General features: G+C 29.8%; 5 protein-coding genes across 6 annotated transcripts; all 5 read left to right on the top strand.

Moving 5' to 3' along the window:
- The first annotated feature begins 18,255 nt into the window (after window positions 1-18,255).
- On the top strand, window positions 18,256-25,200 carry LOC114175476 (probable polyol transporter 3). The gene is made up of 5 exons (XM_028060231.1): window positions 18,256-18,509; window positions 19,095-20,464; window positions 22,176-22,475; window positions 22,552-22,770; window positions 24,798-25,200. Exons 1-5 carry the CDS (start codon window positions 18,407-18,409, stop codon window positions 24,867-24,869), a joined length of 2,064 nt encoding a protein of 687 aa, XP_027916032.1. The 5' UTR covers window positions 18,256-18,406; the 3' UTR covers window positions 24,870-25,200.
- Window positions 25,201-38,696: 13,496 nt separating this feature from the next.
- Window positions 38,697-42,192, top strand: LOC114176210 (acidic leucine-rich nuclear phosphoprotein 32-related protein). 2 transcript variants are annotated; one of them, XM_028061167.1, is made up of 3 exons: window positions 38,697-40,155; window positions 40,662-40,724; window positions 41,459-42,192. In XM_028061167.1, the coding sequence occupies exons 1-3, from the start codon at window positions 39,046-39,048 to the stop codon at window positions 41,720-41,722; spliced, it is 1,437 nt and encodes a 478-aa protein (XP_027916968.1). In that variant the 5' UTR covers window positions 38,697-39,045; the 3' UTR covers window positions 41,723-42,192. The 2 variants fall into 2 exon arrangements, with proteins under 2 accessions (XP_027916968.1, XP_027916969.1); XM_028061168.1 differs by lacking the exon at window positions 40,662-40,724 and having other exon boundaries at window positions 38,703-40,155.
- Window positions 42,193-52,193: 10,001 nt separating this feature from the next.
- On the top strand, window positions 52,194-53,510 carry LOC114175474 (F-box/LRR-repeat protein At3g26922-like). The gene is made up of 2 exons (XM_028060227.1): window positions 52,194-53,132; window positions 53,223-53,510. Exons 1-2 carry the CDS (start codon window positions 52,194-52,196, stop codon window positions 53,436-53,438), a joined length of 1,155 nt encoding a protein of 384 aa, XP_027916028.1. The 3' UTR covers window positions 53,439-53,510.
- A 4,523-nt stretch (window positions 53,511-58,033) lies between these two features.
- LOC114177034 (proline-rich receptor-like protein kinase PERK4) lies at window positions 58,034-61,891 on the top strand. The gene is made up of 9 exons (XM_028062261.1): window positions 58,034-58,145; window positions 58,227-58,758; window positions 58,865-59,443; window positions 59,532-59,618; window positions 59,723-59,793; window positions 59,917-59,993; window positions 60,445-60,589; window positions 60,862-61,023; window positions 61,194-61,891. Exons 2-9 carry the CDS (start codon window positions 58,323-58,325, stop codon window positions 61,413-61,415), a joined length of 1,779 nt encoding a protein of 592 aa, XP_027918062.1. The 5' UTR covers window positions 58,034-58,145; window positions 58,227-58,322; the 3' UTR covers window positions 61,416-61,891.
- A 3,800-nt stretch (window positions 61,892-65,691) lies between these two features.
- LOC114177482 (sulfite exporter TauE/SafE family protein 3-like) lies at window positions 65,692-69,115 on the top strand. The gene is made up of 12 exons (XM_028062852.1): window positions 65,692-66,106; window positions 66,187-66,346; window positions 66,482-66,682; window positions 67,009-67,073; window positions 67,161-67,200; window positions 67,618-67,679; window positions 67,775-67,861; window positions 67,959-68,009; window positions 68,158-68,382; window positions 68,455-68,548; window positions 68,655-68,795; window positions 68,901-69,115. Exons 1-12 carry the CDS (start codon window positions 65,882-65,884, stop codon window positions 68,981-68,983), a joined length of 1,434 nt encoding a protein of 477 aa, XP_027918653.1. The 5' UTR covers window positions 65,692-65,881; the 3' UTR covers window positions 68,984-69,115.
- The last annotated feature ends 2,974 nt before the right edge of the window (window positions 69,116-72,089 follow it).

Genomic DNA, 72,089 nt, shown 5'->3' with positions numbered 1-72,089 from the left:
TTTAAGTTCGCACTCATTTAAGTTTTCATCTCGCATAAATTCACATTTAGAGAGGGAAAATTCTCAGATCAATAATTTTGTAACTTTATTTTTATAAAAAACCGTGTAAAGTCATTTGGCAACTACTTTCGATTCTTTTATGTGTGATTGTCGATTGACCATTTTGTAAGATACAATGAAGGGTGAAGAGCGCACATTGAGCTTGATTTAATTGATCCAATTATAAATAAGGGGAATTTTTCAACTCGCTCACATTAACATCAAGAATAATAACATTCTTTGAATGATTTGAAGATAACATCATGTTGGTCAACTTCAACTTCCTCTGGGTCAATTTCAAATTCACTATCATCGGGTTCAATAGCAGACTCCTGTAAGGCGACCTCATTCATGATTTATTCGATTTCTTCTAAGTTTATTATATGACTCATTGTTGAGAATATTCACTTAATATCTTTTTTTTATTTACATTAATTTTTAGGAAATACTTCTATTTTAAAAATATATTTCAATTTTAAAAATTAGTTATTATTTTAGAATTAAAAAAATCAAGATGAGATATTGTAAATATTTTATATGTTATATTTTGTTGCATTTAGTTACTTAGTGAGTCAATCCAACCCGATTCACTTATTAGTGAACTCAACAAATTTGAACCCGATTAGGCCCAGGTTGTTGGGTTAAACAGGTTGACTCACTTGGTTAAAAAAAATACAATTTTGTTTCTATCTTTATGACATTAACTGGTAAAGCATCTCGATAGAGCTTCAAAAGTTTAGACCATTAAACTCTCTCATACATTAACTTTGAAAAGACATGAAGTATCACCACATACCAAAAATACTTATAGATTTTAATATAGCATGTCAATACGAAAAGTTAGGCTTCTTATATTTTCAAAGAATTTAGAGGACTGCATGCACCATTTTATTCCAAAAGAAATAATGAGGTGCAAGAAGTAAAAGGTTAGGTGTTTCGGGTATAGGGACCAAGCACCTATCTCTGTAACATCCCTGAGGAATATTACTAATTTGTTTTAATAAATAAAAATTTCAATTAAAAAAATAAATACCGCATTGATTATAACTATTTCCCAAAAACGCGGGAAATTGAAAACTTTAAAATAGTTGTCATAAATCAGGAGTCCATACATATAAAACTGGAATAAAATTCAATGGCTCACGAAATGATTACATAATTATCTCAAAATCCAAAATAATAATACATGTACAAAAATCCCCAAGATAGCTCACGCTCCGAGTCTAAGCATCTCCTGGCTCACCTGTCAAATCATCTGCTCCCGGATAACAAGATATCCGATCATCGCCACACACACACAGATAGGGTGAGCTATGCACAATTATAACATAAACAGATATATATGAAATAAGTATGCTTCCCCACCCAAATCATATAAGTACAAAACCTATAATTTCCAATCACCCAACCATGACCTCATAGTCCTTCATGAGTCATATGCATGAACTAGGTCTTGGAACTTCCTTGTGCTCCCACGAAACTAACTCATTCGTGGTCCAACCCTATGAGCCTATCCCGCTCATAGTCCTGCCCTACAGACTCCTCGTCTGTAGTATAAACATCCAAGTCTCACACTTGGACCCTGGCACGCACGCAATCACCATACTATGGACTCCTCGTCCAATAGTAGCCGACGGGAACATCACAGTTCCTTGCCCATCGTGCGCCCGACACATGCAATCACCATACTAAGGACTCCTCGCCCATTAGTAGCCGACTAGAACTCAACCAGTTCCATGCCCATCATGTGTCCAACCACCGAGCACATCCCAGACTCCTATTGGACTTAGTCCTTCAAGCCCAAACACCAACCACATGCAAACATATCCTATCCTTAGCATAAAACAACCAACTCACTCTCAAAGGCATGAAAAACATAGCAATTCACTTAAACTCGCTTAAGCTAGGGACCCCTCACCCAGGCCAAGCCCTCAGCCTCGCTTAAGCTAGCTCACCTCGCCTGAGCGAGCTTTAAACAACAACAACATCAAGTTATCTCGCTTAGGCAAGATGCGCTCGCCTGGGCGAGCCATACATTCGCCCAAAACTACAACAAAACCTCGCCTAGACGAGTATTCAACAAAACACACAAGAACACACTTCGAGAACTCGCTTAGGCGAGCCACTCTCGCTTAGGCGAGAGTGTCCATCGCTCAAAGCTCAACACCTCTCGCCTGGGCGAGATATCGCGCTAAAATGGTACCAACTTTCATCGTGATCTCGCTTAGGAGAGTCACTCTCGCCTAAGCGAGACTGTGTTTCGCCCAAACCTCACCTTGGTCGTCTGAGCGAAATGCTCGACTTTGCACGTTGCGTGGACTCCTGCAACTCTCGCCTGGGCGAGAAGGGGTCGCTTGGGCGAAACTTGCAGAGTTTCGCCATTGCTCAATCACAAAAACAACCAAACCATATCCAAAATGCAATAGACACGAGATTAAGCATTCCATATCAACAATTTAACCTATCAATGTACATTTACCTCCAATGGATATACCAGAACCCGACAGTGAACCAATTATAATCATTCAAGCCCCGAAACCCTCACTTTAACCATAAAGATGCATAATATGGCTTTGCACACAATCTCAATCAACCAATTTCTGAGCCACAGTACATGCTACACGAATTTTGCACTTTCAAACAGAAACCAATTGTGGCCATAAACACAACACGCATACAATATGAATTACACGTAAATCCAGCACCCCTAACCTGGATTATTGGATGAAAGATTTAGATGAGGAATCCTTGATTCGCACTCTCCCTCTTAGTCCAGCCCTTGTACCCTCACAACTCTTCTCACACTCTCCAATTCGTGCTTCTCACAAGAGTCAATTCCCAACAATGCCAAAACCCTTCCGTTTACCTAATTTTTGGCTTTTATAGGTGCCTTTAGGATGGAAAAAAAAATAAAACGAGTTTGGGCTTAGGGTGGGTTTTAATTCCTCTTAATGTCAATTATTTGATAGTTTTTCCCACCCTCTTGGCTGCCCCCCATTCTGCTAGGTTCTCTACCCTTCCACATTCACTCCAATCCAAGTTTAATAAAAATAAAGGTTAAGTTCTGTCTACCAAGGTTTGAACCCGTAACCTTCCACCCACAAGAACAAAGCATACCCACTATGCCAAACCACATTTGGTGATATACACAATCAACATACGTTTACAATACCAATCACCTACTCATACATATTCTTAAAAAAATTAATAACAAAACAATCACACATAATTGGCATACTTAGGACTCAAACCCAAGTCCTCTCACACAAACAAATTACTCTGAACCACATGAGCTAGCACGTTTCCACGTCACATTAACAACAATTAATGCCATAAAGGCCCTCTACCCGCATTTATTATTTAATTAATTATTTAATTAATTAATTTTTCCCGGGTCTTACAATCTCCAATACTCAAATTATCCTTAAGTCCTTTTGTGCAACACTCCACCGTTCGATGTCTCATTCTTTCTCCCGTTCGATTTCTTTTCACCTCTACCCGTTCAGTTGTCTAGACTATCAAGATACCTGTTTAACAGGCTTCGATGCTTAGGTCAATTCAAGTCCATTTGGGTAAGTGCAATTAATGCTGTAATAAATGCGAAGTAAAAGTCCTCACCAACTTACCTTGGGCTCCTATTTATAGTTTTTGACATGAGCCTGCAATTAGGGTTTTCTTAATCATGGTCCAATTGCTTTTTAAACTTGATTACTAACTTTTATTACTTTAATTTACTTTTAACTTACTCATTTAGTTTTGGTGTGGTCGTCCGACCGGAGGGTCGTGCATCCTGACAGAGGTTCTCGTAATTGTGGAGACAGTTTAATTGGAATGAACTTGGAGGTCGTTCGGTCGTGAACTCCCTTAAAACAGTCCGAAGAGATTGTCACATCAATAACCCAAGGAATCGTCTGCCTATAGTGGGCGGCCTGCGACCGCTTGTCCTTGGGCCGCCTGATCGATGGTCTAGCTAGGGATGACAATAGGCCATACAGTACATTAGGGATTTTTTAAGAATGAGGTTTTTTATGAGTGACATGCCAGAAGTAAAAAGGTTAGTAGGTGTAGGAAGAAGCAACCAATTAGTGAGGTGTTTAGTTTTTTAATATTTGGATTGGTGGGCCAACTTGGTTCACCTGTGATGAGCCGGGTTTTAGTGGGTCATGTCCACTTTTGACCCATACCGAAAATTGCAAATTTTTTTAACCTAACCTGACTTAAACACATGGTGGACCAGGTTGGTTTACGAGTTTAACCCATTTTGACAACTCTAATTTTTACTATTTGTTATCATTATTTAATTTTCATCCTATTATTATATGACACTCTTATTTGATATTTATATAATTATAGTTTCTTGTTTTAATATTTGATATTTGAGGTTAAAAATGTAATTTTTTGAAATGAAATACTTAATAATATTACAATTTATTTGTTGCAAGCTTTTATTTTTTATTGAAAATTCTTTAATTAAATTTTAGAATAATAAAAAAGAGAGGATGAATATGCCATTTCTTAGTAAGATTGAGACAACAATTTTACTGATTAAAGATGAAAATTAACTTTTACTTTGAGCATGAAAGTGAAGATGAAGATGAATAATGAAACTCATATATGTTGCAATCATCACGTTGTAATCCCTAATTTTATAGATTTATTTTATTATTTTGTATAAATTTAGAATAAATCTTATTTCTTGAAATATCTTTATTTGTAAAGATTAATATATTTAATATATATATATATATATATATAGGTATTTGTCTTTATACTTAAATACTAATGATATTATGTTTATATTTATAACAAAATATTGGAAAAATAAAAGGGTTATTTAATAAATTTTCTTTTTTTCTTCATATATCTTTATTATTATTTTCAAAAATACTATTAAAGAAGTGAACTTTAAGTTTAACTCAACGACTTGTAAGATGAAGTTTGTTGTATACTGTGAATTAGCCTTATCTCTAGTCGAAGTTTGTTGTATATTGTGAATTAACCTTATCTCTAGTCGATGTGAGACTTTCAACACATGCTGAGATGAGACATATACATTTCGTGCGAGAGAGTAAATATAAATGAGTGGTTCAATAGTGACCCAATTGAAGGCAAAATAATAAACCTAACAAACAATTTTTTTTATTAAGATAGGCTAACTGTGATACCATATATTTTTATTATTATTTTCAAAAACTGTTAAAAAAATGAATTTTAAGTTTAACTCAACCTTATAAAACCAGATTGTAAGGTGATGTTTAGCATTGCACCCACCTATATATTGTGAATTGATCTTATTTCTAGTTGATACAAGACTTCTAACATATTCTATGAAGTCAGACATATACATTTCATATATGAGACTAAACATTATGGGTGATTCAATAGCGACCGGATAAAAGCAGAACAATAAATTCAACAATCATTAAATTTTGTTATGATAAATTATCATTAATAATATGTTAAGAAGTGAACTTTAACTTAATTCAACTTTATAAAATTGACTTATAAACTAAAATTTATAATCAATATATTGTGAATTTACATTATTATTAATCAATATGAGACTTCAATAAACACTATCTTTAAACAATATTACTTGCTGGTGACAAAAATATGATAGATATGTAATCCACAAATCCATGTCATTGCCACTCCAAATTCACAATGTCAAGGAACGCAATTAGGTCTGTAATCTTCATTTCTTTTCACATTTTGGTTTGCAAATTAATGCACACATGATCTATCTACAGTGCCACAAAACAAAACTCACTGTCAAATATATCTAAAACAGCCCATCATCAACTGTGCAAAAAACAGCGCCATCTACGACGAACACGACCAAATCAACACCATCGGACCTTTGATAACTACATAGTTTCAACCACTTTTACAACAACCACCACATTCCCTCATTCACACAGACTCTACCCCAAACACTTGTCAAAAGAAATACAACCCATAAAAACTAAACAATTTGGCAGATAAACGAACTAATACTCCAACTAGTGTTTGTGATATTGATAACGCTATTTTAATCAACCTTTCTTCTAAAAGAAAAAATTAGTCAAAAGAAAGGTGCCAAATTTCATCATATATAGCTTAAAGAAACAGTTGTTTATCGAGCACGAGCTCCACTAACCCTGACGAAGTTGGGTTTTGTTTCTCCGGCCAAATCGGGGATTCAGGAAGAAAGCAAAATCAAAATTGTTGTCAGACACCACCATAAAAGTCGTAAATCAAATTGAGTTGACTAAACAGATACGTCCACTTCGCCTTTTTTTTTAATTCCTATCTTTTATAAACTTGATCCACGTAATCCTATAACCGATAATACATAAATCAAAATTTAAATTATTATATTCATGAAAAAAAAAATATTAACATGAGCAAAGCAATCCTATGACAATGAAATTGCAGTAATTAACAAACTGAACATAGTACAGAAAAAAGTTTGCACTGAAAAAACGACACGACACTTGGTTGAATATCATAAATTTAAATCATGACTATGATAAATTCTGAAATCATATTAAAAAAGTGAATTTAAATATATAAAAAATATTTTTAATTTAACTTTTTATTAATTGATATAAAATCTCAATCAAAATAAGATATTAAATAAAGTAAACTTAATCTCATACCATTTTATAAAGAAAATACTTAGAAAAAAGGCAAAATTTAGATTTTTTTTTGTTGCGTTGCAATGATAAAGAAAGTTGGCCAAGGGAAATCACAAGCGTCTACTAGTTGCATATCTTTTCACTATTTTTTGAAGTTAAGTATATTAAAAATATGTTAAAAAAAATCCATTTAGTAATCTTTACGTTTACAGTTAAGGTGAAACGATACATATAATAAAAAAATTTGAAACTATATATCATTAGCAGAAGGTTAACTAAATAAATTAAATTTATTATGTAAAATAAGAGGTGAGTCTTAGTAGTGTATGGTGAGATTAGTAAGAGTGTGAAATAGTTGAGATTTGAAAGTATAATTATTGATGTAGAACAAATATGCATGGTCTCTTTCAGTGACCATTCCTAGGTGTAGTACTAACTGCGCACAAACAAAGGTGTAGCCTGATTCCGTATGGCCTTTAAAATATTGTGGTAAGCTTCATCTGAGGTAGGTCTTTACAATTCTCTCAAACACCATCATGAACTCAACCTTTCAAATAATATACAATGTTGTTCCAGAATGAGTTCATGAATCTGCGTCCATTCTTAAAAACATCATTTCTCAAAGTCAGAGGATTACTGTTTTAACGTATGCCTCCACAACATAGCAATCATATATATCTTTTCACCAAGACGTCACACAAACTCTAACCAGTATGTTTAGTTACTTGTTTAATTTATGTACTCGTTTAAAAAAAATGTTAAGTTAGTCTTTTAATTTTTTTTAGTGTCAATTTGATTTTAATTTGTAAAAATTGACATAATTTAGTTATGATTCATGGAAAATTGATGTAATTTTATTTTCATTAATTTTTTTGAATAGATAAAAGATTTTTCATGAATATTGATATTTGGATTATGTTAATTATACATATAAAATAAACCATCCTTATTTACAATTTCAATTTTTAATAAAAAATCTTTGATCTATTTCAAAAAATCTAATATAAATGATCAAATTTCATCAATTTTTCACATATCAGGATCAAATTATATAAGTTTTCACAATAAAAATTAAAATGAGACTAGAAAAAACTAAAGGACCAACTAGACAATTTTGAAAGAAAACATTAACTAAATGAGTAATTAAAACCTTTTTTTTTTTACTTATACTTATCTTTATATGTTTTATCACTAACGTTAGTTGTGTTGTATTTTTCTTTTTAATTTTTCCGTAATCTATATCAATATTTTCACGGGATTTCCAATTGCAATTTTTCTTATTTTATCTTCGAATGATATTTTAAAATTATAATACAAAATTAACGATAAAAGATGCCCATAAAGAATTAAAAAAAAACATAGTGAAAAAAATAAATCAAGAAATAATGAAAATGACTCATGTAAAAAAAAAAAATGTTAACATCAAGGCTTTAACCGGCATAAAAATTATAATTTTGTAATAAACTACAATCCAAAAGTCTGCAAATGCAATCGACAATTTTCAGCAAAAAGAATTTGAATAACAAAACACTTATAATAATTAGGTGAGTAATAAACTTCTAAAATGATTTCCAAAAATAATATCAAACAATTTATGGAAAAATTATTAAAATATTAATGCTCAACAATATAAATGCAAATTAATAAGTTACTAACACATGTATCATACAATTATGTCATGAATGATAAATGGAAGGACTATTATAACAACAAACCTACTTATTAAGTAACAATAGTAACTTAGAGATGTCAAAATAGGTTCCAACCTATGAGTTAACCTGATTACTACGGATTTAAATCAGATTGAGTGGAGAAAAATTTATTTTTTTCAAAGTGGGTTAAACTGAATTCGGCTCATTTAACCCACGGGTTCAAGCCAGGTTGAAGGTGGGTTGATCCACTTAACCTATTAACATTTTTTTTATAATTTCTTTTAAATTTTTTTCTTTTAATTATTTACTACTTCTAATTATATAGTTTCACAATTTCATATTTTTAAATGCTAGAATGTTGTTCAATAATATTTGAATAATTTGAATTTTTTATTAATTTGTTTGTTAAGTTATATACGCTAATATTTTAATCTTTAACTATTATTTTTATAATAATATTTCGATAATTAGATGAACATTTTAATTCTACTATTATACAAAATAAATTAAGTCAAGTCACTCTCATTGTAATTCAATAAATATATAAAATAAATTCGTAAGTGAACCAATCCACTAACCCACCAACCTGTGGTAGATTGGGCCGGGTTGCAAAATTTCTGATTCACCAAAACGTGAACCGAGTTGAGTTGACTTTTTTTAGCTCAACCCCGTGGTGAGTCAACTTGTGTAAGTCGGATCGACTCACTTTGACACCCCTAGAAACTATTCCTTGACAATAAATGTAAACATCTTTAGCTTTATTCTAACACTATCATTAATGTTCATTATAGGATTTGAACATAACATGAAAACAAAGAGGGGTATTAGAGGATTTTATCCTCAATCACTACCAAAATCAAGTTGTGTAGCTAATTCTTTCAATCAATTTCTTCTTTAAAAATCAAAATCTGAAAAAAAGAAAAATCTAATTCTCTTTATCCAAATGCACAATGTTACTTTCTTTTTCCTCATCACCACCTTTCATTCCAAGTTATGTTGCCAAAAACCCACTTACATTATTTGATAGGCATTCTACTTTATCCAGCCATTTATAAAACCTTTTACATAACATGCAAAATTATCTTATTCCATGTTGCAAACGTGACATTTCATGTCCATTATCTCTATCCTACATTTCTGTTACAACTATAGATGAGAATTATATTTTTGAGGTGTTTCTAGATTTCCATAGTTTCTCCAATGAAGCCTCTTTCTTTGTTTCTCTCTCTTCACCATGTAGTAGTTCATACGTTGAAGATACAATATACATTATCGGAATTGTTTCATGCCCAAGTATCTTTTCTACCTTTAATGACATTTGAAGATTTCAATTTGCTCCAAAACTTTTTTATCACCCCTCTTCCCATATACAAACCATGACCTTCTTCATTTTAGATTTTATCACTCAACATATGACTAAGTTTCTACTTTTGGTCCAAGTTGAGATAAAACCTTAATTAGGTATGCTTCAATTAAAAATTATATAAGCACGATGTGTATATATATGTTTTGTTTTCATATAATTGCCTTAATCATATAAACATATTTTTGTTTGTTAGAAATTTCATAGAAGGTGAATTTATTACTTGTTATCGGATTTTTATCAGATTATTCATTATATATATATATATATATATATATATATATATATATATATATATATATATATATATATATATATATATATATATTTAGGAAAGTGTTTAATATTTAAGTTGGACATAATGAATATATTTTGTTTAATTAAATAAGTGTAAGGTTACTTTTAATGAAATTACACGTCTATTTTGTATACAATACGCATTTCTGTTTTTAGATACCTGTACATTAGAATTTCTAATTCAACATTTAATAATAATCACAAAAGCATGCATATGAGAATTTTTATATACATATGCACACATTTTACCCCCTAAAAGTGTATGCATGAATGAACATGTTAACTCACAAACATGCATGTTGTCTCTCTTTTTTTTTTTTTTTTTCTCTCTCTCTCTCTCTCTCTATTTAGGTTGAAAATCAACTATATCTCTTTTCTTTTGGTTCCTAAAAAATAAAAACTTATACTTCTTTTATTAATTATCACTTGTCTTTGAATTATAACTATCTTTGTTGTCCTTTTTAAAAATGTATTATTATCTCTTCTTCCTCAATTATTTTTCACACTGATACCGTATATAAAAAGATAAAGGATTGGTAGGTTGATTTGTTTGGAGCCACACTTAGTGGCGATGTATATAATGTGATATTATTTGCTTTTAGGTTACATGTGTCATCGCTTTCCACCCTCCACTCATCCACTTAGTCTTCATTCACCATCAAGCATATTCTTTTCTTGTTGCATTTCAATCACTTCAAACCTATATATCTTCATCACCACTATACCCACCAAACCCAATATCCCAAAACAAGAAAAAATTTAAATTTTCAAGAAAAGGGCCAACTTGAAATTTCAGAAAAAGAGAGTTTGTTCATTTTAAGGGAAATTACTTTAGAAGAAAGAGGAATATTTTGAATAGATGTGTCTAAAAATCAGCCAACTTAACTTTTTTTTTTTGTATACGATGTTTGAAAATAATCTTTATCCGAAATAAAATGACACTACTTTTAAAATAAATTGCACACCATAATCTTTTTCTAATTTCTTCTCACGCAGCACAAAAAGACTATTTAAAAATAAATAAGTTAAAATGATTAAATAATGTATACTTTATTTTTACAACTATTATTTTAGACTTTAACTAAACAGAACAAGTTAACTAAGCATAACCTTGATTTCTTATATGTCAATTATTTAGCTCTAACATTTTTTTAGGACACATATCTCAATTTTGAATAAAAATAATCGTTAGGAAACATTCTCCTCAAACATAAAAGTAAAGTGCTGTAATATTTGACAATTTACTTTTTTTTATTATGAATATAAATTTTCACTATAAGAAAACTCACAAAAAATGAGAACATTTTTAAAATATACTTATGTTAAGTTGCATAATTTCTCATGTTTTAAATATTTAACTTTTTTTTCTACTTGTACTACTTTTATTTATTTTCAATTTTAATCTGGTTTAGTTTTTAAACATTGATTGTTGTATTAAGTTGAAAATATATTTCCTTTTATATTTTATTTTAAACAGCATATTGACTAAAACTTGATTAAAGATTTTAAAATAAAGTTTTTAAATATAAAAAATATTTTTTATACAAATATTAACCCATTTATTTTAAAAATTAAAAAAAAAATATAAGAGTATAGATGGCCTTTTATTAAAAACATAAAGTAAGTAACTATTGTATATTTAAAATATGATAATATACTAGATAGTTTAAACCATTATAAAGATTGTATATCATTTTATTAAGGGTTAAATATGTTTTTTGTCCCTTAACTTTCAGTGAATTTTGAAATTGGTCCATTTCAAAATTTTGGATCAATTTAGTCCTTCATCTTTCGAAAAACTTGGATTTAGTCTTTTTAATCAAATTTTGTTACATTTATTTGAGGTTTCGTACGTATTTCAGGATTGTATTTGAGTTGTTTATATTGTTTGACACATTTTTACTTTAATTTTAAGTCAAATACTATTATGAAAAGTGCTTGAAATGTCAAATCAACTTAACAAAATTTAATTAAAATGACTAAATCCACGTATTTCGAAAGATGAATGATTAAATTGGTTCAAAATTTTGAAATGTACTAATTCCAAAATTAACTGAAGGTTAAAGGACCAAAAACATATTTAACCCTTTTATTAAAAAATATAAGAAAAATGAGTATTTGTTTTAAATTTAAAAGAGATGTGACGTTAGTATACATGGAAGGAGTGCATTCTGTTATTGAATTTAAAAATTAAATAAGCTCTTATTTAATCTAATATAACAATATATTATTAATAATAAGATAATATTGATTATTTTTATAAATAAAATTTATGTTAAATATGTTATAACTAATCCTCTTTAAAATTTTAGATCAATTTAGTTTCTTATCTTTAGACATATCAAATATATTTATCAGATAACATTGAAATGAAAATGGATTATAAATAACTCATATACTATCATGGAGCTTTGTTACTGTTTTGTCTTTTAAAGACACCTCAGAGGGTGAAAAAGGGAAGAAGTATTTAAATTCCGCTTGACCTCGACTCCTGAGTGATGTGAGACTTGTTGGGTATACCGAACAAGCCTCCTAGTCGAGGGTAAGGAAAGTTGTCGTCCCTACAGACAACGCCAATGTTCTGATCGTAAGTCCAACAACATCGTTAGGATCAATCACCGCGTTCTCGAGATATTGTCCTCTTTAAAGTGTGCAACTTCATCACGGATCGTTAGAATCAACCACCGCATTCCCGAGGTATTGTCCGCTCTGGAGCATGGAGCTCCGTCCAAGACTCCTAAACGATGTGGGACTTATTGGGTGTACCAAAACAAGACAAGGGGAGTTGTCTTTCCCATATACATCATCAATGTTTCAACCGCAAGTTCGACAGCATCCTTAGGATCAACCACTACGTTTCCGAGGTATTGTTCGTTTTGGAATTGTTAAGAGATGTCAAATATTCTATTAGCAAATATTATGTAATCAAATATTGTGTTAACTGTAATATAAGCATTATTACCTTTGTGAGCAAATTTGTACAACTGTCATTCCTTTAATAGATGAGGGAATTATAACACCCTTGTATGTATATATGGTACCATATTCTTTGAAATAATATATCAGAATTATTCTTTAAATCCTTTTTATATGGTGTCAAACTCAAACACCGACATCTTTTACAATATAGGAACTCCTTCCGATAAAAATCAATTGGAGAAACATGATATTGGGACTTCCGATGTTACCCATATGCAAGAAGCTACTCCCAAGAGCCATAGTTCTACTATTGCCGAATTTGTCACCAAGTCAGATATATATAACTCTGCTCTTAATTTTTCTGTTATTACTAGGGGTAGTGATTGGATAATTGATTTAGGTGCTACTGATCATATGACTTGTGATCCACATAAATTTACTAATTTTCTCCTAATTGTTCCAAAACTGCTATTATTAATGCCAATGGGGTCTCATCTCTTATTGAAGGTGTAGGTACTATATCCCTCTCACCATCCTTATCAATTTCTAATGTATTATTTTTTCCTACATTGAATTGTAATCTTCTCTCTGTCAGTAAGTGAACCAAATCACATTCTTGTGTTGCCTTATTTTAACCAATCCATTGTTTTTTCCAGAACATTCATTCTGAGGAGAAGATTGGTAGTGGTAGAGAGAGTGAATGACTGTATATTATCTTGAAAATGTCTCATAACAAACCCATAAAGGAGCGTTGACTTGTCTTGTGAATGGACACATACAAGATAATAATAAAAAGGAAATTTGGTTATGGTATAGAAGATTGGAACATCTCTCTTTTGGTTATCTAGAAAAACTATTTCCATCACTATTTTATAAATACAATATTTCTGATTTTATTTGTGAAACTTGTGTAATGGCAAAAAATCATTGTGTTGTGTTTCCTTTAAGTAATAAAAAAATAGATTTTCCTTTTTCATTAATACACACAGATGTTTGGGGTCCTACCCCACAATCTACACATAATGGGAAAAAATGATTTATTAATTGTTGATGACTGTACTCGGGTAACTTGAGTGTATTTGCTTAAGCATAAAAGTGATGTGAGTAATGTGTTTCGTTCCTTCCATCATATGATAGTTACTCAATTTAACACATATATTAAACATATATTAATGTCATTCAATCAGACAATGGAGGAAAATATTTTAAGACTGAGTTAATCGAGTTCATGAACTCCAAAGACATCTTACATCAAACTACATGTCGTTATTCACCACAACAAAATGGGGTGACTGAGAGAAAAAAATAGACATATATTAGAGGTGACAAGATCACTTTTGATAGATGGTAATGTCTCATCTCATTTATGGGGTGAGCTGTCAGTTCTGCAGTTTATTTCATTAATCGAATATTTTCTAGTGTGCTTAACTTTCAAAGGCCATTAGATGTGTTGTCTGATCATTGTATCCTTCCTTCCACGATTTCTTTGTCACCTCATATTTTTGGATGTATTATATATGTTCACTTACACCCACATCAACGTACAAAGCTTGAAGAATGAGCTTTAAGGTATGTTTTTGTTGGGTATGGATCAACTTAAAAAGGTTATCGTGCTTACCATCCACCATCAAAGAAATTTTATATCTCTATGGATGTGAAATTTAATGAGCATAATCTTTTTATGTTGATTCTACACTTCAAAGTGACAATGAAAGTGAAGTGCGAAATCATGATGTTAGTATGTTTGATATCCCATAGATAAAATTATTATGTAAAGATAAATTATCGTGTAAGGATTATTCTGCAGGAAGTGAGTCAATCCTAAATATGGAAACTTCTCCTTTGGATAATATAATGTCTTCGGATCCTAACCAATTGACTCAATCTTCTCCACAAGTTCGGATTGACTCTTCAAAGGTACCTTCTGATCCTATCTCTGATAATACTAATGTAGTTGAAACTAATCATGAAATTGTTTCTCTTGATAATACTAATTTAGACAAAACCAATCATGAAATTAATCCTTGTCTACGTGAGACCACCAACACACCAAACATTGAGTCTACTATTGTCCAATATAATCTTCCACCCCATTCTAACCGTGGTCAACCTCTAGCTAAATATGAACCAAACCTTCAAGCCAAAGTTAAATGTCACATTAGTAAATATGCATCATCTGACAAGTTATCACAGTCATATGCATCATTTGTATCTCAATTATCTTCAATTTCTATTCCTAGTAATATACAAGAAGCTTTGACATATCCTAGATGGACCAAAGCAATGGTTGATGAGATGTCAGCTTTAGAACAAAACAACACTTGGGATCTTATGTCCTTACTAAGAGGGAAGAAAATTGTGGGTTGCAAATGGGTATTTACAATTAAGCATAAAGCTGATGGAACTATTGAGAGGTATAAAGCATGACTTGTGGCTAAAGGTTACACTCAGTCTTATGGTGTAGATTACCAAGAAACGTTCACATCGGTAGCCAAGCTCAATATTGTGAGAATACTTCTGTCACTAGTAGCAAACCAAGATTGGCCTCTTCTACAATTTGATGTAAAAAATGCTTTCCTACATGGAGAAATTTTAGAAGAAATTTATATAGATTCTCCACTAGGCATGACAGATTCAATTGGAATGAAGGTTTGTAAGTTAAAGAAGGCGCTATATGGATTAAAACAATCCCCAAGAGCATGGTTTGGAAGGTTTACCAAGTATATGAAGGCTTTTGGCTATAGAGTTAATAACTCTGATCACACCTTATTTTTGAAGAGAAGAAAAGGAAGAATTACAACTTTGATTATATATGTAGATGACATGATTGTTACAGGAAAAGACCAAGATGAGATCTCTAGTTTACAACAATACCTTGCATCTGAATTTGAGATGAAACAACTTGGAAATCTCAAAATATTTTTTGGGTATTGAAGTAGCTAGATCAAAACATGATATTTTTCTCTGTCAAAGAAAATATATTATTGACTTACTATTGGAAACTGGACTGTTTGGGAGTAAATTAGTTGATACACCACTTGAACAAAATCATAAATTTTTTCAATGCTCAAATTCAGTAAACATAGATAGAAGGAGATACCAAAGGCTGATAGGAAAATTAATTTATTTGTCTTATACACGTCCAGATACTATCTATGCAGTGAATGTTATTAATCAATTTATGCATGACCCACGAAAGCTTCATATGGATGTTGTTGATAGGATTTTGAGATATTTAAAGTCCACTCCTGAAAAATGAATTTTGTTCTCAAATCATGGAAACTTAAAAGTAGAATGGTACATTGATGCAGATTAGACAGGTTCAAAAGATGATACAAGATCTACCTTTGGATAATTTACTTTTGTAGGAGAGAATCTTGTAACTTGGAGGAGTAAAAAAATAGTTTGTAGTAACAAGATCTACTGCTGAAGCAGAATTCAAAGGCATGACACTAGGTGTATGTGAAGTTTTGTGGATTAAAAATGTGGTATGAGATTTGGGCTTTAAACAAAATGAAACTATGAGTTTGTATCTGTGATAATACATCGGCTAACAATTGCTCACAATTTGGTGCAACATGATAGAACAAAGCATGTGGACATTGATAGACATTTTATAAAAGAGAAACTTGAGAAGTTGAAATAATTCCTTTCCCTTTGTAAGATCATAATTGCACTTGACTAATGTTCTCACTAAAGGAGTGTCGAGCAGAGTGTTTAATGAGTCTCTATTCAAGTTGAGAATGTGTGATATCCATGCACCAAATTGAGTAGTGGTGGTGTTAAGATATGTCAAATATTTTATTAGCAAATATTATGTAATCAAATATTGTGTTAGTTGTAATTTAGACATTATTACTTCTGTGAACAAATATGTGCATATGTTATTCCTTTAATAGATGATGAATTATAACACTCTTGTATATATATATATATATATATATATATATATATATATATATATGATACTTATTCTTTGAAATAATATATCAAAATTATTTTTTAAATCCTTTTTATAAGAATGTGAAGCTCCATCACGACTTTATTTTTAAAAGACGCTTAAGAGAATAGAGAAAAAAATAAATATTTAAATTGTAATTGACTTCAACTCCTAGAAATGTAGTATAATTTATTAGATCTACTGAAACATTATTTCTAATTTAAAGCTAAGATGCAATTCCAAGAAAGTTACAAACACAGTGCAACTTCGAAGCATTCTTAAAATGAAATAAAGTACTTACTGTTCCACGTGACATTTGTTATAGGATCAATGGTGGGGGTGTGTTCCACCAGTATCTATCTCTCACGTGAATATATTTTCCTTTTTAGTATTGCAAGAGTGAAGGTACACACTTCAACGCGGTAAGATAATACTTTGAACATCACCCTTTTATCTTTCGCTTGGTGTATCCTGCTTTAAGATCATGAAAAAACAACACGTTTATTATTTTGGTCTAGAAAATGTTACACAATTTTGTCATGTAATGCACGTTTATTTTAATCTCAACCTTCGACACGGAGAAGATAAATAAAATAAATGGATGAAAACTGAACAAAGAATTAAAAAAGGAAACTGTTTATTGGAGAGAGATAAAAATTAATTAATAAATAAACAAGTATAAAGTAGGGATAGAATTAATTATTTAGTTTTCCTACCTAATATGCTAAGCTAATTCAAATTCACCTACTAATTTAAATCATTGATTTGGCTGTAGGAGAGTTGCATCCATTTGAAGTCAACTTTACGATTTACTTCACTGTCAGATTTAGTTAATGCTAGATACAGATTTTACTTCATAATATAGTTGAATAAATATTCAGGAACCACAGAATTTATTGCAATGCAATGGTTGTCATCCAAATATTTCCCTAGTCTACTCAGCACATATCCACCAGATTGTATCAATAATCAGGTTTTCATTGTAATTTGTGTCAATCCTTATCCATTTTAATCATGATTAGTCTTCAATTTGAGGGAAAAAAAATTAATTAACTTTTTTGGTTTATACTCTTACCTTTTAATCTAATATTTACATTCACTAAAATTAGAAAAATATTTATTACATCTTAAAAAATCATAAATAACACTTAAAAAATGAAGAGACATTTGCAAAAAGATGGAGAACATGGAGGAGTTATAACCCAAACAATCTCATTGGTTTTGGTTATTAGCCAACCGTGTGCCACACACATGGCTTAACTAATTCAAACACAACTTTTTCTCTTGTTTATGTTTCCAATGTCTTTCTTCGTTTTCCCTACTTTTATTGGACTTTTAGGTCATGATTTTCTATATATTATATTTATCATAACAGCAACCACCAAGTATTTCTGACGAGTCCACAGTTAGTGAGAACATATCAGATCAACGATCTCCTATATAAACAAGTTTAGACTCAACTCAAATCACTTCACTAGCCTTTTCCTCTTCAAAAAATTTGTCACTGCCGAAGAAGCCAAAGTCACCTTAAATTCAAAATTATTATAATTAAATTACCATTATTGTTATCATCATAATGGAGCAGGGTGGCAGAGAAGACCAGACCACGATGACGTTCAACAAATATGCCTTTGCTTGTGCTATAGTTGCTTCAATGGTTTCCATCATCTCTGGTTATGGTAATTTTGCATTCTCTCTCAATTTCTATATCTTTTTTCTCTGCAGTACTTTCTCCCATGTTTTATTATTCTCCAACATTTGTAATCTCTACATTATGTTATAGACAGAGTAATGATTTTCGGACGTAAAAAACTTTTCTTGTTGTAATATTCACCATTTTTCTTTTCTTGTTGATAATATCATATAATCTATAATATTTTCCCCTTTTTTATTTTCCTTACTGCAGGCGAAAATACATTCCTTGGATTTGAGGAACAGTATTAAACGTCGGCATATATAAATTAACAATATGAAATGAAATTTCAATTTCTTGTGTGACAATATATTAAAGTTTCTCATTCTTCTACAAGATTTGTGTTAAATATTTTTTTGTTTTATCGTGTCCTTTCAAATAATTATATTTTGTTATATAATGAAGCTAACACAAATGCTTAAATATTTATAGGAAAAAGTTAAAGACGTTCCAAATTTAAGATGCATAGATGAAAGCAAAAAAGAGGAATAAAAAGATGAAAATGATTCCTACAAAAGAGAAGTTAGGTGTGTAATATATGTATAATTTAAGCTCTGTTTCATTGTTTCAGATACTGGTGTGATGAGTGGGGCAATAATATTCATCAAGGACGATATTGGAATCAGCGATACCCAGCAAGAGGTTCTTGCAGGAATCTTGAACCTATGCGCGTTGGTAGGATCATTGGCTGCAGGAAGAACCTCTGATTACATTGGTCGTCGCTACACAATCTTGTTAGCCTCCGTTCTGTTCATGGTGGGTGCAATTCTAATGGGGTATGGCCCAAACTATGCAATATTAGTGGTTGGAAGGTGTGTTGGTGGTGTGGGTGTGGGTTTCGCTCTGATGATAGCACCGGTTTACTCGGCAGAGATTTCTTCTGCATCATCGAGGGGTTTTCTAACCTCTTTGCCGGAGCTTTGTATCGGCATTGGAATCTTACTTGGCTACGTATCGAACTTCTTCTTGGGAAAATTGACCTTGAAGCTCGGATGGAGGGTGATGCTGGGTGTTGCTGCGCTTCCTTCACTTGCTTTGGCTCTGGTTATTCTAGCAATGCCAGAGTCGCCAAGGTGGTTAGTGATGCAGGGTCGTTTGGAAGGTGCGAAGAAGGTGCTGATGAAAGTTTCAAACACCACGCAAGAGGCTGAGCTTCGTTTCAGCGAAATAAAAGTCGCTGTAGGGTTTGACGAGAACAGTGGCAAGCTCCCTCAGAAGTCGCAGGGTGAAGGGGTTTGGAAAGAGTTGCTTGTGAGGCCCACACCGGAAGTTCGATGGATGCTGATTGCAGCAGTAGGGATTCATTTTTTCGAGCATGCGACCGGCATTGAAGCAGTGATGTTGTACAGTCCGAGAATCTTTAAGAAAGCTGGTGTGAGAAGTAAGGATAAGCTCTTGCTTGCAACGGTCGGAATTGGCCTCACGAAGATCATTTTCTTGGTGATGGCTTTGTTTTTGCTTGACAAAGTTGGTAGGAGGCGCCTCTTGCAAGTAAGCACCGGGGGAATGATTTGTGGGCTCACACTTTTGGGTTTTAGTTTGACCATGGTTGATGAATCCAGTGAAAAGGTGTTGTGGGCTTTGAGCCTTAGCATTGCGGCCACTTATGCTTATGTTGCTTTCTTCAACATTGGGCTTGGGCCTGTGACTTGGGTGTACAGCACGGAGATATTCCCTTTGAAGTTGAGGGCGCAAGGGGCTAGTATAGGAGTTGCAGTGAACAGAACCATGAATGCTGTGGTTTCCATGAGTTTTCTTTCAATCTCCAAAGCATTCACCATCGGTGGGAGCTTCTTCATGTTCGCTGGTGTATCTGTACTCGCTTGGTTGTTCTTTTACTTTTTCCTTCCTGAAACCAAAGGCGTGCCTTTGGAAGAGATGGAAATGGTTTTTACCAAAAAATCCTCCGCTAAAAATGTAGTACCAAAATCTGATCTCAGATAGAAAGCACTGTGTTGTGCAAGAGAGAGATTGTTGAAGCCCAAATGTGGGACAGTGTAGCATTTTGGACTGAATGTTGTAAAATCCAACAAACTGGGTTCTATATATTTAAATCTTTTTTAGCTTATTATTTCATATAATCTCTAATTCAGTATAAATAAATACTTAAAAAAATGCCTAAATATTAAAAAATAAAATCAAACTGGCTTTACTTGAATTAGCCATTCAAATTTCAGGCTAAATAGGGTTAAGTGAAATTAAAATTAAACCTCATTAGGTTTTAAGACAATAACTTAACACAAAAATTTACAATACGGTAGGTCTTGCTTACTTGATAAGATTAATGTGACTTTATATTCATTTGCATGAGATAAAGAGGATAAAAAATTGATGAATATGAAATCTGAAATGCGATGATAGAATGAGACGATTTTTTACATCTAATTTTAGGTATTTTCTAAATACCAAAATTTAATTTCATTCAATATAATAAAGTTCAAACATGATCAAACTTACCAAGTCGAAATAATGAAATAAACTTTCTAAACAAAAGCAGAAAATGAAATAAATGACCTCCTATAAATTAGAATAAAATCCTAAAACCAAAAGTACTCTCAAATTAAAAGCATTGAATCAAACTGCCTAATTAGGAACTAATAAAATCCTAAAACCAAAAGTAATCTCAAATTAAAAGGATTGAATCAAACTGCCTAATTAGGAACTAGTTTAATATCAAATTTTTAGTTAAAAAAAACAAAACAACTTAAAATCCACGAGAGAAAAAAAAGTGCCAAAGCTTACAATATTTGATACAGTTTATGTTATCCGATTAAATTTTCCTTGTCTCATCTTAAATGGGCTACATATTTCAAATATAAAATTCTAAATTTAATTGGAAAACAGTATCAACTGAGTCGAAATAGTTTTCTCCTCGGATAAAACCGATCTGTTGAGTTTAAAATCAGTAAAAGAACGATACATTAAATTTATTTGAAATAGTTTTTTTTTTAATTTTATATTTACAAAAAATATATTTACAATATATAAAAATCAAGATAAATAAAGATGGATATAGAAAAGTTATTTGTTTATTATTAATTTCTAACAATATATAACATGTACTTTTATTCGCTTTTTTTGTTTCACAACAGTTTATCATTTATATTAATTTACAATTTTACGATTCTAATTTCGCAAAGTTTTATTTTTAATTATTATACTGATATTAAATATTGAATGTGTATTGAGTAAGGGAAAATTTGTGTGTGACGAAAGAGGACTCGACTAAATTTGTAGTTTTAGTATTTAGCTAAATTTCAATATAAACTAATTTGAGCTTTAGGCATCGATGAAGCACTTGGCAAAGTGGAAAGGGTTTATTAATAAGTGCGACGAAAACGGTGTCGTCTCTGTGTCGGTTGCATGCGGTATCGATGTCGGTGGCTTAAGTCTAATCAACGGTCACCATTGCCCCATCTAAAACAAAGGTCAATTTATCTTAATGGATGCATTAGTACACACATTATTGCGGTATCCCACTATCCAAACACACCACGATTTCAGAATTCTTTTCACTAACTAAAATAGTAATAATCACTGAAATTCTTTGTTTCAGTGTTCTTCTTCAGTTTAGATCGGGTTCACTTCCCACTTTGGACAAATCTCAGTCCGAACGATGAAGCGAATGCAGAAGCACCTACCACCATGTTAGAAGAAAGAAGAAAAACGTAGACCCAAATTTCATACCCAAACAAAACCCGACCACTTTTATTCAATTGAAATCCAAGAAATGAAGGATGAAGAGACACTCCCAATTGCAAAAAAGGAAACCCTAGCCTCAGATTCAGGTTTATTCGGAAGAGGAAGTTACAAATTCTGGGCACTGGCGGCCATTTTGCTCCTCGCACTGTGGTCCATGTTCACCGGCACCGTCTCGCTCCGGTGGTCGGGCACGCTCAACACCTTCTCCCATGACCTCCACGTGCCGCTCCACGACCAACTCGACGTCCTCGTAGGTTCCCCTTTCGCTCTTTCTGAATCTGGGTTAACGGCATGAGTGACATAATAATGGGTATATGTGAGTGCAGGAAATGGAGGAGAGAGAGAAGGTGGTGAGGCACATGTGGGACGTGTACACGAATAACCGTAGGATCAGGTTGCCGCGGTTCTGGCAAGAGGCCTTCGAAGCTGCGTACGAGGATTTGAGCAGTGACGTGGCGGAGGTTAGAGACGCTGCCATCGCCGAGATCGCTAACATGTCTCTAAGCTCCTTTGATATTCAATTGCCTCCTGTTACACATTCTACGGTTGTTACTTCTCCTCCTTCTTATTAAACTTAATTGAACACGATTTATCTGTGCCACTGCTTCGTCTTCTTTTTTAATTATTATTAAGTATTATATGACGAGTGATCTTATGAAGTCAAGATTGGTTTGAATTTCGATCAAAGGTCGTGCTAGATATAACTTTTTAGGCAGTTGTGGTTAAAACCCTTTACACTAATGGTCAATTTATTGTTTCCTCGTAGAACCGTGTAAATATGTTTTACATTATCATTCACGTTTCCTTAATTTTGTTGAATTTTATTTTAACTATTTTAATAACATAATTTCTTATTGGCAGTAAAAGCTTTAATTATACTAACAATGATGCTTATTGTCCACGTATCTTTTAAGGTTTTCCGTGAGGGTAGTTTTCTTGCGTTCATGAAACTTTTTTGAATGGTTCATCCTTATTAATTGAAATGAATCCTTTTGAGGAGGAACTTTTCTTCAATTAGATGGTTTACAACGTGGCCCCCTATTAGTGGAAGAAACTTTTGTTTTGTTCATCTTTGTTGGCTTGATTACATGTTTTGTTGCTTGTCTTGCAACAGTTCTTTGATCTCTGCTTTGATTCCATTTTGACTCTCTTGGTTGTTCAAACTGTGCAAATTGAATTCCCTCTTGTGGCACTGCTGTTTTAACCAAGTCTGAGAATTTTAGCTAGGGCTTAATTCCAACCCCCGGAAACTAACATATAAAGTGAGGACTGTCCAAGTTTTGTATACTATATTTACACTATATCTTAGTCAATATGAAACTAAATATCCTTTTCAACATAGCAATTTAGGCAGCTCAAGGTAACAATTAAGGCGACTTTCCAATCACTGACATATTGCTACGAAGGGCACATTTGCTGCTACTGAAAAATTATCTGTTAATAGGGGATTTAATTCCCGTCAACTTGAAATGCTGGTGCATAACATTGTTGAAATAGGAACTGGGCGTCCACAATAATTAAAGGAGACAGAGGCGTAGGCATCCCCTTTCTGCTCTGTCCTGATGCCCCTTGCCTTGCTTACTCGTGCAAGAATTGAATCTCATTCTGCGCATCAGTAAGAGGCAAAATTGGACAGTATGTGGGTTGTTGAATTGTGTGATACAATTAAGATAATGTGGAACTGGTGTTGTCAGGAGGACTGCTTGGAAAAGAAAATAAAAAAATGAAAAGGGAAAGTATGTTGATAATTGTTGAGATTGAATTTCTTATTATTGAGTCTAGTTGCTATTGAATTTCTATTATTACTGGTTGAAAGAGATCTGGTGCGACCTATAGAGTTGCTGCTATGTGACTAGTGGTCGGAGCCTTATAGCACCCTATTCAATAGCCTCTTTTTTATATAATTATTAGTTAATTTAGGTACATAGTTTGAGCATCGTGACTGGTGGTGACTCTCAAGGATGGAAGCGTTTACAGAAAACAGATAGCTGTCTGCAATTGCAATTTGTGATTTAGGGTAGCCTAACATTGATATTATAGTGTAAATTAAGTGTCCCTCCTTGTCTGAATATGTTGAGGACATTCAACATTAGAGTATTATTTCACATTTTTCTTCCACATAAAAGGGTAAGTTAATGGGTGAGTTTTACGTGTGAACTTGTTTGTATGAACAATGTGGGGATCATATATGATCAGAAGTGTTGGTAAGGCTTATAAATAAGACATAAATTCACTTGTGAGTTTTGATGTTGTTGGTAAGCTTGTTTAATGTTTTTCTCTTTGTTTACATTTTTTGGGGTATTAAGGAAAGGGTAGATTAGCTTGTTTATGGTTTATCCTGAATTTTTGAAGGGAATGTTGCAAACAACATAAATTTATACTTTATACTTCTTTAACAAAATCTAGAAAACAGGAAAAGAATGTAAAAGTTCATCAAGAAACCAACACCCTTGTCTTGACCAGTTTCATTGACTTGCTAGAAGCTGGGGCGTAACAGAAATTGTATTTATTATAATGCTTCAATCTGGATGTTTTACGAATGCATGTCTCACTGCATTATGTACCATTTCAGAGAGCACAGGAACTTGATAAGAACCTCGAGCAATTTGAAAAAGGTAAAGGTGCAACCTCCGAACGTGCGTAGATATTGGAACGGGAAGCAACCAAAGGGCCGTGTTACCTGAAGCTTATCTTGTGGTTCCCAGGCGGAGTCATATTCCGGTTTTCATGCATCCGTAACACAGAAAATTATGTACTTTATTTGGTTGTGATTCTTTCAAATTTTGCAGTCAATTTCGTAATGTTCACTGTGCTAGTAAATTGAAACGTGATAAATCAGATTAGTATATTTCTGGTTTGATTTCATATATACCATCACATAAGCAAGTTCTAAGGCTGTGTTTGGTTTCTATTTTGAAAAATTGTACTCGGTTCCAAAAAAAAAATGAAAAAAAAAAAACAAATACTGATCTCAATTTATGGCTCACCATGTGCAGTACTCCTGTAGATGGATGACCCATACTTGTCCCTTAGGATCCATAAATAGAAAAGGATGAAAAAAAAATTCCAGCTCATTTTTTTCTAATACTTTGGAAATAATCGTTTCAAATTTATATATCAATATATAATTTGATTTCTGAGCATCCTTTTACGAATTGGATTGGGTGGACTGTTTTAAATGATGAAACTACACTTGAAATGCTACAATTTTAAGATTTGTCCAAAATGATTTGTTTTCATTATAAACTGACTGTTCTTCTCGTAAGATAACCTAACCTCTCTAACTTTTTATTTAATAGCTTTTGTTGAATTGAAGACATGGTTTGCTGCTTCCAGAAATAAAATCAAAGTTTTAAAGTGATGTTTTACCTCTTGACACAAACCAAAATTCATTTCGTGTCTCAATTCTTAATGAGAGATTCTACTTAAAAAAAGGAAAAACTAAACTTTAGAATATTCATATTTTAGAGTTTTTGAATCAAGTTTTATACTTCAGACCCAGAAAATTTTACGAAATTTTACAAAAGTTAATTATATAAGGTGTTACGATTACTTTTTGAGTAAAAATTGAGGCTTTGACATTTAACCGTTTATTCTTTAATTTCGTTTGCAAAATTCTAAAGTTAAAAAAAAAATTCTGGCACTTAATCCTTTCCATGATTTTATCTTTACAAATTTTATAAATGAATTCAATTTTTAAATTAAGGTGAAAGTATTTTTTTCGTTTAATTTTGAAATATTTGAAAAATACAAGTCAAGTAATTTGACGCTACATGTTGTCAAGTAATAGACTGAAAATATTTGTAACAGCCAAGTTATTTCTATGTATCCGCATAGTAAAATTATAGACCATATTTTAACCCCTTATTAATATCAGTAATTGTAATTAATCTTAGTTTTATTACCGTTCTTAAACTAGAAAACTCTACATTCTAAAAGATATGATCAACATAACTCATAATTCAAAAAGATGAATTAAGAGCTTCATACAGTTTTTCAAAAGACTATAAAAAACATCTAATATATTTTTACACTACTCCATCAGTGACCCATTTCAGCTCTCGTACTACTATCCGCCATCAACTCTGACTCCTGTATTTAAAATACGATTATCGCAAAAATAAATAAATAAAAGACATAAGATTGCAAGAGTAAGCTAATTATCATAAAAATAAAATTTAATTCAAAAATTTCATAATTTTCACACAAACATTGTCAAAATAAATCCTTTGGATGTATAAAATAAAAATTAGCCAAGCATTAAACTAAGGAGTAATATCTAGGCTCAGTTTTCTAGAAGAATAGTGTATTGAATGGACTCACGAGACTTTGCACATGTTATATGGCCCCTCATCTCTTCCTTCTTTACAACTTTTTATCACGAGTAACTCATACACTTCACTCAGTATTGACAGAGTTAACTTCACTAGCTTCATAAGTATGATCAGTGGCGAAACTTTGACCAAAATTTTAGGGGGGCAAAATTATTATTTTGTATATATAAATTATTTTTTCTATATTAAAATAAAATTATTTCCTCACATCATTTTCTCTATTTAAAACAAGCACATATCATAATAGAATAAAAAAATATGATAATAATATATATGAAAGTATAACATAAAGTTTATTATCAACAATTATATAATTAAAAAGGCAAAAGTTACCTTTAGTCATAGTGTTTGTCAATGCTCTTTCAATGACTTAAAATCTTGAATAATTGAATCAAAACTGAAGTTTGTTGCAATATCCCTTTCAATATAGATTATCATAATGTTTGCTATAAAAACTTTTAAAACCTATAAAAAAACACTCAAAAAAGTTAAAACATGTTGATGATAATAAACTCAATCTAATTACAATTTAGTGAAAATCAACTCAATTACATGTAATAATGAAAACATTTGAGTCAGGTCGTCCGCTTGATTTTTTACTGAAAAGATAACACGGTAAGCAATATGTAACATCTTTTAATGACGAATACCGAATACTCTAATCATGAAGAAAATAAGTTAAACCATGTGTATTGAAATCTTCTTGGATAATCATCTTTACTAGACAACAGATAATTTTCTAGATGCACTTGATATGGATCTCATTTTAGATAAGCCATTCGTACCTCATTAATTTGATTTGGTGGGTATTGCCAAATTTGAGGAGGTTTTCCTGGATCACGTTCTAAAGCATTTTCAAATTCATTGTATGTAACTCTAGGAACTTTAGATAGTTATTTTCCATTTTCTTCAATTTTTTGATTATCGTGAAGTTTCTCGAGTTTAGATGACATAGATACATGTTTTCATCTTCATCACAAGCATTCCTCTTGAAAAAATAATCAATTATTCTACTCTTTATCATAATCTTTCTAATATAAATTTGTCACCTCTCACCTATTTCAGAAAAGATAAAATTAACACCTTCTAAATGATTAGTTTTCTTACCTTCAAGTAGATTCACAATATTGCTCTTCTCTTATACAATTTCAAAGGCTAAAATAGCTCTATCTATACAAAGAGAGTTTGATCAACAATTAGAGCATAATTTTATTATCATAAAGATATGTCTAAAGCGTAGAAAAGCCATAAAAACTAGGAAAACATATTATTTCGAAAATAAGGGTAAAAAATGAACTTACTCAAAAGAAATAATTGTTCAATCTAAAATATTCCTTAACTCCTCAATTTTACTGTGGTGTCGTTTGATTTTGAGAATGATAAGAGATTGATGGAAAAATTGGAATAGAAAGAATAACAGAGAAAGAGAAGGAGGTACCGAAGAGAAAGAAATGAAATAAAGAAGCAAAATAAATTACAACAGAGAGGAAAATGTGATTTTTAAATTTAAATAAAAAATTTTAAAACTAAATTATATAAATAATATAGAAATATATAAATATATTTTTAAAATATATATAAAAAAATGTTGGGGGAGTCGTGGCTCTAGACATGTCAAAGTGAGTCAACCTGGCTCACACAGGTTGGCTCAACACGAGTGGGGTTAAAAATGAGTGAGCCTAGCCCGACTCACTTTATGGTGAGCCAGAAATTTTACAATCCGGCTCAAGTCACCATGGGTTGGTGGGTTGGCTCACCAACCCACTTAAAAAAATTATTTATTTATTTTGAAGTATTTGAATATTTAAATAATTTTTTAAGCAACCCATCGGATGACAATCACAGTAAAATCAAGAATCAATGTCTTCATCGTGCTCACCACCAATATATGATGAATTATTTCCAAGAAAGTATCCATATAGTCCAAAAATACATGACTAATATTACACATTTTCTGTCATGCTATTCAACAAAATATAAATTAAAAAACTATACATTTTTTGTCATGCTAATTTAGAAAAAGAAAATTTTGTTTATAAGGCAGTTGCTTAAGTAATTTACTATAAAGATTATAGTTTAAGATTAAAGTATCAATGTATATACCTTGACAATCAAATTAATTAAACATTCAAACAATTCAAATATTATTGAGCAACATTCTAGCATTTAAAAATATGAAATTGTGAACCTATATAATTAGGAGTAGTAAATAATTATAAAAAAAAATTAAAAAATTGTAAAAAAATGTTGGTGGGTTAAGTGAGTCAACTCACCTTCAACCCGGTTCGAACTCGTTTAACCCGTGGGTTAAGTGAGCCGAGTTGAGTCCAACCCACTTTTGAAAAAATTAAATTTTTCTCAACCCAACCCGGCTCAAACCTGTGGTGAGCCGGGTTGGCTTTGACATCTCTACGTGGCTCCCCCTGTCATACTTAAGATCCGCCAAGTGAAGCTTCCTTCGACTCTCACCATTTTGTTATCTTTATCTATGTGAGTTAGATACTAATAGAGTCAGGATAGTCATACATAACAATTCTCCTTCAATACACATGGACTCACCCTATATTAACATTTCCCTTTGGAATTTACTAATTTGACAATCTAAACATACTAAATCTTCACAATTATTCATACAATATCTAAATCTACTACTTTATATATATATATATATATATATATATATATATATATATATATATATATATATATATATATATATATATATATATATATAAACATCGTGCCACATTCAATACTACATTATTCAATGCATTCTTCCATCTCTAATTTTTACACACCAAAGGATTATCAGTTTAAGCATGTCTGTAATTAATTCATCAATTATATAAGTTTTATTTCTTTTAGTTATTCGCTTTTGAACTATATAAGTTTTACATATTAGAAAAAAAAAGTAGTCTAAGTGTCTCTTTTAAATTAAATGTTAAACTTTCCAAATATAGTGATTTAAATTAAAAAAATATTTATAAATGTTTATGGAAACAAAAAAGAAATAGCAAAACAACTAGATGAGTAATAGTTTAATAGTATGCACTTCATTTATATTTATACCATAACTTTAATAGCTAGTCTCTGTGATTGGTATCTTCATTTTAAATTAAAAGGATGTATAAATATTTTGAAAAATTAAATAACACAACCAATTGATGCAAAACAACTTAATTATACATGAGTAGTGCATTTCATGTTATTTACGAGAACATTGCTTGCAGACCTCGTCCAATAAACTCAAGTTTTGACTCGAGCCACTTACTTCACCTTTAGCTCGAAACCACATATAAAAACATGAGGGACATGAAAAATGGAGGAACAAAGTAGGTCAGAGAATACTAAGCCACTCATCTACTCGAGACACCATCCATGACTTCCACCTCCATTTCTTCTTCATCCTTTTGTATAGATTTTGCGATGTTCAACTCCACGAGTAGCTAAATATTTTTTTTATTAGATGCAGTTACCTAACTCTTGTATATTCAAACTATTTTTATATACAATGCTATACTACTCTTCTTCAGTTATGTTAATTCTTTATGTTTATTATATATTTTATGTTTATTATATATTGGGGTCTAATCAACCATAAATTAGTCAAAGTTATAAGAGGTTACAAAATTTTTATGAGTTTTGATCCTAAGACGAGACAATCAATAAATCATTTGTCTGAAAATCAAGAATGACTTATTGATTATATTTAAATTCTTGAACTCAATAAAAATTGATTTTATTCAATCGACAAGAAATTGTAATTTAATGTGGTATACTCAAGGTTTGCTCCGAGATTAGAGTATACATTTTCTTTATATGGATTGATGGCGGTGAATAAGAGAAAAATTTTTATTCTCGAACTTAATGAAATAAGAAAGTGAGGTGGTGAAGTAATAATCCCAACATCACTATTACATTCTTATTTGACAAACTTTCTCATCTCAAAAAACACCAAAAACATTGTAGTGTTTAATTTTAACTTCTCTTAAAGTTTTTGTTATTTAATTTGGTTTCATATTTTGTCGTTTATTTTGTTGTCAAGTTGTGGATTCAACACTCTTATTTACTTTAAAACCATTATGGACAATAATGCACTTGGAAGAAAGTCAACAATAGATAATGTACTTCTTTTCATAACATTTAAATTTAAAAAAAAATTACAAATGATAAATACCTCTTAAAAGAAAAAACAAATAATACCTAAATATTTTTTATAGATAAAGGATGCAATTATGTTCCTAATAGATATTATGAAACAAATATTTAATGAAAAAAATGTAACAAATAAGTAAACTTAACTAATTTTGTAACTAAACTCTAAAATCTAAAATATAAAAAATGTCAATTATGTTGATATTAAATGCATAATATATATTAAAAAATTAAAATTTACAAATTGGAATCACAAAACATACTACATCCGCCACTATAACCTATAAAAAACGAATTAGATTGAGTTGATCCACCGTATAAAAACAAGCTACAATCTTGGATTGGATTGATTAAGAAATGTCTAAGCTGGTGGTTGAAGCACTTGGTCCAATAGCCTTATAAGAAATCAAGGAGCTAAAACCTGCAATCAACAAAGTATATCTGTAACAACATAATAACACAATTTTGAAACTTCATTATAAAACAAAAAAGTCAAATATACATTTTTTATACTTGTTTTAATAATTTTATAAGTAAAAAATATTTATATTTCAAGTGATGTTATTGAAATTCAAATCTTAAACCACTTGGTTAAGACATAATATAAGTTACTAGTATTTTTTGTAAGGTCCTCTGTATGAGTATTAGAGAAGATGGTTAAGGTTGATGACAAAATATGATTATCCATATGATTATATCTTTGCGTACATTCTAAAGTTTACCAAATATCAAATTAAATGATTTTATTGTTTATTTTTCTAAAATAATATTTATTTAAAACATAAATTTTCCTATTTATTTATCCAACTTTTCTATATTTTCTCTCTATATTTGCTAGTTATTTATTTGTTTGGGAACCTAAAAGTTAGGATATTTGTGGTGATGTTTTATATTTTTCTTTAGATATCATGCTCTTCTATCTTCTTTTTTTGCATGTGATCTTAAGGTAATATGATCTACATAAAAAACCATAAAGTTTAAAGTCAGGTGGTCACTAATTTATTGGGTCCACACTCATTTAATTAAGAAAGATAAAAAATAAGTATTTTTCTTATGGGATCTTGGTCCATTGTGTAATTTAAAATATGCGAATGCCTTTGGTGAGAAAAGAAAAGAATCTATCATAGGAAGTGAAGAAGAAGAAAAGAGCAACCAATTTATCCTGTGCAAACTTGTACATAGAAGTTGCCTTGGAGAAAAGATTTCATCACTCATCTCATATATTGGAGTTTCCTCTGTTGTTTATCTAAAGTACCCATTGGGGTTTGTTATCACCTTGTTGGTGAGGAGATTGGTAGATTAATGCTTTGTTGATCTTTGAAATCTCTAAGAGAACTTGTGGTGTATCCATTAATTATTATTAATGGAAGATTTTACTGGACTAGGACGTCGAGTGGATTTTTCCTCCATATTGAGGTTTTTCCACCTTAAAAGTTTTGGTGTCTGCTGGTTTCTCCCTTATCTGTTTTATGCATTTTATTATTTTGCATATTATTTATTTAGGAAAGATTTGATATGGGTTTTGCTTAGAGCTATCAAAAAGGGTAACCCGACCCGACCTGGTTTAACCCACCACGGGTTGACCACTTAGTGAACTAATCCAACCCGACTCAATTATTAGAGCAAAAAAAATCTGAACCCGACCAGGACCATTATGAGTTGATGGGTTAAACTGGTTGGCTCACTAGCTCACTTAATTAAAAAAAGTACACTTTTTTTTCTTCAGTAGTCTTAGAACAAACTAAATTTTATTTATGACTAAAATCTAAATAAACTTCAATAGAATCCAACTACAGTCCAAAAAGATGTTAAACTCCAAATACAAACCAAAATAACAAAAATACAAATTACCAATGTGTTGGCTAAAAAACAACCTAACCTGACCCAAATGCAAAGTCCAATATAATAAAAAATACTTATGTCACCTTTTATTTGTAGGTTGGTGAGTCAACCTGGCTCACCACGGGTTCAACCCATGTGAGTCAGGTTCTAGGTGGGTCGAGTTAAAAATTAACCCGTACTAAAATTGTAAAAAAAACTCAATCCAATCTGACCCGAACTCGTGGTGGGCTGAATTCGGGTCGGGTTGGCTCGTAGGTTCCAACCCATTTATAGAACTCTAGTTTTGCTCCCGCTTGTTTATCTGGTTATTTTTATATCTTTCCAACATTTAGTTAGTCTAAGTTTGGTGATGTGTGTTTGGCTTATGAGGAACGATCTAAAGGATACCTCTCTTTCTCAAGATAAGATTCATTTAAAAAAATGTTTTCATATAAGAAAAATAGTTTTATTTTAAATGCTAATTTAGTTATTTGAGTTGAATTGTTTTAGTATAGGATAAAGCTTTACATGTGTGAAATTGAAAGCTTTACATGTGTGAAATTGAAATGGTGAAGTATTAACTAATGAAAAAGTAAGAAAAATTTTATTTTTATTTATTATTTTGCTTTTGAGGATTTAGATAACAAGTTGAATTATTAATATGTTAAAAAAACTTATGAAAACACAAATTAGATGCACTTCCTTATGCTGTATTTTAAATTCCATTAATGACTTATTGCAATATGTTACACAAGTTCCCTATGATATATAACATGAATTTTCCAAATTTTTCGGAATTAGCAAGAAATTCTGAAAATATAAATAAATAACCCAAGATATTATAAAAGAAACATAAGAGAAAAGAAAATGAGAGAATGACAAGGAAAATAATGAGAGTGTGTTTTTGGAGGAAGCAAAGAGTCTATTTATAGATGGAGTATGAGGCTGCAAAGGGCTAAAATCCCATGGCTTGCCGAGGAGACTTGCAACAACCCAACTTCACAATTGTGTCTTGCGGGAATGTGTTCAATTTGAAGAATCAGTTGCAGTTTTGCATATGGAAGCCTCATCTGTAAAAGGAGGAACAATGATTCACTTGGTTTATACTTTGCAATACCCAAATAATGTAATGTCATGATTATCACAACAAAATATTAGAATAGAACTTTCGAAATCAAATTTATGCTAGTTTAATTATAGGGTTAAATATGTTTTTGGTCCTTCAAGTTTTAGTGAAATTTAGAATTGGTCTCTCTTCAAAACTTTTGACCAATTTAGTCCTTCATCTTTAGAAACGTATGGATTTAGTCCTTTTAACCAGATTTTGTTAAGTTTATCTAACGTTTCAAACGCATTTCATGATAATATTTGAATTGTTTAAACTGTTTGACCCATTTTCGCTTAAATGCTAACTCAAATATTATCATAAAACGCGTTTGAAACTTCAAATAAACTTAACAAATTTTGATTAAAAGGACTAAATCCACATATTTCTGAAGATGAAGAACTAAATTGGTCAAAAGTTTCGATGAAGGACTAATTCCAAATTTCACTAAAACTTGAGGGACCAAAAACATATTTAACCCTTAATTATAATACATAAAAATTTGAATATGTGATTATGAAATTTTTTTAATTTAGGTATGACCAAAATTTTGAATGAATAACAAGTAGCCATAGAGATAGAAAATTTTAGTTTTCAATATATTTCAAAGATTTCATATTTATATTATGTTATGAATGATTTTGATGTGTTAATACTAGGGATGTCAACGGGACGGATAGGGTACGGGTAGTAGTTCCCTCGTACCCTACTCGCTGAATAAATATTCGCCCCGTACCCATACCCATATCCGTCGGGTATCCGTTATGCGGGTATCTGTCTATTTTTTTCATATCCACGGGTACCCGGGTATTTACAAAAATATTTTAAAAAATAATTATTTAACCATAATTATTGTTTGGATCAACAAGTTCCCTTTCTCCGATTGATTCTTAAAAAATAAACAAATAAAAAATCACTACCAATTTATATTGTAGTTTATTTTTGAATAAAATATTAAAGAAATTACTAACTTCATCAATATCCACCTCTTGCAACATTGTATAAAGTTTCATGTTGTCCAATTTTAATCTAGAAGAGCCTTAAAACATAAGGAGTTTAGTAAAAATTTATAACAATCACTTAATTAAAATATCTAAGTAAAAATGTTAATTTCATTACCTTCCATATTGGTCCATAACCAGTCTTAGAGACACATCAATGCCTCCACAGTATATGGAAGTAATTTACTCATTTGTGGGGTAAGAATCTCACCACCATTATTGAATGAAGACTCATAATGTTTTTACTAATATATATATATATATATATATATATATATATATATATACTTTTTCTGAATTAAAGTTTTTACTAATATAATGAAGACTCATAATGTTTTGACTCATTTGTGGGGTAATAATTTTTCTGAATTAAAGTTTAGCGGGTATGTGTATCCACTGGTACGGATACTATGATATCCGTACCCGCCCCGTTAACATGCGAGTATCAAAAATACCCATACCCACGGGTAGCGGGTATCCATTTTTAATATCCATTTTCTATCTGTTGCGGGTTTTATTCGCAGATACCCGCGGGTACGAATTTTTTTCACATCTCTAGTTAATACCTACGTAAACCTTTAAATGTGCTTGTGTTTTAGAGATTTTGTCTGGTTTGATTTTTGTGCATATCTTGCTTACATGTTTAGGGGACATGCTTAATAACTATGAAGTACTTTTAAAATTATTACTTTTGTATAAGAACATTTTTTCTCTTGTTAAAAAGTTATATTATGTTTTTATTTAATCTTTGAAAATTATTTATGATAAATATGAATGGTATGAATATTAGTTACTTATGTGATAATTAATATATTTTGGGTGCAATATTAATATTATGGGTTAAATATGTTTTTAGTCCTTTAATTTTGGTGAATCTTGAAATTAGTTTATTTTAGAACTTTGAACCAATTTAGTCCTTCAAATTTCAAAATACATGGATTTAGTTCTTTTAATCAAATTTTGTTAAGTTTATTTAATATTTCAAACGCGTTTCATAATAGTATTTGACTTGACATTAAAGTAAAAATGTGTCAAACAATACAAACAACTCAAATATAATCCTGAAATGCGTACAAAACATCAAATAAACCTAACAAAATTTGATTAAAAGAAATAAATTCACGTATTTTAAAAGATAAAGGATTAAATTGGTCCAAAATTTTAAAATAAAATAATTTTAAAATTAACTAAAAAATTAACTGAAAATTAAAAAAAAATATATATTTAACTCTAATATTAAATATAAAAACTATTATAAGTATACAATATCTAAACTTACTATTTTTTTGAAGGAAGTTGATGAAAGTATGCGGTGAGAAGATTTACCTGATGTTTAAGAACTTAGTGATAAGAGGTCGAATGTTTATCGAAATAATATTCTTTTTATTGAATTTGACTCTCTTAACTTGCATTGTGTTATGTACCTTCAATTTTTGTGATGATTATACTCTCTGACACATGAGTTGTAGATGACCATCACATAAATAATTTTGGGTGCAATGAGCTTGTTTTATATTTTGGAGTTTTATTTCCAAGTTCTTTGAAAGATGCTTTAAATAATTATTACCAAATTATTCATAATTTATTGAAGAATAAAATAAAAAAGTATATAGTAAATAATTACTAATTATCTCATTTGTATTAAAGATTTTGTGTTAGACCTTTTTTCATGACTTTTATTAATATAAATACTACGTATCTAAACGTTTAACCATAATAATAATAATAATAATAATAATAATAATAATAATAATAAAAATAATAATAATTAAATTAAATGTTAGGTTATTAATCTTTGTTAATATTTATATTTTTGTTTTATTGATACAATGTTAGTGTGAATTCTGTTTTTAAAATTATGTACATATATTTTTTATATAAGGGTTGAAATAACTTAAATACTTTATTATATATATATATATATATATATATATATATAAATTGTTCATAAAAAATATAAATATGAAAGATAAGAAAAAATAAATGTTTATATTCTATTTTTCTATTTTTTATTGTGATTTAATTGATTTATATTATCGTTAGGAATAAATAGATCAAATGAAAAAAAAATACTTTGTGTAGAAATTTAAAGTTATTGAAACATATTGGCTTTCATCTGTATTAAAAGTAGTTTTGAAAAAATAATGTTGTATATAATGTAAAACTGTTTTACAAATAATATTAAATTTAATAAGAATCCACCATATTATCTGGTCATCTTATTCATGAATAAAATTCGATAGTAAGGAAATGATCATTAAATCTCATGAAAAAAACTATCCTGATTATTGATTATATATATAAAGTTAACATCGCATTAAATAAGTTTAAGTTAAATTTAGATTAAAGTTTGAAAAGTATGTATTTTTAATTTTAACAAACTAACGAATTTCATTAAAGCAAATAAAAAATACATATTTAAAGTAAAATATACCCTGATACTTTAGTTGGATTAGAAGATAAATTTAAGAGAATACTAAAGAAAAAGGTATAACTTTTTTTATTATATTAATTTAATTTTTTACTTATTAAAATCTATAAAAATAAAACTTTTTATTATTATTTCGTGTACATATACCTATTAATTTTTTATATACTTACATTTTAGTGTGGCCTATTTTCTAACTTTGTAAGTTTTAAAAGTATTAATAATATAATGTTAATAATGAAGTATTTATTATTTTATTTTACATAATAATAAAAAATATTAATCAACTCTTAATTTTTCAAAAGTTTTTGTTCGGAAAAAAGTTAAAATTAAAATATCAGTAAATTAGTAATAATGAAAAATAATAAAATACAATAATACTTTATTAATGATAAAAATAATTTATTATTAATAAATATTTTTAATAAATAATATTAAGAATTACCTTCAACTTGAAAAAGGATAAAATTTTAATATAATGTTATTATTTTAATTTTAATTTAATTTAATTTTTATATTATTATAATGCATGTATAAACATTCATTTAAATTTAAATTTAAATAATAATAATAATAATAAAACAAATATATTATATAAATATTTTATGTTGAAAAAAAAAAAATCTAACATTATTGCTCAGCGGCTTTCCATGCAATCTCCTCCTTTTTAAAGGATAAAGTTTTACCAACTTTTTTTCTGCTCTAACATGCGAAAATAGACAATAATTCCTGCAAATTTAGACCTCAAATTTGCTTAATCAATACTGTCTCTAACACAAACCTCAAATTTGCTTAATCAATACTATCTCTAAAACAAAAACAAACAAGGGCTGATAGTTTTAAAATTGAAAATTAATTTTAGCTAAATTAATTCTGTAACAGAATAATTAGTTATTTTTTATTTAAGGTGAATTTTATATTTTTTAATTGATATTAATAATTAAATACATACTATTATGGATTAAAAAATTAATTTTACATTACTTTAACATATAACCAAGTTCCCATTTAATCTGAAACGTAATTAACTAGTATACAATAAAAGTTAAAAGATATATCTAATAAAAAAAAAACATTTTACCATGATATTACAATAACAACTTTACAAGGAATTCACATGATAAACTGTTAACTTCTTATTTATATGTTTGTTATTATTATTATTTTTATTAATATTTTATAGTTAGTTAAATTATGAAATATAACTATTGTAAAATTTTGGAGAATTTTGATCCTTTTAAAAGAAATATATAAAGTATATTTTTGTCCTAAAATTCCTCTAGTGTGAAAATGGAAATTGGATACTCATGAATTCTTTCATCCATATCTGATTGGGGCAGTTCTCAGTCCGCGTGCGTGGCATTTCGGTAAATGTGGTGGCCAAAAGATCCAAATATCAAGCCTTTTTCCGATATTTACATAATCAATGACGTGTTTGAAAATTGGTAGTCCAATGCGCGCTACACCCTTCTCGAAAACAAACACAGAAACCCCTGATCTGAGCCGTCCAATGTTTCCACGTCATCGATCCCCGTCTCTCCCAATCCAACGGTGCGGATCGCTACAAGACAAAACGCCCCGAACCACAAAGGCTAAGCCCACCTGAACCCTAGGTCAGACCCAAACTGCGAGCCCGTTTGCCCGGACACAATGAGAAAGGTTTATCCCCCAATTCGCCTCCTCTCTTACCAATGAGAGAGAAATTATAAAACACACCTAGAGAGAGAAACATAAACAAACCTAAACTCTCCAAAAACACCAAAACCAAAACCATCACCGCGCTTCAATTTCCCACACTTCACAAACCATCCCCGCGCTCTGCACTTCAATCCAATTTCATTCATCACCAATCTACGAGACAAAAGCGCGTTTGGGGGTTCATAAAAGCACTGCAACTCTCGCCCTTTTCCTTTTCTTTTCTATCGTACCCATGCGTTGCGACGGTGGTGCCTGAAACGCTTGCGGTGTCGTTTTGTATGAGACATAGGATTTCCTATTTGATGGACGAGATCTGGGAGCGGGCTGTGGAGACGGCCTTGGACGGCGAGAAGGACCATGCGTCCGCCCGGACGCTAACCCTAGACGGCGCCGTTAAGTGCGTGCAGGGACGGTTGCCTCCTCCTAGCCTGCTTGAAAGGTTCCAGAACCTTCAGCACCTTTCTATCGCAAACGTTGGTGTTTCAACGTTGGAGCAGTTTCCACGGCTCCGGAATCTGCAAAAGCTGAACCTCTCCGACAACCGGATCGCTGGTGGGTTGGAGTTTCTTGTTCAGGCTGGCCTCGATTCGCTGCGTGACCTTGATTTGTCGAACAATCGGATTCAGTACATTGAGGATCTCGCGCCTCTGGCGCAGGTGAAGCTGGTTTCGCTGGATCTGTACGAGTGTCCCGTGACGCGTGTGAAGGATTATCGATCTAGGGTTTTTGGGTTGATTAAGTCGCTCAAGTACTTGGATAAGATGGATGCGGAGGAGAACGAGAGGCCTGAAAGTGATGATGAGGAAGAGGATGAAGATGAAGAGGAGGAGGAAGATGACCCTGGGAGTGGCGAGATTGACGGAGAAGAAGATCGACCTCACGGGATTAACAATGGGCACAGCGAGGGAGTTGATGGTGTTGTTGATGCTGACGAGGAGGAAGAGAGCGATGCGGATGAGGAGGAGACGGAGACATCGAGGCGGGTTACTAATGGGGATAATCACCGGGAGAATGGATTCCGTGTTGTGCCGGTAGAAGGCGATGACGTAGAGGAGGACGATGAAGAGGATGATTCTGGTGAGGAAATTGATGAGGAGGAGGGCGACGATGATGATGTGGTTGAGGTTCATGAGATTGAGGATAGTGATGATGAGGATGGAGTGGAATATGATGAGGATGATGATGATGATGAGGACGATGAGGAGGAGGTGGATAATGATGAGGGTGATTTTGCAGAGCCGGAGAGTACTGGGAGGTTAACAAGTACCGAGGGCGAGATTGATGGGCATGAGCAGGGGGAAGAGGATGGAGATGAGGATGATAATGGGGAGACCGGGGAAGATGAGATGGGGGTTGAAGACGATGGCGATTTTGAAGATGACGATGAAGTGAGATATCCCTTCTGATTTATTTTGATTTTGTTTAGTGCATGCTATTATTTGGTTTTGTACTTTTATTTGTTTCATTGTTTGAATTTTTTCTGTGTTTTTGGTTTTTAATATTGTTTTGCTGTTTATTTGTGCTTCGTTTGATGTGGTCAGATTACCAAGGAGGGGGTGGTCTCTATTTGCTGATGCTTGTTATCTGGATTCATTCTTGTCTGTTTGGTTTAATTTATTTACATTGTGTGATGTGTATATTTCCGTCCGTGGAATTTGGGTTAATTTTTGGCTTGCATGTTTTGTACTTGAAAAATTAGACATTTTTTCATTATCCCGTATAATTGGATGATCTTGGATATTTGTTTTTTTACATTTATTGCTTATTTACATGTGTGCTATGTTCATGCATTTTGTCATTGCTGTGTCTATTCTACAATATGCATGTGGATGTTGCTTTGATGCAAACGCTGTTGATATTTGTCTGATTCCCACTGCCTTTTCCATGTTTATAGTTCCAATCAAATGCAGGAATTGGAAAGGAATGGACTCCTGCAGATACGGGAAACAGTGTAGCAGTATTAGTTGCAATTGAATTTTTGAATGTTAATGGCATATTATAGTGAATATTTTAGATCTCTTGAAAGCTTCGGAATTATTTATATTTTTAAAATAACTTTCTGATATCTTAATACTTGAAATTCCTCTCATGTTTGTTATAGGTTTTTCTTATGTTTTAATTGATGTCATTTTCTTAATAAAAAAACACTTATTTTGTTGTCATGTTTAAGAATTTTTACCATTTTGATATTTGTGTTTTTTTTTTCTTTAACACCAATCATTTGCCAGCCAGTGAATATTTAAATTTTTCAATTTTTTCTCGAAAAGTAGTTTTTTCTGCCCTTTTAACTTTTGGTATTTAGGATTAGGATGTTCTATTGTTGGCACATGCACAGCCTTTCCCAAGTCTGTGCTGTGTCATGCCTTGCTTCTGATCTGTTACTTATGTAAGCTTGTTTTGGTTGAAAATAAAGATATTAAAGAAAATTAGGTTAGAGTTATCAGCTTTTTAGTTTTTTTATTTTTTTATTTTACCGTGTTTCATTTATTCTCGCCTAACCCGTGATGATACATGAATTGAAATAGGAGCTTGTAATAAAATTATAAGAGGTTCATTTAAAACATTGTAGTTTTTTTGTTTTATTTTTGGTGGTGTTACTATAAAATTTAAGGATGTATGGGCAAGTATGTCAGTTTTTTAAAGTATGTCAGTTTTTTAATCAGACTTTTAATGTTATTGTTGGAATGACAGGAAGAAGACTATGGTGCTGGGTACCTTGTTCAACCAGTTGGACAGTCTGATGCTCTGAATTCTGGAGTTGTTGCTGATGTAGATGGTGGAAATGATGAAGGTGAAGAGGAGGATGAAGTTGATGATGACGATGAAGATGTTCAGGTGTTACCTCCTGACTCATCACACCTGAAGAGGAAGAGGAATGATGAAGAAGAGGATGATGAGGAGAGTGATGATGAAGATGTGGTAGCATTCACCAAATCATCGAAGAAGCATCATTGACCAACATCATTCTTAATATATAATGTTCTTGTTCTGTTGATGGCTTCCATGTGTGGGAAGCAGAGAAACCTCAGTTTTAGATAGAACAATGGTTAGCTTTTAGGAATTTAGCTGTGATGGACAGAGGACATATTAGGGAAAAAAGAATTGTATGTTGGGTGGAAATATGTTTAGTTCAAAAAGCCGTTAGTGTTTTTTCCCTCTTGCCTTTCACATATAGCCGTTACTTTATTAAATATTCAAATGGCAGTTATAAGAGGTTTACCGCTCATGTGCTCGATGCTGGTATTGGGTTGTAAAGGAACTGGCTTGTGCCTGGGGGAAAGGGTGGGAACTTTTTAAAATTTTTTCAAATCTCTAGTTTATTGGAGTACTTTTTTGGTGAGAGAAAAGGGAAAAGCTTGTAAAAACCTGTAGATAGTTCTTATGAAAATGATTCCTATCTATCAAATTTGGTGACTATTGTGTAATGACGTGTCTTGTTCACAAATTATTGTTGTTACGTGGATTTATTCCAGTTTCTCCCTGCATTTATTTGGATTGCAATCACCAGATTTTGGTCCAGGTGGAGTAGTCAACTGCCAGGTAATTTGCAAATGGGTCCCTGCAATTGTTTTTTATCTAATTCCCGAATTTCATGTGTTTATCACCTCCGTTACCATCTGAAAATTACATGTTGCCACGTGTTCCTAATCTTCATTTGGACGGTGAGATCAGCAGTGTTTATGCTATTAAATTTTATTTTTCCCAGTGGAACCCAGCCAATAAGAATCTATTAACTTGTCATTCATACCGCTCCTCAACACGGTCCCAAATTTCCGCGTGTCCTGCGCAACGCCCCCTCAAATGTGAGAAAAGTTCTTTATTTAGTGCAATATCCTGACCATTTTATATTATAAATAATTTCATTAATAATATGATTTGAAATTATTTTAACCCTTGTCAACTCGGAAATCATTAGTTAAATCATATCACAACTAAAATAATATATAAATATCTCAAATAAATAAATTGATATAAAAGTGGGTGCATGTGTTTTGAGTTTGCGTCTAATCAAAATGGTAATTGTTTACTTTTATTAACTTGAATTTGTTATTATATGTGAAAAAAAAGCTTCACTTTGTTACTCGGTCAAAGATAGTAGGTTAATTGATGAAGTGAAAGGCGAGTTATTGACCCAAAGGAAGAGCCTATTGGATAATAACATTTGTCACATAAAGCCACGATTCATTTTGCACCTCACACCTGATGATTCCATTTCTTTCCTTCTTACTCTCTCCCTGCCTCTTTTCTTTTCTCTAAGTATCTTCTTTATTTTATTTTTTTTCTTTTATTGTGCAATGACTAGAAGTAGAAACAAATCTCACTATCTTGACCTATTAGATAAATAGATCATGTTACATACTTTTAACAAAACCTACAAAGTTTGATGTTCTCGGTCCTCAATAGAAAACATTGTTTATAATAAAAATGAAAGAATTTAATATCTAACATCGTATTATTATTTTAACGACTAAAATACCATGTAGCTAACTTGAGCCGTTTTAATTGATACAAAATGTAGTGTCTTTGTTATTCTTAGTCAACTGATAATTGAATCATTTAAAACATTGGTCAATTCAAATGGAATATTATCAAAAGAATTTCTAATTAAAAATATACAAAATAATAGCGAAGATGCAAGATCATAATTTTATGATTTTCAAAACTAAAATAAAACATAATTTTCTAAAGTTTAAAAATGCACAAAAGTATAAGTATAACATCCATTTTTATAACTTAAAATTAATAAAATAACACTTCATCAATCATAGGATTTAGAATATCTAGACCAACAACTCCTATACAACCACTTACTAAAATGCATTTTGAGACCATGCACTACTCTAAGGGATAGCTACTCCTCATCCTCCAAAGGTGTTTCTAAACCTTCAACTTCTTCTCTTTCCATCAAGGATGACAACAAGGCGGTGCAGAAACGAGTTTTATTATCCCATACTCATCCTCAGAGAAAAAAATTCATCTTTATCCCCACATCCAAATTCAACGGGTATCGAGTTTTTGTCTCATTTCCATTCTCACTAAGTAACGAGTATATACTCGTACTTATACACATATCCGCATTTTAGTGTTTCAATATCAATTAATTAATTTCTATAAAGTAATAAAAAATCACGTTAAACAAAATATAATAATATCAAATATTTAATATTAAAAAGAGTGTTGATTCTTAAATATCAAATATTTAAAAATAAATTATATCATAAATATATACATTTCAAATTAGAATACCAAATAAAATTTCATGAGAAACAAAATATTTATTAAATTTGCAAACATTAATGAAATCTAATTGATAAAATTTAAAAATATTTTAAAAAAATATATAAAAGGAAAATAAATATTCAAATTAAATTATTTTAAATGTCTAATTACTCCAATTTTTTAAATTCCAATGAAATCTTTTTTTTTATATAATAATAAAAGTTATATTACAACACTTATAAAGATCATACAAAAAACAACGATTAAACTAATAATAATAAAATTTTAATATATACCTTTTACATTTTGAATTTCAATACATGTTGGATGATGATAAAAAATATTCATGACGATTACATTAAATAAAATTTATTTATAAAATTATAGTAATAAAATTACACATATGATAATGAGTTAGAAAATAAAAATAATTATATAAAAATATCAAAATGATATTCTACATTATAAAAATGAACACCAAATAAAAATATTAAAAAGGTTATCAAATGTGTGTCTTAGAAATAATTTGAGAAACCATTGAATAAAATCGCATAAAGAAAAACAAATGTATAATGAATATATAATTAAGGGTATACTAAGATGAAAAATACCTTATAGATCTAAGAAAAATTTTCAAATATCAACTTAGTCGATGATTGATATAAAATGAAAATGATTTTAACTATATATATATATATATATATATATATATATATATATATATATATATATATATATATATATATATATACACACACACACACACACACTTTTTATTTAAATCGATATAAGGTACCTTAATAGACAATGAATATTTTAATAATTTAAATCGGGATGGAGATATAGGGGACGAGTATTATGGCGGGTATGAGGAGGGGGACAAGACGAATAAGTACATCCTCATCCCCATACCTAATCAAAGAAGTCGGGTATTCCCCATATCCATACCCATACTCAATCAATGCGGGGATTACCCGTCAAAACGGGAATAAGTTCAGACAATACCCACGGGAGCGAGTTTATTTGCCATCTCTAGTTCCCACCGAATATAAAGTGTATACACACACACACACACACACACACACACACTTTTTATTTAAATGGATACAAATGTTACTTAATAGACAATGAGTATTTTAATAATTTAAACGAGGATGAAAATATGACGAAGACATGGCGGGTATGGGGACAGGGTGGATATGTACATCCTCATCCCCATTCCATACCAATCAATACAGGGATTTCCCGTCAAATCGGGGACAAGTTTTGGCAATAGCTACGAGGACAAGTTTATTTGCCATCTTTAGTACCCACCGAGTCGATAAGGGGCGGCTTAAGAGTTTGAGAGGTCTAAATCAAACTTAAAAATGAAGTCTTTTATTTGAAATTGTTTTTCAATTTTTTTATACAATTTTTTTTTGAATGATAATAATTAATTTCATTTAACATTTTTCTTTCAATAGATAATAAGGCTAATTTATTTAATTTGTTTAGACATTATTTTTATAAATTTATTCATAGCTCTTTTTTGTAATGCAATTAGAGTGTCAATTCTTTTCTTCTTTGAATTTTGGAATAGCCTGATTCAAATTTTATAGTTGAAATATCTATATATTTTTATATGAAATAAAAAATTATAATATATAAAACACTGCTAAAGATAAGTATATAAACGAATGAGTTAAAATAATAAGATTTGATTCATGTTATCAAGAAAGTAAACTCGATAATAGACTTGTAGTATCTTCAAGTCTCAAGTATTTTTCTCCTTCTGAAGTCTCAACTTTTTCGCAAACCTGCAAATTTTATTTTAAGAATAATCATTAATAAAAATAGTTCAAAAATTATTGTTCTTCTCAACTTGACAGTAAGTCTTTTTTTTTTTCTTAAACTTGATTATCTCTTTACACAAAACCCAACTTTGAATTATGCTTCAATTAATCTATTATCCACCAACAAACTTAATCTTAATCTAATTAATAATTTTGTAGAAAAAATTACAATTCTTTGTCAAGATATATGCAAATAAACTCTCAAAAAGCGTATATTAAAAAGTACCAAATAACAAAACTGGGAAAAGAAACACATTTTTAATTCAAATACAAATCCAAAACAGAATAAAAATAACAACCCAAATAGAAAGAAAAAACATACTAACAAAAAATGAGGATGAGAAAATTGGTACAATGAGATTCAAGAGATGTAATCTCCTAAAATCCTAAAAAGAAAGAAGACTCTTAGAAGAGAAGAACATAAGGAGCGACAAGAGAAGTCAGAAAAAGATAAAATAAGGAAATAAATCGAGATTGATTATAAGAGAATAAATTAACTAATCATTCTCATTTTTGTAAACAAAATTATAATTAACTAAATAAATGTTTTAACTCATTAATTATCATTTTTAATACAAATAAAAATTAACAAACACTAATAGTAATTTAATTAAATTTTATTCTCAAACATAAACTTATAATTAATTTAATAAAACTATAATAGTAATAGAATATTTTTTTTGAGGCTTTTTTTTTCTTAAACATAATTTTATAATTAATTTAATAAAGATATATTAGTACACAAAAATTTAGGCCTTTCTTTAAATATAATTTTATAATTAATTTAATAAAGAAATAATAGTAGTAAAAAAATTGAGGCCTTCTTTTTCTGGAGACCTAAAGCAAGAGCTTTACTTGCTTTACCCTTGAGTCGACCCTGAATAGGTGATATCGCAAAAGAAAGAGACAAACAAGAAAACATAAAGCACATAAGAAGGTAAGCTAATATACAAAAAATGATTATTCTGAAATAAGTAAATCTTGTTATTTTTACACCAACATAGATAAAATAGATATGTATATGCACACGAAGCAATTGACACTAAAATCAATTATCTGGATACATGTCCTTGACATATAATTCAGTGGAGGTGTGCACCTATGATGGTTTCTAGACTCTACAGAGCCTAACATCGAGGGGTTATCATCCAACCAGACACAAGGTAAATCGCATTCATGCCTACAATCCGGTCGACTAGGAACTCCTATGACTCTCACCACATAACTTATTTTACTCTATTTGAGTGTGAATGATTATTAGAGTTTAAGATACCTCCTTACTAACATCTCCTATGTCAAGGCATGCACCAAAGTGACCACCATCATCAAGAATTTATCCTTGAAATTCCTTTAACATCATTATCATCATACATGCTCACACAACAATTTCATCTTAATTTAATAACAATTCATAGACATTAACATAAATAAGGTCCATCATAACATTTTCACATCAAATACTAACAATCAAATGTTAGAATCGCGCAATGGAATGTTCGCGTTTGTACATAACCAAAGAGGAAAGGTGAATTGGTTTGTTAATAAAGGTGTGCTTTCAAGAAATTTTCCCTTTTAATATCAAAGTTCAATTTAACAAGTTAAAATTTTGACAGCTGATCATAAGCACATGAATTTTTACTTTGACCGGTGGGATATTTGTTTTGAAGTCTATGGTTAGAGAAATGATTTTTACCGTTTGGATTTACTTTATGTATAATGCCATTTGCCCTGTTTGCTTGTGTTTTTTTTTTTTTTGGTTACTTTGGATGTTTTATATATGCTTGAATTGCATTTTATAATCTTTATTTCTATAAGTTGAATCAAATATATGGTTATGAGCATGAATTGAGATTGATTGATGCTAATCCAAGGAGGATTAGTAATTTTCAACACCCAATTTCATCCGGGTAAATGAATTTATTTTCAAAAAAAAAATGTGAAACAAAATTTCTTCAAAGATTTTCAAACTTTAATTTTAGAAAAAGAAAGAAAAAAAAGAGAGATGAAAAAAGGAAAAAAAAAAGGAAGGACCCAATTTGTTATTAATTATCACACTCCTTTTCATGAGCCCAACAACTCAACATATCTTCTACCTTTGTTCTGATAGAGAAATTAGTCATATGATTCTAATAATTAAAAGCAATATCTCCTCATATAATTAGAATCAATAATACTAATTAGGATTGATTTTGATTTTGTGCTCTGATTTATTAGTGATATTGTAATTTGTGAATATAAATAGATAATTTGTCACATACAAAAGGATAAAAAAGAAAAGAGAGAAAAAAAATGTTCTCTACACCTTTTCTTTTTTACTCATTACCACCCACACACATCTCTTTAGAAGGCAAAAAAAGAAAAGAAAAGGTAGTTATAGTATACAAAATGAGAGGATGAGATTGATACAAAAGAAGAGGAATCGAAAAGTGTAGAAGGTATATCATTGTCGTTATTTTCTTTTATCTACTCATTCCCTTTTTCTTATATTATCTTTTAATATTGAACGCGTTTTTATTTTACATCTAACTTCGATCTTTTGGTTAAGGGATATTATTTTCTACTGTTCATAAATATTTTATTCTAAAAATCATAAAAAATAGTTTTCTTCAATTCTTTTAGTGTCTGTTCAGTCACTCACGTTGCATGACACATTTTTTTTTCAAATTTCTTTTTCTAAAAAATATAAAAAAATATAAAGAACTAAAGATAAAAAACAATTTTTTCTGTTTAATTGTTGTGTCTATCCAACCACTCACGTCGCGGGACACTCATTTTCAAATAATTAAAAATACCAAAAAACATAAAAAAATTTCAAAATTATAAAAAAATAAAAAATAAAATAATCAATTTCTAAGAGATTCTAAAGAACTACGTAACTATGATTTTCCATATTGTGAATGGAGATACCTAGGAGTGAAGATTAATCCTTGTTGGGCCAAAAAAACCAAAAAATTATTTTTGTTTCTTTTGTAAATTCATTTATTATTATTTTCGGGGAAAATAAATATTTTGAAAAATCACATCTTTATGCACGTATCGTCTTAGGACGAACGTTGTGTGGTGCTAATACTTTCCCCACGCGTAACCGACTTTCGGACCCAAAATCTGTTTTTTTTGCAGACCTTGTCTTATCTTGTTGGTTTTTCCGTAGTTTTCCAGAATAAACTATGGTGGCGACTTTATTTACAAATTTTATTTTTGGTTCGTCGTCCCGTCGTGATTTCGGTTACGACAATAGTGATTGTAGTAGTGTATGCATTGATGTGGAGATAATCTTGGAAGTTATCCTAACGCTTTAATAACCATTCAAATTCTCAACTAGAGAGAAATGAGGTATGTGGTGAGAAGAGCAGGAGATCCTAGTTGAAGAGTTTTACTTTGACCAAAGGTGTTAACGGACTAATCTTGTATGTGGTAGAGAATGACTCTTTATCTATCGCTCTCTACAAAGCATGAGATGCCACTACAAGTGCACAACTTGGTTGGATCCAATATCAATGCATGTATTCGAATAATTGAGTTACATTTGTAGGTATTTGTATGAAATAGCATGATTGATCATGTATGATTTAAGTGATTGTATCATTTAATGATATGATCATTGGTTACGTATGATTTAAGTGATTGTGCTATTTAATGATTAAAACTCTTTTGAACATTAGCTTACCCTTCTTCTTCTTCTTCTTCTTATGTATTCCTGTCTTGTATTGTTTGTTTTCCTTGTGCGATGATCACCTATTCCGTGGAAGTAGATGTGGTTGTAGTTTCATAGGCATCTCTGGAGGATGATGAGTCATCTATTAGGTTAATGGAAGATTTCGGTGTGAGCTGTTGTAAGTGATTAAGTTGTGTATAGAGCTAGCATTGATCTTCACTTTTGATTTGTATAAATGTTATATTTTTATATTCCTATTTTTTTATAGGACTGTATTAATATACGCTATATACTAATTTATCTATTTTGAACACTAAGATGAAAGATCCTATATTAATAGTTTTTAAACGGTTAAAATTGAGATGTTACAAGAAAAATAAAATTAAATAATGACATAATTGTTGATGAAATTATATGAAAAGAATTTTAATGTTAAGTTAAAAATTAAGAATATGATTCCATGTAGTTATAATTTTTTTATAGAAATTTTTAACATAAATATTTTTTCTATTTTTATTAAGAAAAATAATTTTAATGCAAAGTTAAAAATTAAGAATATGATTTTATGTAGTTCTATTTTTTTATTGTTATTAAGGTAATTTTAAGATATTATAATTATGATAACTTAAAAATTATGATAATAATATATTGTAATTATGATTGTCTTTGTAAAATTGAATTTTATTAGTTAACATAATTCATTTAATAAAGCTTTCGTCTAATAAGTTAGGAAAATAAAATTAATAATAACGTAATTGTTGGTGAAATTATTTGAAAAGAATTTTAATGTAAAATTAAAAATTAAGAATATGATTTTATTTAGTTCTAGGTTTTTTTATAGAAATTTGTAACATACAAAAAATAATTTTTTTATTGTAATTAAGGTAATTTTAAGATATTATAATTATGGTAACATAGAAATTATGATAATAATATAGCGGAGTTATGATTTCTTTTGTAAATTTGAATTTGTTTAGTTAAAATAATTTATTCAATAAAAAATTTGTCTAATAATTTAGAAAAATAAAGTTAAATAATAACATATAATTGTTGGGGAAATTATTTGAAAAGAATTTTAATGTAAAGTGAAAAATTAAGAATATGATTTTATGTAGTTCTATGTTTATACAAGAAAGTTTTTTTTTTTTTTTATTGTTGTTAAGGTAAGTTGTTAAGGTAATTTTAAGATATTATAATTATGGTAACTGATAAATTATGATAATAATATATTGTAATTATTATTTTAATAAAAATTTTGGTCTAATAATTTTAAAAAGTAAAATTAATTAATAGCATTTTTTTTGTAAAATTGTTTGTAAATAATTTTAATGTAAATTTAAAAATTAAGAATATGATTTTATGTAGTTCTATTTTTTTATTTGAATTTTCTAACATTGAAAATATATTTTTTTATTGTTATTAAGGTAATCTTGGGATATTATAATGACGGTAACTTATAAATTATGATAATATATACTGTACTTACGATTGTCTTTGTAAAATTAAATTTGTTTTGTTAAAATAATTCGTTTCATAAAGTTTGGGTCTAATAAGTTAGGAAAATAAAACTAAATAATAACATAATTGTTGGTGAAATTATTTGAAAAGAATTTTATTGTAAAGTTAAAAAATTAAGAATATAATTTTATTTAGTTCTAGTTTTTTTTTTTGTAGAAATTGTTAACATATATTTTTTTATTGTTATTAAGGTAATTTTAAGATATTAGAATTATGGTAAATAATAATATATTGTAATTATGATTGTTTTGGTAAATTTAAATTTATTTATTTTTAAATTTTATTTAGTTAAAATAATTTATTTAATAAAAATTTTGGTCTAATAATTTAGTAAAATAAAATTAAACAATAACATAATTGTTGGTGACATTATTTGAAAAAGAATTTTAACTGAACGTTAAAATATAAGAATATGATCTTATGATAATAATATATTTTGTAATTATGATGGTTTTTGTAAAGTTAATTTTTTTTAGTTCAAATAACTTATTTAATAAAACTTTTGGTTTAGTTAGTTAGAAAAATAAAGTAAAATAATAACATTATCGTTGGTGAAATTATTTGAAAAGAATTTTAATGTAAAGTTAAAAGTTAAGAATATGATTCTGTGTCGTTTTATTTTTTTATAGAATTTTTTAACATAGAATTTTTTATTTTATTTTGTTATTAAGATAATTTTAAGATATTATATAATTATGGTAATAAGAAAATTAGGATTATAATATATTGTAATTATGATTGATTTTGTAAAATTAAACTTATTTAGTTAAAATACTTTATTCAATAAATATTTATGTGTAATAAGTTAGAACAATAAAATTAAATAAATAATATAATTTTTGGTGAAATTGTTTGAAAAAAAAAATAATGTAAAGTTAAAAATTAAGAATATGATTTAAAGTAGTTTTATTTCTTTTAAAGAAATTTTTAAGATAGAACTTTGTGTATTGTTATTAAGATAATTTTAAGGTATTATAATTATGGTAACAGAGAAATTATAGAAATTATGGTAATAATATGTTGTTGTAATCATGATAATTGTAAGATATTATAATTATGGTAACAGAGAATATATCACTCTATATATTTTGTTTCCCTCTGTATCTCATCAATAATACAATTCAAATCTTTTCTCCTTCGTTTCTAGTTTGGAGAGGGATTTGAGTGGATTGTTTGAAAAGAAGAAGGAAAGTTTGAATCGATGGCTAGGAGGAAGTTTCGTAAGACAAGCAGAAGTGGTAGAGAAGATGAGAAAGACAGGATCAGTAACTTGCCAGAAGCTGTTCTTCTGCACGTAATGAACTTCATGAACGCAAGAGATGTCGTTCGAACATGTGTGTTGTCGAAACGATGGAAGAACCTCTGGAAACAAGTCACCACTCTATCTTTCTCTTCTTCAGGAAAGATTCTCTTTTACAACAAATTTGTGCCTCAATTTCTGTCTAATCGAGATGCTTCCACTTCTCTCATCGATCTTGACATTAGGGCCTACGGTTTCAAGGCGCCAAAACTCATCACCGGGATCGTAAAATATGCCGCACGCCACAATGCCAAGCACTTGAAAATCACCACAGAGTACAATTTCAGAGCCATACCCAATCCTTTTATTCCTTTGATTTTTTCTTGTCACTCTCTGACATCTCTTGTGCTTACTACCTGTACCGGTGTCCTTCCCTTGGAACTTCCAAAATCCCTGCTTTTACCAACACTAAAAACCTTGCATCTCACTAATGTTAGATTCGCCGCCATTGATGATCACTGCGTTCAACCCTTTTCAGCCTGTAGCGTGTTGAATACTTTGGGCATGGAAGGTTACTCCTTTTGCAATAATGCAGACACCCTCTGCATAACTAATTCTAACCTTTCCATTTTGAAGATTAGTAATTCGGTGGTGTACAACCCCTACCCGCGCACCTTTAAACACAAAATTATACTTTCTACTCCCAATCTTGCTTCGATCACAATTGGGGATAACATCATCTTTAGTGATCATCAACTCACCTCTACGTCTGGTCTTCCCTTTCTTGAAGAAGTTAATGTTAAGATTCTTTCTTCTCCCATGGATTATTCAGTTGTAGCAGGGTGGTTACAAGTGCTCTCCCATGCAAAAAGATTGACACTCTCCTTTCGGATCCTTAATGTAATTTCATTTCATGCGTTTTTTTTTTTTTTTTATCTTTTTAGTGAGATTATTCTGTAATGGGTCTAACTATTCAGTTTGATTGTGTAGGATGTTCCAAATCTTGTTTCGATGGAAATTCAATCTCCATGCTTTGTTCGATTGGAGTCATTGAAAATGGTATTAGTGAATCAGCACAAAGTATCCGAGGAAGAAGTGAACATAATAGTACGACACTTGCTTCAGAACTCCACAATCACCACAGTTTCTGTCTGTCATGAATTCCAGAAAGCTAGATCGTTATCCCGTGCTGCACTGCTCAAATGATTATTATTACAAATAACCTAGATTTTATTTCCTTATTTTTCTCTTTCTGATAATTTTCGTATTACAAGGTTATTCTATTGTTGTTGTCTCATTTGTAACATAGTTGGGGTGTTTTTACAAATAATTGAATTTTTACTTCATTTTATTATCTTCCTCCCTCGCTTTACTTTTTGTTTTATATATTTTTAGCTTTTAACATATGAAATTTAAAAAAATATGTGTTCTTGAGTGATGCAGAAACAAGATGTGCAATAGGGACTTTACACGGTTTAAAGAACACCATTGTTAATAACGACAATATTAAAAGAATAAGTCATAATATTTTATCTAAAGTCGTAATCATTTGACCACTGATTAAAAATATACGATGTTATCTCAAAATTTAATGTTTCTTTTGGTTTCATATAATACACACAAGATCGTATATATTGAAATTTTGGTTCAGATTGCAGAATTAATTATTACTACAAAAACTAATAATATACTAATAATTGTTATACCACAATTCTTATCATGTTTATATCTTTATCATTTTCATAACTATTGTCATTCTTACTATAATATAGCAGCCATAGTTGTTCCAACGGAATTAATAGATCAATTTCGGTCCAAAATTTTCCAAAAATCGGATTTTATTCTAATCGGGATGAATCCAATCATAAATTGGCAAAACCAATATGTTAAGGAAGGTTGATCTGGTTGACTAAAAAACATATGTTTTTTTTTTTTTTCTTTAGAGACTTGTTTTTATTAACGGATTTATTAGCTTTTATTAAACTTAAATATTATATATTTAATCTGTTTGTGTTTATATATATCTTACTTGATATATTTTAATTTTATAAATTTATGTGTATTATTTTGTCTTTTATTGATGTTGATTCATATATTGTATTATTATATTAAAATTTTAAAAAATAGTATTTGTTTAGAAATTGACTCAATCCAATTGATTACTATAATAAACACACTGATGATAACAATGATAAGTTATAATAATTAATAATTACGGTAACAACAACGGGCATAACTACAATGATAACTTTGTCACTTGTTTCAACTGTAACTCAATGATCAATATTAATAATAATAATTATTTATTAGTGAAATATAGAATGTTCACATTTTTTAATTTTCATAAAATTTTGAGTTAAATTAATAAAAAATATATAATTAATTTTTAAGATAATTATAAATATAAAATTAGAAAAATAGAATATGTATACTAAAAATATAAAATATGTACACATTTTTTTTAAAATAATTGTTAAATACTAAAGATGTTTTTAAAATAAGATTCAAAATAAACTATTTATAAAATAATTATTTTTTAAAATAAATATTAAGAATAAAACTGAAATAATAAAATATGAAAAAAATAGATATCTATATATTGTTATAAATAAATAAAAAAAGAATACTAAATAAAACACGATTAGGAGAATTAGTTTCATGATAAATTTGTTTTCAAAATAAAATGTTTAATGGGATATTTTATAATATATATATATATATATATATATATATATATATATATATATATATATATATATATATATATTACTTTGGTGTTCTAACCGACAAAAACAACATATTAAGGTAAAAGTATTATACTAAATCTGAATTTAAGTAATCAGTAACTTTTTCCGTAAGTAACCAGAGAAAACAAAGTTTAATTATTTGAATTTAAGTAATTAGTAACTTTGTCCGTGAGTAGTAAGAGAAAAAAAAAGTTTAATTATTTGGATAGTTCCAATTGATAACACACTTTTAAAAAAATTTAAATGTATACTTATTTTTAAAAAAGATTTCAATTAAGTCTATTTAATATATATATATATATATATATATATATATATATTAATGTCATTAACAACATATTATGTGTTAAATTTTTAATTTTTTTAATTTTTATAGTTTGTTTTTACAAAAACTTTTGTTGAAACATGTTAAGTTCATGCTGACACATGACATTGTTAGTGCTACGTGGCAGGACAATACAACGTGTTAGTATCATTACTAAATATTATTGTCTTGATTTCAATTTAATTCTTATATATATGCCTCATTAATTTAATTTAGTCTCCACTTATGTATCTTTGATTCAATTTTGTCTCAAACTTTTTTAATAATTGAAATATATTATTTTTTTAATACATTTTTTATAACATTATAATAATTAAGTATAAATATTTTTACAAAATTAAGTATTAAAATTTATATTAAAATTTAGTGGTAAAATAAATGATTAACAAAATATGGGTTAATAATATACAACAATGTAATATGTTAAAAAGTATTTTGAATAAAAAAATATTAATATAACATTTATACAAATAATAAATTTAGTCTAAAATTCGAGAGAAACAATATTATTTTATTTTGAAACAATAAAAAATTAGGTGACTCTATTACTCTATTATCACTAAATTTCAAAATAAATACCAATATTTAATTTTGTAAAAATATTTATATTTAATTAGTTTTAATATTGTAAAAAAAATAGATTAAAAAAATGGGATAAAATGGAATCAAAGAGACAAAAGTATGGACTAAATTGAAATCAAACAATAACATTTGGCAATAACATTAATAATTGACATCATCTTATCACGTGACATACTAGAGACCTGACACGTGACAACAAATTCTTTTGCAAAAAAAAATTAAAAAATATTAAATTAAATAAAAAGTTAGAGATTGACATGTGACACATGGTTAACGACATTAATAATTTTTTACTAAAAAAAACATAAATGAGATATTTTTTAAAAGTTGGGACGCAATTGAAACTTTTTTAAAAGTGAGGACTGAGTTGACACACCCCTTATCAAAGTAGGGACCATCTGAATAATTAAACAAAAAAAAAAATACTTGTAGAAAAAAATGAAGAATATCTAGAAAATGAAAAAAAGTTTCCAAGACATACATTTAACCATATAACCCGTGACTCAAGACATTGTTCATGTCTTGCTCTCTGATGAGTTCTACAAATTAAGTGACAACTCTAATGACCTAATTGTAACATATAAACACTATTAAGAGGTAATTACATAAGTATATCTCAAATACACAAGTACAATATAGAGTTTATGATATCATGTACAATTCTCTAATCATAAAATATATCGAGTAGTTTTTCAAAAAGATAAACAAAGGAGTAAACTAATACATCACACCACAATCTATAACTATATTATACTATCACCATTTACCACATCCTACACTATCTTTTCAAAAGATATAAGCATGTGCATTTGAGTTTTATCTTTTCATCGTGAAAAAAAAAACTCCAAGATAAATCCATATCAAAATTAAACTGAACAGCAAACCAAACTTTAATTAACTCCTAGTTTGGATCGAAGGTTGAGCCATCGACCCACATCAAAGGTCGAATCGAGTTAGTTCAGGACCAAAGGTCGAGATGAGTCAGCTCAAACTAAAGGTTAAGATGAGCTGGTCGAATTAAAATTCGAGACAAATCAAGACAAATGAAAGGTTGAGCTAAGTAGATATGAGTTAAAGCGTCAAACATTTGACCTAGGCAGACCTAGGTCAACCTTCAATCTAGGCCAACTCATCTTGATCTTTGACCCTAATTAGCTTGACTCGAATCGACTCGACTAAATTATTCAATTTGACTAATGTCGATCATTGGCCTAAGCCAACTCATCTTGATCTTCAACCCTAACTAGTTTGGCTAAAACTTTGATTCAAATTAATTCGCCTCTACCTTTAGTCGTAGTTCGAGTCGACCTTCAACCCTACATATTAATACCACTTTGTCAAATAACATGCTAATTAAATCTTTTGTTACTAAGTCGAACCTCATTTTATTCATAGTCATTTGATACTTTAAAAATAAAGAAAAGATATTTTAAGGATACATGTCTTCATTTATTCTTTATTATCGGTGAAGATATGTGTCTTTATTATTATTTAACAGTTATTATAATAATAAATTAGTAAAACGATCAATTATTTTCAAATTTGGTATATAATTTGTTAGAAGCACAAGTCTTTTTAGCATATTATATTCTAACACGCATTTTATAAATTGGGTATTAAATAAACAAAATTAGGAACAAAATATAAAATCTGTGACTTTTATAAAATCTTAGTAAATAAGAGAATGTTCTTAAAATGGAGAGAAATTGAAGTGAGTTAATTATATAGCAGTTGAAATTGTTGTAACCTTAATTCTGAAGCATCTTTAACACAAAATGATAGAAATAACAAAGATGTACTTCCATAAATGTATGTTTAAGGTTCGCAGAACATATACATAAATGCTCTTACACTGTTGTGTAATGAACACATTTCTTTGAGGGCAAGCACAGAGAATGAAACCTATGCAATATAATGAATACCATAAAAAGCATCATGATGATACGTATGGTATCTAACATTCGATATACTAAAGTATAGGAGTAATTTTTTTTTTAGTGGTTAATTATTTGTGGTTAATATTTGTGAGGTAAGATGGATGATAAAAGGAAATTATGGGTGTTGATGATAAAATAAAGACCAGTCAGAAAATGGTAAATCTATAAATGAAATGAGGTAAATAAGAGGTGCTAAAGACCCTCCTTTGTAGGAGGGCATTGAGGATCCTAGGGAAGGAATTGTGATTGGTTCCTTTTGTATTACCACTTCTTCTCCAATGCAATAGTTTCTTCCATTTCGTTCTTCCGGTAATCCTTCCAGGTATTAACGTTTCTCTTCCCAAACCATTTTTCTCATTTCTTTCATTCAATACAACTTTGAAAACTCTTTTCTTCTTCACAGGGCTCAACCTTCGTGAGAAAAGTAGGGGAAAATCTGGTGTTCCGGCATTTCGTGGTTTTCAACGTATAAACCATATCGCCGGAACCCAGAGGAATAATGTCTTCCCCTAATAATAAGAAATCTGCTCCACATAACAACACACCCGATGACGCCACCCCCGACGACGCCACTCCCGATAACTCCACTCCCGATGACGCCACACCCGATGACGCCACACCCGACAACGCCACGCCCGACAATGCCACACCCGATAAATCATCAAAGGGATCACATAAAAGTTCCTCGTCCAGTCATTCACCACCGTCCAAAGATTCACATAAATCGCTGTCGCATGATAAGCTGCCAGAGTCAAAGAGCGAGGATAGCACCAATAAAGCAGTATTGGGAGCAGGGATCGGAGTTGGGTTTGTCCTTCTGGTGTTGCTCATCGTGTGTTTGATTTGTTGTTGCAGGAGGAAAAAGCGAAAGCAGCAGCAGCAGAAGAATAATAATAATAATAACTACTATTACGCCTCTCCTTCTAAAGGAAAACGTAAAATTTGAATTTTATATTTTGTAATGTATTCACAATTGTCTGAAATAAGATTGGGTTTAAGTTAGGGATTGATGAGTAATAAGGTCTGAAATGATTTGTGCAGCTAGCAATCATTACAACGCTCAACAATCTCTTCCTCATTGGCAACCAGGAGGGGGTCCTCCTCCTCCTCATATGGGTGAGCATGTTGTGAGGGTTCAACAACAACAGGGGATGGGGATGCAGATGGGGATGGGGATGCAGATGGGAATGGGAATGGGTCCTCCTAGTGGTGGCTGGGGAACATCACATCCTCAAATGAGTAGTGGAGATATGAGCTCTAATTATTCAGTGGGGATGGGTTCCACATCGCCAGGCCTTAATCTCACACTCAAGAGTGGTACCTTCACTTATGAGGAGCTAGCAGCTGCCACCAAAGGATTTGCCAATGACCAGATTATTGGACAAGGTGGCTTTGGTTATGTCCATAAGGGAGTTTTGCCTAATGGAAAGGAAGTTGCTGTTAAGAGTCTAAAAGCAGGTAGTGGACAAGGAGAACGCGAGTTCCAAGCTGAGATTGAAATCATTAGTCGAGTTCATCATCGTCATCTTGTGTCTCTTGTTGGATATTGCATTTGTGGAGGCCAGAGAATGCTGGTCTATGAATTTGTTCCCAACTCAACTTTGGAACATCACCTTCATGGTATCAACATCATTTTCCTTTTTTGTTTTAACTCTTCTTGTTATCATTATTTTTAGTAACAGAGCTTATGATTTGATGGCCACAACAGGTAAAGGTATGCCTACCATGGATTGGCCTACTAGAATGCGAATTGCCATTGGATCTGCCAAAGGGCTTGCCTACCTTCATGAAGATTGTAAGCATTACATTTCAATTTCTTCTACTTATCATAATCTTTTTTTTTTTTTTAACTTCATTGTCTTTCTTTCTCATATTTGCAACATTTACAAATGAACTCAGGTAGCCCTCGCATTATCCATCGTGACATTAAAGCTTCTAACGTCCTTCTTGATCAAAGCTTTGAAGCCAAGGTTTCTCATATCTACATTTTTTTGTATAAGTTCATACATTTACTATTTTTAACTGTTTTAGTCGTATATCACACATATTACTTACACAAGTAAAGTTTACACTCCAATGTGCATCTTGGTCAGGTGTCTGATTTTGGACTTGCAAAGTTGACCACTGATAATAATACTCATGTCTCAACTCGTGTCATGGGAACATTCGGGTAATTCTCCCTTCCAGCTCTAATATTTGTCGAACCTTAAAACAAGTACAAAAAAAGAATATTAATAGTTTTTCTTATATAAATACAAAGTCTGACCAATTAATACTTTTTCTACAAATAGACATAATTTGTAAAAGCAGCCCTTAAAAGTGATAACACAATTAAATATTTGGAAAATGTCTGACCAAATACAAGATATATTGTGTGGTTATCCTAACACTCAATTTGAACATTATATACTTACAAGCTTTTGCATAAGAGCATGAACAATGTTGTTTAAATAACTACAGAAGTTATTGATTTCACAAAAATATCAAATCATTCAACATGCAGATATAAAATAGAGAAGAAAATAAATTCTTTTCCAATGTATGGTCTGTGTAAAAAGTGGCATAAAATCATATTCATTAATTAGTCCAACTGAATAGTCTAACTTTGTATATTCAAATAGGTACTTGGCCCCAGAATACGCATCAAGTGGAAAATTGACAGAGAAGTCTGATGTTTTCTCATTTGGGGTCATGCTTTTGGAACTCATAACAGGGAAACGACCTGTAGATCCAACACATGTCATGGAAGACAGTTTAGTGGATTGGGTTAGTACTATATATTACATTTCTATCATTTTATCTTTTGGAGGAAATTTCAAATATAGAGGGAATTAATCTCCCAAAAGTATATATGTGACATGAATTCGGTCCGCGACACAATTTTTAACTCAAAACTTCACAGACACTAAACTTATGGTTCTTTTTTCTTTGTTATTTCTAACCAATGTAAAATTTAGAGTTACACGTAGATTATTTCCAACAACACGATTACTTTTTCAATCCAAAAGTAAATAAAAAACTGTATATGTACCGAGCAGGCTCGACCACTCCTGAACAAAGGATTGGAGGATGGCAACTTTGGAATGTTGGTGGATCCATTTTTGGAAGGCAACTACAATGTCCAGGAAATGACAAGAATGGCAGCTTGTGCAGCTGCAAGCATTCGTCATTCTGCTAAGAAGCGTTCAAAAATGAGTCAGGTATATATATATATACATCGAGATCTGTTAATTATTGTTTTGTGTGACTAAGCAGGTAGAAATGTTAATTATTGTTGTATACCATTGTAATTAACATTGCATTATGGAAAGTTAGATGAAGTGAATTTATGTTTATTGATTTAACATATGTATGACTTAACTATGGACAGATTGTGAGGGCACTGGAAGGAGATGTATCATTGGATGACTTAAAAGATGGAATGAAACTTACACCAGGGAATAATAGCAGTGCCTACGCTTCTTCTGGGAGCTCAGAATACGATACCATGCAATACAATGCTGATATGTTAAAGTTCAGACAGGCAATAATGTCGAGCCAAGAATTTAATGACAGTGGTGAGCTTTCCAGTAAGGAGATGGGTTATCGTTAGAAACCTTAAACCCAACTTTGGTATGCTGAATCAAAATGAAGCAATTCTCAGCTAAATTTGGGTCACACACTTGACATAATTAAGTCGCTTATTAACTTTTTGCTAATCTCAGTCACAATACCAAAAAAAGTTCTCAACCATAGGAAAATAAAAATTATATCAACAATTTTATCACTGGGGTTGTTATTTTTTTATCTATTTCGTTGGTGTATATGTGAAGTGGGATCTCATACTATATAGGAAATGGGGGAATGAATGATTTGGTTGTGGCCCTTCTAGTATGTTTGAGATGCACGTTACAACGCGCTATTATAATGTAACATTCTTTTAATTGTTGATTTATCTTCTGATTTGGCATTATATGCAACTTTTTAGAGATTGGTAAAAGTGTAGAGTCCTTTTAGGTATAACTAGCAAGATTTGTCTAACCCACATTATGGTTGGTGGTTATACATGTAATTAGTTGGTGCTTTAAAAATGATGAGAGTTAGTCTATAATACTTATTATGTTATTCATAATTTTCCGTTGCAGCTACAAATTTTGTTACTTATGAAATTAACTGCTACACTTTAGGATAAAATAAACCATGTATATTTCAGACTTTTTTAAGAAAAATATAGTTTATTTTTCAACCCATTTTAAGACCCGATTTACTTTGATTTAAACTATTAGGCTCATATAGTCAAAATCTACATTTATAGGAAACATTATAAATGCACTTCCAAACTATATAATTAAATGTGCAAATAATTGGTTAATAATTACATAATAGACATAATTATATAAAGAGAGGCAAATGCAAAAAATAAAAATAAAATCATATGTTTGGTTGTTTTTTCATTATATATATGATATATTTTACATACACAAAGGATACAAATCCTAAGTTGAATTGCAAATATTTGTTAAAGAGTGGATTTGAGAAGATGAATTTGACTGGATTGAATTTGAGATGGTGAATTTAAGTGGATTTAAAGAAAAAGAAAGGTAAAAGTTAGATTGTTTAGATTAAGGAAAATATAATAAGATCTAAAAGAAAATGATAGGAAAATTTATGAAAATTAGTAAAAGATTTAATGAAAGTGATGAATTAAAAAAATAATTTAATTGATATAAATTTAATCCTTGTATATAAAAATAATTTAAGTTAAATTGTAAATAGTACAAATTATATAATGAAATGTGAATAATAATTAGATTATGAATTTGTTATGTAAATAATTTAAATTATATTATAATTTAAATAAAATTAAATAATAATTTTATATTATGAATTTATTTTAAATCGAATTATGATAGATTAAAATTAATATAAATTAAATAAAAATAACTTTGTTAAAAAAAATTATACATTGAAAATAATTTAAATGAAATTGTCGCCCTTGAAAATTGAAAACAACCTTGAAATTAAGTTTGGTCAATATCAAACATATTGGATTGATAATTGTACTCAATAATATGTTAATATTTACTTTAGAAACTACATAATTTTCTGTAACTATCGAAGTCAATCGCCTCAATTCATATAAGCAATGGTCTCAGTACAGAAAATATTAATAATGAATTTTGAAAAAATAAATTACAATCTAAATTGTAACATTTCCAAATCTTATATCAATTATATTTATTTCTACCATAATTATCAAAAAAAATTATAAATTACAAATTTATAATATTTTAACTAAAACTGTTTAATTCTATTCATTCATACATAATTAATATAAATTTTCGTATTCAATAAAAAACTTAACATAAATAAAATATTAACTAATTTAATTTAAATATAAATGTAATTTTTAACTAATTAAAAAATTGACTAATCTACTATTCAACTAAAGCACTAACTAATTACAATTTAACAAATTAAAACGTCTTATAATAAATATCATTTTTCTATAATGGCATAAAAACAATTAAAATAACAATCTAATTAATTAGAACTTTTTATAATAAATATTATTTAGGTTAATAGCATAACAAAATTTAAAAATTTTCCTATAATGCTGTAACAAAACTGGCCTAACAAAAATTTAGGTTAGAACTTTTTCTATATTTGCATAACAAAATTTTAAAAATATTATTTACCATAAAAAATATTGTAATTCACAAACTTAATCTTAAATCAATTCTAAACTTAATATACAATCCGACCTAAACCCAATATAAAAAAATATCATCACATTTATTAAACAAAACTGGCCTAACAAAAATTTATATTAGAACTTTTTCTATAACTGTATAACAAATTTAAAAAATATTATTTACAATAAAAAACATATTTGTAATGTATTTTTTAATTCACAAACTTGATATACAATCTGACCTAAATCCAATATAAAAAATATCATCATGTTTACTAAATAAAAGGCATGTATATATTTAAAAAAAAAAACAGTTTTCCACTCTAAAAGAAATTAATCATATTCATTCATTACGTATTCTTTCTACACAAAAACATATATCAACGAAGCATGCATTTTCATACCACACATAACGTCATATACATATACAATCAAATTTATGTATTGAAGATCCAAAAAAAAAAAGAAAGAAAAAAAACTCAGGTACAGTGAAAAAGGGAGAAAAGTGAAAAATTGAAAAAAGAAAAATGAGAGAATGAGAGAATGATAATTGTAAAGATAGCAATTTGGTTTTTCTCTCAAATCTCTTCAAATTAGCTTAAACAAACACAACTCTTACCTGCATTCCCACTAGTACAGTAAATTGGTAAACATAAACACATATTAAGAGTTAATCTGAACAACCTAAACGTTAATAATCTGAAACAAACATGCATAACATCAAAGAAAAAAAAAACAAATCTTCCGGTCAAATACTTATCTTATCAAACTATCATGTGGAAAAAGACATTTATTATTGCAGAAGACCTTTCATCTCTACATTGGAATATTCAGATGCTCCACGTCACTTTGTTTATGTTTTGCAAGAGGTAAGAATAATTGAATAATTCAGGTAAGTGTTCTTTAAATTAGTAAAATTCACATACATACAACTTTTTTTTTTTTTTACATGAGAGGTAGAAATAAGCCTTTTTTTTCTTCAATCACAACTTTTCTCTTCTTTTTTTCATCCAAATTTTACTTCTTTTGAGTCATCGATTTTGTACACAGGTGAAAAGATAATTTTTGGCATAAAAAATGTAGATCAATGTGGTATGTCGCATGCTAATCAAGCAAACATATGTGTATTTTTTTTTTAATTAGTCGAGTTGCGTGGGTCAGTTCCCAGTTTACTAATTTTTTGATTGAGTATTTTGAATTCATCGCACCACTAAAATTGTTATTAAATTGTGAAATCAATAGCTTAATTACTGATATCAATGATTAATATTAATAAAATATAAGTATGATTTTAGTTAATATGCATTTTCAATTCAATTCACTGTATAAAAATTTAAATGCGAGTCACTTCCTTTACAACCAATTCAACGAAGAAAATATTTTTTTGGGGTGAGTGGGGACTCATAATGTATATAATAATTGCGAAAGAAAGTTCCTTATGAGCTTGACTATGATTATTTCATCTTGCAACTTGTTTTTAGGATTATGGAAACCTGTGGAAACAAAAAGCCATTTAAGGATCCTCCCCTACCCACCAATTACAGGAAAGAGAAAGCAATGTTATTTGTTTTCTCTTTCTGTTGTTGCTTTGCTATGCAAATCAATAAACGATAAACGAAAGCTGAGAGAAAATGAAATTACCATGAAGCTTCTTCATAGTTTTGCTGTGTTTATTTCATGGGTTTGAGAGCTACGTTGCTTTCATGAAGCTTCCTATGTTGTGATTTTGATTGTTATTATCTCGTGCTTATTCTCCGATGTCTATTTCGTCACATTCATTTTTCTTCAACGTGCTTCATTCAGATGAAAAGAAAACGGAGCGGCCATAACCGCTGCACTGTGTATCACCATGTTTGGTTTATTGTTTGACCGGAGAAGATTCATGTTAATTCCAAACTAACACGAATTGACTATTTTTTTGTCTTCAAACTTTTTACGTGCAACGGTATTTATAATATGCAATCAAATCAACCTATAAATTATTACATGCAATAATTTTTTATTCCATAATAATGTTTATATAACAGAAAAGTTCGAAAAAAGGAAAGTGTGAGAAAGGCAAAATATTACTAGTGCCTTTCATAAGACATGGGGTGCATACAAAATAGCACTGTGAAGAGAATCTTTTAGAATCGATGCTATTACAGAACAGAGGAAGGAGCTAGGCAAGGATAAATAGTGACATTGAGTGGCCTAAAAGAGGGAGAGAGAACGATGCTACTCATCAATGTACTCCTTAGTCCTTAGCTTTCGTAGTTTCCTCAATCAACCATACTTGTAGAACCACCATAAAAAAAAATAACCACAGAAAAAAGAAAAACACGTTCAGAGAGAGAAAGAGAGAGAGAAGTGTTGCATTGGTCTTTCTACATACCCATCTACACATGGCCATTGAAATGAAAAAGAAGACTTCAAGAGCAGCAGCAACAGCAATATGGGTGGTGTCGTGGAGCATTATCATGGCTTACAATGTGAGTTCAGCAGAAAGAGTTTTGAAAGACCAAAACCACGAGAGTTTTGCTGCAAAAGAAAGACATGGAGCTTTGACTAGTATAATTGATTTCTTTTGGAACGATGGAGGAGATTCTTCCAATGACCGTGTTTGGCCTGTGAGTTTGTCAAACACATTTTCACACTTTTTGGACTATTTTCGTAGTTACTTATTCATTTCATGTTGGTCTGAATGCAGGAGATGAAGTTTGGTTGGAGAATTGTGGTAGGGTCAATCGTTGGATTCTTTGGAGCTGCGTTGGGAAGCGTAGGTGGGGTTGGAGGTGGAGGAATTTTCATCCCAATGCTCACTTTGATCATTGGTTTTGACGCTAAGTCTTCCACTGCCATTTCTAAGTGTTAGTATATTGCTCTATTCTGTTTACTCTTCCACAAGTAAAACATGGGCATGCTTGAAGGGGTCTTAAACACCCTCTTATTGATGAGTGTGTCTATTGTTTGGGTGTTTAACTGTTATTATTTGGCAATTGCAGGTATGATTATGGGAGCAGCGGTATCAACTGTATATTACAACCTGAGGTTTAGACACCCAACACTAGATTTGCCAGCTATAGATTATGATCTGGCTTTGCTCTTCCAACCTATGCTAATGCTAGGAATAAGCATTGGTGTTGCATTTAATGTCATGTTTGCTGATTGGATGGTCACAGTTTTGTTAATCATCTTATTTATTGGTAACTTACTTGCCACAACCTTTTAAACTAATTAAATTGTCCTGGGGCAGTCTCAAAAATCTATGTGGATGCGTTCTTTCTTGTGAAAGTGCTCTGGTGTGTCTGTGTTTTTATATGGATTCCTTCATTTCAGATCCTATTTTCATGGATCTTAAAAATTGTTGATTTATCTTTTATAGCCACCAACATGTTACTGGTTTTTTTTATTTTTAAGATTTATTAACCAGCTTATGCTACATAGTACACATGACATGATTTACTTGCTGTTCTGTTCTGAATATCTTACAATAATTGGTCTGATTTCTAATGAAACTAATCGGTTGTAGCTACATCCACAAAAGCTTTGTTCAAAGGTATAGATACATGGAAAAAGGAAACAACTATGAAAAAGGTAAACTTGCCTTTATGCACTGTAAAACTTCTGAAGCTCTATTGTTTTCTACTTTATATTAAGATGATTATGCTACCGAAATTTCAGGAAGCAGCTAAGATGTTGGAATCAGATTTTTCTCCTGGTTGTAAGTCCCTGCAAACCTTCCAGTAAAATATAAAGAAACTCTCAGCAACTACGTAAAAGATACTGCAAAATCTGACCTACAAGAAGAAAAAAAAGCACAATGCTGAAAAAATAGAGAAAATAAAATTCATCAGATAAGAATGTATGAACATATTCATTTTCTCCTAATAGGACCTACTTTAGGCATGAAATCATGGTTACAAATTTGTTATAGGGGAGATCTTTTCTTTTTGGTTTCAACTTGCACGATATAAATGGATAGAGAATGCACAATTACAGAGAACAGGGACTCCCATTTTTTCTCTCTACTATTTTGCAATCACAAGTAGAACTTGATTTGAGTTTCTTTACAACTAAGTTTTGTGATTCGTACAACTCAAGGAAATATAAGGAAAATGCATCAACCCCTTTAATGCAGATGATTCTGAAGAAGATTATAAGCCACTACCAGCTGGTTTGACTGATCCACGAGATGAGAAGGTAATTCCAATGGCCATTCAAAGCATTCCTTAGAGGAACCTCACTGAAGTTTCATTTTAGCCTTATAATAAGTTGTGTTAAATTCTGGTGTGCAGATCCCTTTACTAAAGAACATCTACTGGAAAGAATTATTAGTCCTTGTCTACGTCTGGGTGGCTTTTCTCATCGTTCAGATCATTAAGGTAGTTTTGGCTTTTCTAATTCAGTCACAGGCATGCACTTGTGGGTTTTGAATTTTATGTTTATTGAATATGCACACTCTTCTTTGTTTCAATGCAGACATACACCAAAACATGCTCCATACTGTACTGGATTCTTAATTCACTGCAGGTAAACATTCTACGTACACAAATATTCCAGCAAATAACTTCGCACACCAGCTTGAATAACTTAACAAACACAGAAGAGAAAGACAAATTTGTACTGTATAATCTGTATAATCTTGAATAACTTTGGCTTGCTTATTTGTCACTTTAAGGTGCCTATTGCAGTCTCTGTTACGCTTTATGAAGCCATATGCTTGTGCAATGGGAGTAGAGTGATTGCATCGATGGAAAAGGAAATAACAGATTGGAAGAAGCTTCACAAGATCTGCCTTTACTGTTCCTGCGGAATAATAGCTGGTATAGTTAGTGGACTTCTTGGTCTTGGTGGTGGCTTCATTCTGGGGCCACTCTTTCTCGAGTTGGGAATTCCTCCTCAGGTACGACAGCTTTTACTACTCTTTAGATTTCCCAGAAAAATCAGACATGAAAATGTAGCCTTTCTGTCGCAGGTTGCTAGTGCTACATCGACTTTTGCTATGGTTTTCTCTTCCTCCATGTCAGTGGTACAATACTATCTTCTAGAACGCTTCCCAGTTCCCTATGGTAAGAACCCAAAAACTAAAACTAAATGTGTAGCAGATTTCAGGAAAGATAACAGAAACTCCAAGTAAATCTAATGTCTTTCTTCTTATGGGATGGGTTGATGCAGCTTCTTACTTTATTTTGATTGCAACCATAGCTGCATTAACTGGGCAGCATGTGGTGAGAAAGATAATAGCTATCTTCGGACGAGCATCCATCATCATCTTTGTTCTAGCTTTCACCATTTTTTTAAGTGCAATCAGTTTAGGTACTCTCCATGATTTTCATTGAAAGTTTTAGCCTTCTGTTCCCTTTTGTTGATTGGTTTATGATTCAAACAAACACACTTATTTTCTCTTTCTGGGTATCACAGGTGGAGTGGGAATTGGGAACATGGTTGAGAAGATGGAAAATAACGAGCATATGGGGTTTAGAAATATCTGCCATCAATCTTAGCTGTGTTTTGCTTCTATATATGAGTGATGTGGCCACCTTTCTATGCCTATGAGACATTCTACACTTCCTCCTAAATTTTTTTATTAGTGGTTGAAATTTAATGAAAATCAAGAGATTATATGAATTTTATTCTTCAACTTATTTATGTTATTTTTTCATTTTTAATAAATTTTAACTAATAACGAAAAATGTATTAGAAGAAAGTGTGTAGCACTGTTGTCTCTTTCCAGTCTAGTAAATAAATGATTTTCCCTCAAAGTTGTATTCAATCTAAAAGTATTAATACTTCTCATATTAGATGCACCAAATCTTTTATTATTTTTTACCAAACGTTTTTGAAACATTGGGGAGGTAGTGAGACTACACAAAATATTTGGGAAAAAATCATTAGCTAAATAATTATCATTATCCTTAGTGATTAAATGACATGTATAAAATCGAATACTCCATTAAAAGAATTATGCTGCTGGATAATCTACTCTATCTGAACATGAAGTGTGGAAGATTCAATGATTTCATGGATAATCTACTCTATATTTATGATTTTTTAAAAATTAATTTCATTATAGATAAAATTAAATTAAATGTTGAATTTTAAAAAAAATTATTATCACCCTTTTACTTACTCATTTATTATTAATTTATAATTTTGTAATTAAATGGCTAATATCATATTCAATAGAAAATTAATTTAAAATTTTAATTTTAGTATTTTATTGTTAATACTCTTAATTTTTTAAATTTAAAATATCTATCAATCATCTTTGAATTATATTAATCTTAAAAAAAATAAAAAATACATTTTATCTCAAAAAAAAAAATCTTTTATCAAACAAGATTGAGAAATAAATGGAAGATAAATGGAAGATAAATTTATTTATATTGAAAAAGAAATACGTAACTGAAAATTTTAGTTTTGAATTAATTATTGATGGATTCATTAATTTAACAGTAAAAAGAAAAAATTATTAAATATATATAATTTTTTATAGTTATATATTAAATTACATATTATTTTTGTTATATTAATGGTAATAATAAAATTTATAAATTTTAAATATATTATTTTAATTCTTCAAAGATAATGTTCAAGATTAGTAAAGAAACGATTTAAACTTATTATGCAAGACAAATTATTTAAATTCAACGTATCTTGATAACAATGTATTGATGTTTTAAAGAATAAGTTTATATTAAATATGATTATAGACGTATTTGTATGTAATAAAATGCGCATGACATATTTTGGTTAATCCTCCAATATATATGAACATAAAAATCTTTTTATTTTTTTTATTTGTTTTCAAAGCAACATCGTTTACAAGCTTATACACAAGAACCCTATTCATAATTTTTTTAGAAATTAATTTTAAATTCCTTGAAAGAAAACAGTATAAAAAAATAAAAAAAAGGCAAACAGAATTATTCAGACTTTTCAACTAGTAATGGGTTACTTTTGGTCCATACACGAATGGGCCTATTTTTACTATTGGGTATTTTTACCCTAATCAATGTCAAAGGCTAATTTAACCATTTTGAAAAAACTTTGGGTGCAAAAGAAAAACATGGGATGCAAGAAGGAACCCGTTCATTGGATTATAAATGTATTCATTGATCGGTCTCTTAGGGGAAGCAATATCCTAACCATTGGATTGGACGACAATAGATTTTTGTTTCAAAGTTTTCTTTTATATTTCTCTATTTATGTATCATTATATTCGTTTGCCTTGTATGAAAAGAAAAAAACTAAGTGAAGAAAAAATGTAAAAGTAAGAAATAAAAAAATAAAGGATAAGATTAGGTGAGATTTTGATATAAAAGGAACACCATCATTAGTTATTACATAAAAATATACACCATAAAAAAATATTTCATTAATAACCAAGTTTAGGAACTAAAAATTATTAATTATTGTATTGATCAATTTAGACTATCATCATATAATAACACAAAATTTTAATTTATCATTATTGTTTATGTTATAGTGACATTTAATTTGAAAATTATCGGTTAAAATGGTTACAAATAATACGATGGTTCACATTGATACCATCTTCAGAAGTGTGAGCTTAAATTAAAAAAATTAATTCAAATGTAAATAAAGTAGCGATTTAAACATTATTTGTTTTTGAAATAAAGAAATAATGACAATTACAATAAAAAAAATGTTGTATGTAGACTTGTTTTTTGTTAGGTTTGAACCTTTTCACTGTTCTTCCATCCTTCGCTTTCTGATCATGTGCTTCAACTGAGTTTTGTTGTTCTTCAACTGTCATAGTGTCAAGATTTTTTTATTTTTCCTATGACAACCACAATATAATCAAACCTTGGAGTTAAGGTTCTTAAGATTTTCTCTACAATCTTACCATCTTTCATGCTTTCATGCTTTCTTACTTGTTTTAAAATTTAAAGTTTAATTACATTTTATTTTATTTTATTTTCAATATATTATAAAAATAAAAATTATATATATATATATATTTTATTTCATTAAAAAATATTTATTAAAAACATTATAAATTATAAAATATTTATTAAAAACATTAAAAATTATAAAATATATAAGATTTAAAATAAAAGTTACTTTTAAAAAAAATAAGTAAAACAAAAAAAATTAAACTAAAGAAAAAATAATTAAAGTGAAAAAAATTTAAATTTAAATAAAATAAAAATTCTAAACTGAATAAATATTTTTTAATTTAAAATTTAATTATACTTTTAATTTATTTTATTTCTTAATTTTTTTAAAACATATATAATTATTTGATATATATATATATATATATATATATATATATATCACTTTAAGTAAAATAAAAATAAAAATGAAAAATTTATTCTGATTATATTTGCTTTTATTTAAAGTTTATTTTCTTTTGAATTTTAATTATTATTTTTTGTCTATTATTATCTATTTTATTCATTTGATATTAAATAATTAATATATATATATATATATATATATATAAATACTTCATTTTTTTATTTTAAATATTAATATATATATATATATATATATATATTAATATGATATTTTATATTTAAATATACAAAAAAAATAAAACATTAAAATATAAATCAAATAAAAAGACCAGCACTACTAGAA

Source organism: Vigna unguiculata, chromosome 3 (genome assembly GCF_004118075.2).
Source record: "Vigna unguiculata cultivar IT97K-499-35 chromosome 3, ASM411807v1, whole genome shotgun sequence".
NCBI lineage: Eukaryota > Viridiplantae > Streptophyta > Magnoliopsida > Fabales > Fabaceae > Vigna > Vigna unguiculata.
The sequence above is the reverse complement of the archived record's forward strand: the minus strand, read 5'-3'. Positions and strand labels throughout refer to the sequence as shown.

Coding starts and splice junctions, on each gene's coding strand:
- LOC114175476 (XM_028060231.1), top strand. CDS start 18,407: ATGGAGCAGGGTGGCAGAGAAGACCAGACCACGATGACGTTCAACAAA. Junction 20,465..22,175: donor TACCAAAATCTGATCTCAGA/TAGAAAGCACTG, acceptor CCACCATGTTAG/AAGAAAGAAGAAAAACGTAG. Junction 22,771..24,797: donor CTCCTGTTACACATTCTACG/GTTGTTACTTCT, acceptor GTACCATTTCAG/AGAGCACAGGAACTTGATAA.
- LOC114176210 (XM_028061167.1), top strand. CDS start 39,046: ATGAGACATAGGATTTCCTATTTGATGGACGAGATCTGGGAGCGGGCT. Junction 40,156..40,661: donor ATTTTGAAGATGACGATGAA/GTGAGATATCCC, acceptor CCATGTTTATAG/TTCCAATCAAATGCAGGAAT. Junction 40,725..41,458: donor ATACGGGAAACAGTGTAGCA/GTATTAGTTGCA, acceptor TTGGAATGACAG/GAAGAAGACTATGGTGCTGG.
- LOC114175474 (XM_028060227.1), top strand. CDS start 52,194: ATGGCTAGGAGGAAGTTTCGTAAGACAAGCAGAAGTGGTAGAGAAGAT. Junction 53,133..53,222: donor TCTCCTTTCGGATCCTTAAT/GTAATTTCATTT, acceptor TTGATTGTGTAG/GATGTTCCAAATCTTGTTTC.
- LOC114177034 (XM_028062261.1), top strand. CDS start 58,323: ATGTCTTCCCCTAATAATAAGAAATCTGCTCCACATAACAACACACCC. Junction 59,794..59,916: donor ATCAAAGCTTTGAAGCCAAG/GTTTCTCATATC, acceptor CATCTTGGTCAG/GTGTCTGATTTTGGACTTGC. Junction 61,024..61,193: donor AGCGTTCAAAAATGAGTCAG/GTATATATATAT, acceptor AACTATGGACAG/ATTGTGAGGGCACTGGAAGG.
- LOC114177482 (XM_028062852.1), top strand. CDS start 65,882: ATGGCCATTGAAATGAAAAAGAAGACTTCAAGAGCAGCAGCAACAGCA. Junction 66,347..66,481: donor TTCCACTGCCATTTCTAAGT/GTTAGTATATTG, acceptor TGGCAATTGCAG/GTATGATTATGGGAGCAGCG. Junction 67,201..67,617: donor ATCAGATTTTTCTCCTGGTT/GTAAGTCCCTGC, acceptor CCTTTAATGCAG/ATGATTCTGAAGAAGATTAT.